Raw genomic sequence first — 69,788 nt, forward strand, 5'->3', positions numbered from 1 at the left:
ATACTCTCTAGTTCCATCCATGTCGTTGCAAATGACAAGCTTTCATTCTTATTTATGGCTGAGTAATATTCCATTGTATGTATACACCACATCTTCTTTATTCATTCATCAGTCCATGGACACTTGGGCTCTTTCCATAATTTGCCTATCGTAGATAATGTTGCTATAAACATCAGGGTTCATGCATCCCTACAAATTAATATTTTTGTATCCTTTGGGTAAATATCCAGTAATGCAATTGTTATACTTAGCCAAAGTGTGATTGTTGATAAAGTATCATTAAAAATGTTTTTCCAGAAGTAAAAAGATCCCTATTTCTAAAGCCAGAAAACCATAATTTAATCAATTCATTAGTTTCTCCAAAATATATTTACTCCTACACAAGTAAAAGTAATATTTATATTTTAAGATGTCTTTAGAAGTTTGATTATTTTATTAAAGGAAAACTAATATTTTAGTACTTCCAGTTTTGACTGCATTAATTTGCAAAATTATATTATCACACTTTCATTTTTCAATTTGGTTTTATATCATTCTAAAAACTGCAAATGACTTAAATTTTTTGAGATTTAATTTTTGGGTCACAAACCCCTTCAAGTCCACTAGTTCTTTATTCTTCACATTTATATAGTCTTAAATTTTGCAGATATTTTTTCACCACAGTGAAAAAAAATTCATTAAAACTGGAGTCTTCCCAAATTCAGATTTCTCCCCCTCCAACAAACAGTAAAAAAAAGAAAAAAAAGTTTAAATTACTACTGAAGCAGAATGAGGATTATCTCACATTTGAAACCAAGCAACCTCATACTTCCCTTTCTTCAGCCTAAATGTCTTATTTACTTCAAAATGATATCAAGTAAATTATTGTGGCATCCTTTTACTAAATATTCATCTTACACACAAGATTAGCATTTTAAACATGTGCAAGTATCAAGAAGCAACACTCTCTTACAAGTTATAACAGTATCAGGTGTATAAGTTATAACAGTATCAGGTATAGCTCAGAGTCCGTCAGAAGGCCACACTAACCATAGCAAAAGCTCACAGACTCACACAGTTGCAGAATTGCTCATTTTACCAGCCTCCTGGAAACTCTCAACATCTTCCAAAGGAAAGACAAAAGTGCTTTTTGAATAATACTACCAGTAAACAGATAAGAGGATGTGTCAAACACATGGAAATAATTCAAATCTAGAAGATGGTTAAATCATTAGTATATCATCTCGGATTAATTTACCTGTGTTAGGAACAATGCTGTTAACTCTGGAAGAGAAATGCTTAGAACATCGTTCTATAAAGTAGCAAAATAAACTCGTTAACAAAATAGTAAATGAACACTTTGAAGCAAATAAGTTATGAGGAAAACTACCTAAAATACTGACGGCAGAGATGAAAGGGGAAAGGCGGAGATTCAGCTACTAGGTGAATTTATTCACAAAGAACTTATCAGAAGTAAAAGTACGTCTGTAGATCTGAATTCCATATTAAATAGTACTAGCAAAAGGTGATGCTGGGGCACCGGAGTGGCTCAGTTGGTTAAGCATCCGACTCTTGATTTCAGCTCAGGTTTTGATCTCAGGGTTGTGAGTTCAAGCCCCACACTGGGCTCCATGCTGGGTGTGAACCTATTTAAAAAAAAAAAAAAAGTGAAGCTAATACAGCCCTAGCTGTTATGGTCCTTTCTGTTTTTAGCTCTATGTGACAGAACAGATCATCACTGTTGAGTACCAAAGTATGTTGTCTATGGAAAGAGTTTTTTCAGATTTGTCAAAAGCTAAAATAAGAATTTAAGGAAATTTTAATGGCCCTCCCTTTGTTAATTACTGAAATACAGTCATTGGCTTATTTTACTTACATCCCAGAGCATCTGATTGAACTTAACCCAAAACGGCAGGGACTGTGTGAAAGAATACATTAACATTTACCAACAAAGTTCATTGATTAAACCTTAGAAAAGTAAAGTTAAACACGGTTCCTCAGTGGTGTTTCATAGTGATATTTCAAGTGATATGAATCCTAGAGAGGAATTTCTAGAAGAACAACAGTTGATGAAAAGCTTTATCATTATTTTAGGAGACTTGATTTGGAAAAAAAGTTTGAATGAAGTAAAGATCCACTTACTTTGTCACACTAAATGCCAACTTTACATTTGTTCGTGAAAGAAATTACTAGATTTAAAGAACGATTGCATCACTCAGTAAATGCAAAGAGATCAGATTATCAAAATGTGGGTGAATGGGGGCTCCTAGGTAGCTCAGTGGGTTAAGTGTCTGCCTTCAGCTCAGGTCGTGACCCCAGGATCCTGGGGTTGAGCCTTAAGGTCAGGCTCCCTGCTCAGCGGGGAGCCTGCTTCTTCCTCTCCCTCTGAGTGCCCCTCCCCCCGCTTGTGCTCTCTCTCTCTCTCTCTCAAATAAATAAATAAAATCTTTAAAGAAAAATGTGGGTGAATGATGAGAAAGAAGTCAATAGGAGCAAAGCAGTAAATACTCTTCTCTCATTTGCTGTCACCTGCTTATGAAGTTGTTCCTGGACAGTAAATGCCAAGAAAATAAAGAGAGCACGTTAAAGGGACTTCACCAGGAAGTATGGGTAGCAATTTCAAGCATAAAATTGCACTAAAAAATAATTATATTCATAAAAGCACACTCAAGTTTCTCATTAAAAAATTTAAAAATATTTTATTTGTAAGTTTTATACAAATTTAGTATTTATTATCTTTCACTTGGTAGTTTTATTATAATTATATAATATAAAGAAAATATGATTTTCACCAAGGCCCACATAAAATGTCCCCCAAATCCCTCAAATATATGCAGCGTGCTGTATCACTATGTTCATTTTCTAGGTGAGACACTGACATGGGGTCGAAAAGCCATATGTATAGCTCAACAGTGTCTAATGTGGAATTATCCAATTTGAAAGAATACATGAATAAATACCTTCGCCCCAAAATGGTGGAAAACTTCAGAAGAACCAGAAAAAAATGTGCTGATTTACATAAAGTCCATCTTTACAAAACTTTTTAAAAATAAAGAGTTCCACCATATTGACAACAAAAAAGTGAAACCGCAAATCTGAAGACATTAAATAAACATAAGTGATCAAAAAAGACAGTTAAACTTCAAGCCGATGCCATCATTGTAATCACATGGTTAATGTGAGTAAATATTAGCTATTAAAAGCCCAATAATTCCTTCATATACTAATCTGAGTTATTTCTTTTTAGTAATGGCTCTATTGAGGAATTGGTCAATTTTTTTCTTCCGTTCTTGAAGTGGTCTTTTCTCGTTATTTTCCCCTAAATCTATCTGGCAAGATGAATCAAAGAGGACATTTTTCCCTCAAAGAAGACATTTTCCCATCATGTTCTCTAAAGATCTACCATATAGGACCCTCTGGAGAAAGAATACAACAGCCAGCACACTCTTCTCACAGGAAAAGCACTAGGGGCTCCTAACCACTACAACAGGAATGATACCAGACCTCAAAAGTAACATTGGAAATGCAAAGATAGGACATCAGAAGTGGGACATCAAGACAGAGTATTATGAGCTATTTCCCTATAATGCCTGATCACATTTACTACCTGGTTATATGTGGGACATCAAGACAGAGTATTATGAGCTATTTCCCTATAATGCCTGATCACATTTACTACCTGGTTATATAGAACTTTCATTTCAGGAAGCACGAATGCAACATATTCACAATAATAACGGTCAGCAGCAAAATATGGGGCATGAGGAAATAAAAAAGAAGAAAGAGCATCTACCATATAGGCTGTGATAATATTCAATTCTCTAAGTAAGTCTAATAAACAATAAGTCTTCAAATATAGTAGGCATACATTAAAACATATTTGAAGCAAAATCTCTCAAGCAACGAGTGTTTAGAACCTCAAAAATTATTAAAATCGTAGTAGTAATAATAATTACTGCTATTGGTATAAGTCGGGAAGTCATAGGCACTGTGTCTCCGGAAGTCTCAAATCCTTAATAAATACCTCGAGTTTGTAGGAAACACAGCCTTGTTGGAATGCCCTTGATATTCAACTAAAAGGTAAAATTAAAACCTCAACTAGATAGCAGCTTCCAAGACATCAAAACCATTCAAGTCCCTTATTGTCTTTGGTTATTTTCTTTAATTCCAACCCTGAAAAAAAAAATGATTTCAGGCCATTAAAATCAGATACATTGTATCTGGACTGAAATTACATTTTACTAAGTATATTAAAAATGCCTAGCATTATGTATGAACTCCGAACTCTTAATGTGATTTGGAATTGTTACACAATTTAAAAAGCTAAACATTTAGGAAAGAATTATTGATACAACATATATTTTACATTCAAAATCATGGGTTATTACAATACAGTTTTCAGCTGTCACTAGAGGATCAAATACAAGAAAAAACATATTGCAACACATTATTTAAATTAGCTTAAAAATATCACAAGGAGTTCAGACATTGCAAAACAAATATTCAGTCCACTGAGTCACGAAGCAGTTATTTTAATATCCAGACTTCAATAAGTAGGTATATACAATATAATACAGATCTGTAATAATGATAAATATATTATGTTAAACAACTTTTTGCTAGTTAACAAAGAATCCCTTTTAGGTTATTTTTGGCATGATGCCGGGGCTCTGTCAAAGAACTGGACGCCCGGCATTGCTAATTTACAAGCTCCCAGCACGTAGCACTCGGACTCTTCAAGTAGAGACACAGCTAAAATGCAGGCTTGTTCATATATTCTTCCATTGTCTGAAAGAGAACAATAAATTAGAACGATTTCCCCTTAAGTCACAACCTTTAGCAGAATGTGAAACGCCACTTTTTTTTTTTTTTTTGCTGTTACTGAACAGAAATTTCCGAAACATACATGAACATAAATCTTGCATTCTGATCAAGAACGGTGGTTCAGGGGCGCCTGGGTGGCAGAGCGGTTGAGCGTCTGCCTTTGGTTCAGGGCGTGATCCCGGCATTCTGGATCAAGCCCCACATCAAGCTCTTCTGCTATTAGCCTGCTTCTTCCTCTCCCACTACCCCTGCTGTGTTCCCTCTCTCGCTGGCTGTCTCTCTGTCGAATAAATAAATAAATAAATAAATAAATAAATAAATAAATAAATAAATAAATCTTAAAGAAAAAAAAAAGAACGGTGGTTCAAAGTTTGAGAAAAAATTGCATATATATCCATATGGCTGGAACTAAATAACTTTCAACAGAGAAAAAGCTGAGCTTGATCATAAAAAGAGTGACGGGTAAGAAAAATACTAAAGCAACAGCTGCCCGTATATCTCTGCTGACTTCAGGTAAACGTGTCTACTGAAATGATCACAAAAACCACTTCCAAGCACATGTATTAGAGAAATCTCAATTGTATTTGTGTAACATATGTATCACTACAGATTCGGTGCAAAACATCTTTTTACACTTACTAGCAAAATAGAAAGGACAAACAGACTATGATTCTTAAGAATCTCTTCCATGTATCTCGAAACGGCTTTCCTCCGAGTATGCAAACTTTCTGCATCTCCATCAGTTAGCAAGTTTGCTAACACGACACAAGACCATAATTTTTTCCAGCACTTTGAATTTTTTTTATTTTAATTTTTTTTTAAAGATTTTATTTATTTATTTGACAGAGAGAGAGAGACAGCCAGCGAGAGAGGGAACACAAGCAGGGGAAGTGGGAGAGGAAGAAGCAGGCTTCCAGCGGAGGAGCCTGATGTGAGGCTGGATCCCAGAACGCCGGGATCACCCCCTGAGCCGAACGCAGACGCTTAATGACTGAGCCACCCAGGCGCCCCTTCCAGCACTTTTTAAAAAATGTTTGGACAGATTCGGAATTATAGGCAGAGTTAAAATATACAGTGATGTTGCAAGCCCTTTACCATGCAAGATAAATGGACTTTCTCTTGCATTCTTTCCTATTGTAAACATATATATTTGTGTAACACCGTGGCTCCTGGGTTGAATCAATAAGGAAGTTCAAGGGAGCAGCCTTGGGTAATGCCCCTGCCTCTTCCGTGTGAGCCACGGTCAGCTCAATCAGCAATGTGCAACCTGTTATTAGGCTTGAACCTCAGGATGCGTGACTCACTTGCACCTGCCAGGGAAGACATTGATCAGCATGGGCCAAACAGAGCAAGGCCATGGCTAAGCACATTGCTCAGAGGGTACGAGAGTGAGAAATCGGGTGTTCTAATTGGTTTTCACCAGCTCTGTTTAGAATTCCAGTGCGCCTCTGTTGAAATACTTGTGCTCAGTCACCCACGCTTTCTTTTAAAGCTCTTACACCTCTTAGATGAGCACTGGCCTAGAGGAGCCCACAACCTAACACCTTTGCCCTGTGTCTTCTCTTACAGATGCTGCTGGTGTCTTTAAAGTTAGCCGGGTATCACATTGGCCTGGGGCCCATGCCTATTTTGTGGCATCTAGAGTTTATACCATTAAAAAAGGAATACAAAGGGGCACCTGGGTGGCTCAGTCAGTTAAGTGTCTGACTCTTATTTTCGGCTCAGGTCATGACCACAGGGTTGTGAGATTGAGTCCTGCACTGGAGCTCCATGCTGGGCATGAAGCCTACTCAAGATTCCCTCTGCTCCTCCCCCAACCCCAGCTTGCACTCTTTCTCTCTCTCTCTCTCTCTCTTAAATAAATAAATAAATAAATAAATAAATAAATAAATAAATAAATAAAATCCAAAGATACAAATACAAAATTGGGCATAAAGTTTATTTAGAATGAGAAAAGAAATAACATAATTTTTTAAAAAGATTTTATTTATTTATTTGACAGAGAGAGAGACAGCCAGCGAGAGAGGGAACACAGCAGGGGGAGTGGGAGAGGAAGAAGCAGGCTCCTACCGGAAGAGCCTGATGTGGGGCTCGATCCCAGAACACTGGGATCACGCCCTGAGCCAAAGGCAGACGCTTAAGGACTGCGCCACCCAGGTGCCCCAGAAATAACATAATTTTTAAAAAGATTTTATTTATTTATTTGAGAGAGAGAGAGAGGGAGTGCAGAGGGAGAGGGAGAAGCAGACTCCCTGCTGAGCAGAGAGCCTGACGTGGGGCTCGATCCCAGGACCCTGAGAACAAGACCTGAGCCAAACAGAGGCAGACGCTTAACTGACTGAGCCACCCGGGTGCCCCCAGATGATAAATTTTTTTTAAAAAAAGATTTTATTCATTTATTTGTCAGAGAAAGAGAGCATGTGCACAAGCAAGGGGAGTGGCGGGCAGAGGGAGAAAGAGGTTCCCCACCGAGCAGGGAGCCCAACGCAGGACTCAACCTGAGCCGAAGGCAGACACTTAACCAACGGAGCCACACAGGCGTCCCTCAGGTGATAAATTTTTAAAAGAGGACAAATATCACAAAATTTAGAACAACGCATATGGTGTTCATTCATTGAGTACCTGACACACTTTATAATATATCCATTGTGTGGCTACAGACGCTTTGCAGTTAGATACCCTACCTTTGCAAATCTGACCATGTAAGCCTGCAACCTTGGAAGGGGCTTGGGCCAGCAAAAGGCTCTGGAATTGTCACTTTACTGGCTTCATGGTTCATTGGCCTCTAGTTACGGGCCCTGCTTCACACCACTGGCAAACTCCGCCTGCTAAAGACTGCACGGACTGCGCTTTCTGAACCACGCTGTTCCCCAGATTACATTACAAGGTTCATATTTTCCTGAGCTTGCCACTTTCAAGGTTGGAACAGACTTTTCAGGCTGACACACCCTAAAGAGCTCTCCCTGGCCCTTCACCAGAGGACCCAAATCTGTCCCTCAGGACCCCTTCTGTTCTCCATCCTGTACCCCCAAGTTTCTTGTGGACTCAGCCCTGTACATGCTACAACTTTTTACGGCACTATGGACTCGCTTAGCTGCCAACATGGGTTGTGCTTTTAAGGGTGACAATGTTGGGGTGCACCTAGACATTTCTCATGCATCCACACATACACAGGGGACGTATCCTACTGCGTGAGCTAATGAGGTACCATTTGGGACCCTCGCTCCTCACTCCGTGGTGAAACCTCTTCCGTCGGTCGCCCCTGCTGGTGATGCCGGGAATTGCAGCCCCCGGAGGTAAGGAGCACCATCTTCCCCTTTCAGCTTCTGTTCCCTTCTTCTCACTCTGCGCCACTGTCCACAGGTTGTCATCCTCAAAATAAGGCATCCCCTAAAGTCACCCCAATCAATGAAATTGTTCTTTTCTTAATCTGTATTACTAACATCAAGCCCCAGTACGCTCAGAATAATCTTTGAGCATTTGGAGATTTAAAACTATGTATCTTCTTACTAAATACGCGAGGACAGCCTTTCTATTCTAAGAAACCTTTCTTAGGTAGGAGTCGGGGAAAGTTCCAGAGGCTACAAGCGCAAGCAATATTGCGAAGGTCTCCCTTAACCTTTAGTAGCTATAAGTGCGTGCTTACGTCCAGAGGACAGGGAAAAAAGAAAGCAGTCATTTTTTTTCTTTATGTAATTATATTCCTTGTGCCCCCTCATTCTAAACATTTCTGATCAGATAGACACGGTCCATTTTTCAACCAGCTCCCCAAACATTCACTGATTCATTGACTTAGCTGAAGTACCCAGAGCCCAAGAGAGCGCTGATAATGCTCTCTCTATTTGGCAGGTGCTGTGATTTCACCAAGAGAGATTTGGAGGGCAGTCATGCTCACTATGGGGACGCAGGGGCTAAATGGAGGGCCTCCCAAGGCCGACTCATCCAGACCTTCCACTCCATCACCAGGGACGTGAACTACCAGTTAGCGTTTACTTGTGAAAGGGCTCTCTCTTGAAATCCGTGCTCCCCAGAGTTCTGTGGAACGCACAACACCACATGCATTGTGAGCTCTTTAAAACTCTATTTCTTACAGAGGAAGAATTCAGAATAACCCACGTGTGTCTTGGCCCCAATTCAAAAAGCTTTAATTACTGTGAGTGCCAAAGACCCTGCTGAAAGTCCCTTTCTCCTGTAAGGCTTAGACTCCACAGTCAGGGCCCGGAGGATAGCATTATAAATAACCCCTGGCATATTTTAAGAAAGGTTGTTCTGTGGAATTTCCAAACCACTGAGTTCTCAAGTACCTTGTAAAATTCCCTTCCTGTGGCATTTGGAAAGAGCCAAGTAAACAGCAGAAAGTTTAAATGCATTTCTGGAGGTGAGAACACCTTTGGAAAGAAATGCACCATCTCCTAAAAGGCACACGTAGACACTTGGGGGTACCGCTCCAACAGAGGTCTTCCTCAGGGTCTGTTCCCCTGAGGACCGGTTCCCCTGGATGGGCAGGAGCAAGTCATCAGTTCAGAGATGTGCCCCAAAAAGTGGCTGTGAACTCATGCCTGATGTTTTATTAATACAATCAGTATCTTCTTTCCCAAATGGCAGGATGAATGGCTTAAATGCCGATTTTTAAGAGAGAGTTTATGATCCTCTGGGAACTCTTGACCTGGTACTATAAAAGAGGCAGGTGGAAAGACCCAAGGATGCTGTGGGAAGAAGTAGCCAGAGGTGGCGGACCTGGGACAGAGCTGGTGGGGTCACCTCATTAGGGAGGCCAAAGGTCAAAGGGGTGATATGCTCTTTCTCGGTGTCCTTGCGGGGAGGGAAGGGGCTGATGCAGGTGAGTCCCCTTACTGGGTACAATGCCAATCTAGACTCTTCTAAAAGACCCGCTGTATTTTATATAAATATCATAGAATCAGGAGTACACGGATGCTTCGGGGCCCATTTATACCTTGGCAAGCAAGCCGCAGTATTCCCAATTTATTTATGCAAATAGGAGCACACATGCAGCCTCGCCGGGAGGTTCGAGAAATTTTAATTAAAATGATAAATGCCATCTTCAATAATAAAGTTCTAATATCCCTGGCAAATGAAATAACGACGTACTCCTATTCTCCTTTCCCAGGGTAGTGCAGATATTTTAATGAAAATCTTTTTATACCTCTTGTAAAATTCTTGAAAAAAAAAACAGCACCAAGCTTTTGATGCTTTTTTTGACAGTGAGGTATCCTCACTAAAAAAACTCAGCCAAACATAAAGAATGAAGATTCTGGAGCCCAACATCCTGTGCCCAGATCTCTATTCCACTTACTGGCTGTGTGACATCAAGCAGGTTGTTTAACCTCTCTGTGTCTCAGTTTACTCAGCTTCAGAATGAAGGCAAAAATGCTACCCATCTCTTAGTGTTATTGTGATAATTAAATGAGTTGATAGAGGTAAGTTGCTTAGAAACGGCACCCAGCACGGAAGAGGCACTCAGTAAATGTCCACCAATATATCACCACCACCATCACCATCATCATCATCTTTCCCTTGGCACCAACACTGGGTACTGACCTCCTGCAACATATCAGAATCTTCGATGGCTTTGACAGCAGATTTTTTGGATGTTTCCTGAATTTCTCCGCCCATTATAAACTCATCAAGGATAAAATACGCCTTTTCGAAATTAAAGATAATATCCAGCTCACAGACCTGGGAGACAAAAAAAAATGTTTTGATAAACTTGCAGGAATATCAGGGCAAACATATGTCAGCGTCTCGAGCTTCCCCGGCAGTTACACCCATGTGGCATCCCAAAGATAAAACCATCAGATGGTATCGAAAGGACTGAGAAACAGAACAAGGGGATCCCAGGCCTCTAGCAAAAGTAAAACCACATTCCATTAAGCAAACCATGTCCCTAAATAATACTCCTTTATGTCACAACAAGAAATTTGAGACTTGGGACAGGAATCAGGCAGCAGGGGCTCCTATTTCCATCTGCACGAATGGAAGCCAAGTCCCCACTGCAAGTCAGGCACGAGGACAGGGCCTCCTTCCTCCTGCTCTCCCATCTGGAAATCTTGGCTCCTAGCTTTAGGACTCTCAGAAGCTCACTCTTCAGAGGCAAATTAGCTCAGCTGTGCTAATTTTTTCTCAAAATTATGTCACAAGCCAGTGGTTCTCAAACTTCAGAGTGTATCCGAATCACCCAGAAGGCTCCTTAAGGGACACACCGCTTGGGCCCCAGCCCTGGAGTTTCCAATTCGGTGGGTCTGGGTAAGGCCTGAGAGTCTGAACTTCTAACAGGGTCCCAGGCGATGCTAACGATGCAGGTCTGGGGACCACACAGGGAGAACCACTGCCATAGACCAAAGCAGAGTCTGATAGATTTTGCTGTGTAGGTGAAGCAAGTAGCAAGAGCACCGCCCCTCATAATCCAAATGGAGCTTGTTGCCAATTCTCCCACTGGACAGCACTCAGGCACTCTCCTGATGTTTTCCTTCTCACTGATTCCTCAACTCCCCAACACTTCCCTTTCCTGTTCCACATGCTCTGGAAGGTTTCCACCTGCAAGTTTTTAACACTTCCCCACCGTTACCTCTCAGCAGCACTGGATACCCTGCAGCAATCTTTTTCCTGAAAATCCTCTTCTTCCTTACTCCTGGACTCTGGCAATGCCATTCAATGCCTGTTCCTGTCTTCCATCTCTGCTGAATCCTTCTCAGACTTGTTGGATGATTTCTCTCCCCACTCCTTGGCATTCGGTTAGGAAGTATATATGGAGTGCTTGGGACCTCAGTCAGCATCACTGTGGCATGTTGCTTCCATGCCAGTGACCCACCTTCTGCTTAAATGCTGGTGTTTTTCATGAAAGCCTCTTCTCTTCGCCCTATGTATGTTCTAGACAATCCCACAGATGCCCTACAGCTGTGTCTGGCAGGCAGATGTCTTAACAAACCTAGACTGTAGCCTTGATCTCCTTCTGGAGTGAGTCCGATATGTTCACCAGCTCTTTAGACAACTCAGACTGGACATTCCTCCGTCCGAGTGAGTCACCAGGTGCCAAACTGAGGTTAAGCGTAGTCTTTTCCCTGTAGATCCTGTTTTGCTTCTTCGTAGCTGCAACCTTTACCTGTGGCTCAATCGAATTCATCCCACGAGTCCATTTCTTTCCCCCTCCCTCTCATCTCCCCTCCCTCCTTCAGTCTCATCCCTCTCAGTCTGGTCACCAATTCTTATTGATTCCATCGTGTAAATAAATCCCAACCCTTCCTGTCTTCTCCCCGTTCACCGCCGCTGCGCAGGCCTGCAGGCTCTCTCATTAAGGCCACCGCAGGGACCTTCCCGGTGCTGTCCGTCCGCACCCGAGGCCAACAACCGCTAACACTCTGCTACTGTGCCGATCTTGTTGCTCTCCTGTGTGAGGTTCAGGATGAAGATTCCACTCCTCCACCTGGCATATAGGACTCCTGACCACCCAGTCTGGGCGGGCTCTCTGCTGCCTGTCTCAGCACTCACCCCACGCTACACTCACACTCCACTAACTCACCGGGTCCTTCTATGCCTTTCCCCTTTGCCCATTCCAGCAATTCCTTGGATGACCCCCAGATGTCCTTTTCCTTATTCTGCTGACAAAATGAAGCTCATTTCTCAAGGCCAAATTCAAAAGTCAGGGGCACAATGATTCCACCAAAGCCTCTTTTCCCCCACTCAGATTTCACACCACTTGCTCTGTGTTCGCTGTCACATCTTGTGGGCACTAGTACACGCTGACTTACCAGTCTCTCCCCCAGCACTGTGAGCTCAGGCACAGACCTTAGCCTATCAGTCATCTTGCTATCCCTGGTATTTAGCACATAACAGGACACATACATGTCTGCAGGATAAATGAGTCGGTCACCGCTTAGGCCTTGTCTCTATGATGCTGGGAATTAATGGCTTCCCAGATCAACCATTCTCTGATGCTACTGAGTGCTATAACTTTACATAGAATGGATGTCAACGTTTTAGCAAACTGTTCCATATATTTAGGATTTAGGTCAATGAACTTGCAGACTCCACAAGGTAAACGGTTAGGTAAATACCGCTATCATAAATGGCCAGCTCAGAAAAACTCATCTAACTCTCTGCAAAGGTCATGGTCTCCTCATTCGTTAGAAAGCAGCACCGAGTGGGTAAATCTACAACAAGCGGGTGTATATATCTACAGCTACCTCCTTCCTCCCTCAACAGCCTGTCCGTCTCTGCCTGTTGTGATGACATGGAAATTCCAAGTAGAAGTTGGAAAGAATGAGATAGATTTCCATGGACAGCTGTGGAAAGAACTCCAAGATACATTTGTAAAGGGGGGAAAAAAAAGAAAAAGTTGCAGAATAATATGCATAATGCGATCCCATTTAAAAATAAAACTATACGTCTAGAAGGACATGTAAAAAATATGCAATTTTAAATAATACGGATAAACAAAAAGAAGGCACAATAGATCAGACATCCATGCTCATTAGAGAAGGTATGAGAAGCAAGCAGTTACCAGAGGTCAGAAGAGGCAGGAAGTCAGGAGTTACAGTAGCAAGAGCTGAGGAACCTCAGGGTTCAAGGCAGGCGTAGACCAGGAATCCGAGAGAGACAGGAGCCTCAGTGGGAGAAACCGCAATCAGAATCCTGCAAGATGAACCTGGCAGATACTAGTGCAAGTTCTCTATTCTCTAGGACTATCTGAAACCTCACTTTCAGAGTGGCAACCTGCAGGGCTGGCCAGCAGCCATGGGGCAATTAATTTACTGCATCTAGTTCAAGGGATGGGAATAAAGTAACATGGCATGCAAAGCCAGATACACACACACACACACACACACACACACACACACACACACAGAGGCAACTTGGATATACAATTATTATCTCTAGAGCATAAGGAAACAGACGCGCAAGTTTTATTGGAATTACAGAGAGTGTTACAAATAAACAACTCTTTCATATACAGCAACTCCAAAATGCTACTTTTATGGTTATTCTTGGAGGGTAACCCCACGGGGCTACTGTATCTGCAAGTAAGAGCAGGAAACATCTCCCAGAGCACCTTAGACCAAATGCAGACCAATTACTCAAAAACTTGTGAGTCCACCTCTAGGGTACTGTCCCAGTCTATCAGGAATATGCCCTTGATGCTCAAATGACCGCATTTCATCTAATTATGCAAAAACAAATGGTTTCCATGTTTATAAACACATGAGCCTGTTAAATTTTTTTCTCATTTCTTGTGTATCTGTATTCTGGAAGAAAGCTTATAAAAGGCAGAAACAGTAATAATTTAATTTTACCCTTGATCTCTTAGCCTATGCTTTACCATAATTTGGCCTGAGGGTCTCCTCTTACAGCACAACACATGAGGCAAAAGATTATTTCTGGCATTTCAATAACTAAATACTTTTGGATAGAGTCTAAGAACCTTCTCTTACTAAATTCTGTTCTAAAGTAAATACAAAAAGTTTAAATTATATGCAGTAAATGTATAAAACCATACACACAATAACTGCAATTTAAGGTACAATGATATAGCAACTGGCAGTTTGTAAAGTATTGTTAATTACACTGTCTCTTCGATCCTCACAACAGTCCCATGAGATCAGCAAAGTAAATATTTCTATTAACCTTTTTGAGTGTTATTTTTCTTATATGAAAATTAGAGATCTATCCTGAACCAAAATCATGGGTGTGGTTAAGTGAGTGAGTGGGCACCAGGACCCAGCAGGACTCAGAGTCCTTCTCCCAGAAAACTCCCTAAATCAAGATCAAATGTCTCTGGGACAGCAACACCCATACCCTCTGAGCACATCCGTAAAAACTCACACTATAGGCTGTAACACTACAGCAGGTGGCTAAATCCTCAGACAGACTTTTATCTACTGGGAGACTCTGGGGCATTTCCTCTTAGCCTCCGTAAATTGGGGTTAATGCTGTTTACTGAAGATAGAAAGATTAACTAGTTAATCCTTGTAAATCTCCCTGGAATTAAAAAAATGCTCAAAAATACATAAATTAGTAGCCAGAGATTTTTATTTATCTGTCATGGGAAGGTAGTATTTTCCAATGTTATAAGAGAAGCTCGCTACAAAGTTTTCTCTTCGATAATATAAGGGCAGAATTCCAGGAAACCTTCAGGATTAACACAAGAGGAAAAGAAAGCCAAAGAGAAATATATTATTCCTGAGATGATGTCAATGAGAATCAGTACCGGTAGGCTTTGCTCATCACAGTTAATTAATAAGAACTGAACACCTACTGGGCAGATAGCCTTGAATTGCTCTTAGCTGCCCTTAGCTTAATAAAAGATTCATTGAATTTTTTAGTGAATTAAATTTTGGTCCATGGCAAAGACAGAGCTTCTAAAGGTACGCCAAAATAGGATGAAAAATTAATGTTAGAGAAATAGGAATTCATTCTGATTCTCCTTATATCTTAACTGGGCTCAGCATTGGTGAAGGTGATTCAGATTCTCTTAAGAAAGCAATGTGTTCTGAAATACTTAAAATTTGGTCAGAAAAGATTGAGATCAAAATTTAACCCCCATTCACATTTTCACAGTCAGGGAAATCTAGGAAAACGCAACAGGTCAAACCAGAGTGCAGAAATTAGGGGCAGAAGGCAGGTCTGGGGAGAGCCTGGGCCTCAGGAAAACACCTCTGTCCTTTCTTTACAAAAGGCCAAGTTTGCAGTGGATTTCAAAATATCAGGCTTCTTTGAATAATAGAAAGCACAAAATTAAATAATCTCACGTTCAAAAACATGCAATTATGCACTTGCAAATCTCTCTTTAAAAAATGAAAATAATCGTGGGGAGCTAAGAGAAAGAGAAAGAAAAATGGTCTGGCTGTCTTACTCTGTATACTGACCAACGACCTCAATCTCTAGAACAACATTTAAGGTCATCTTCTAACATCATTTACGAAGAGAAATGAAGGGGAATAAAAAGAATGAAGGGAGGGAGGGAGAGAAAATTCTTTCAAAAACCTTTCATGTACTCACCCTTGTGAAAATTGTTGCAAGTAATCTGATAAAACCCCCCCATAGAGCAAATGCTACTCATTCCATTGACCAGAGCACAGAAAGTCTTGCAGAAGCAAACTCTCCCAACAACACTTAATACAAATCCTCAGTGAGCCAGGGAACAGGGAAGGGAGCATTATGGAGAGAAAATATATCCCAAATCCAATGATTTATTTCTTATGACTGTGAACTGGATGGCATGTTTCTGGAACACTTGCTAAAATCTGGCCCAGAGTTGCTCACAAGTGCTGAAAAATCAAACACGACTTTTCCCAGGTCATGATCTCCGGAGACTTGCAGTTTGGTGGTCATACAAACCTTGCACAAGTTCAGGATAGTACCAGGCTGTTCCATGTGGTTGGAGCACTGAGCATGTCAGGGATAAAAAGAGAGAACAGCGAGAAGGCTGGAGAAGTGGTCTGGGGATGATGTTTAGAAAGCTTAAATGCCAGGCTAAGAGGTTGGGCTTTTATACATTATAGATGGTGGAAAGTGACTGAGGACGGCTGTCACCCGGATCCACGCATTGTAAGGACGACGGTAACTACCAAGCCAGGAAAGGGAAGCAGAGACGAGCCCAGAGGCACAAAGGGCCAGAGAAGAGGTTTCAAAGAAAAGCAAAACTGCAATCCCAAGTAAACCTGTACTAGTGGGAGTGGAAGGAAAGAGAAGGATTGTAGTCCCACCCGAATAGACAAAGGCAGCCTTTAGCGAAGGGTGGGGGAAGAAGAAAGAACGATGCATTGAAGGATCCTGGGACATAATAAGCTCAATCACAAGACAGAACAGGTTTGCAGAACATATTTTAGTTCTTGACATGTTATGATGGAGACGGCTGGGAGAAGCCCAGAGAAGACCGTCCTCAGCAGAGGGAAAGAGAGGCATCTGGTCATGGATTCCAGGACAGGAAGGCAGCGAGACACACAAGGAGAGTAGAAAGGGCAGGGGAAGGAAGAGAGCTCAGGGCAGAAACCAAGCAGGGGTCTTTAGAAACAGGATGACAATCAGCAGAACTCAGGGTTGTGGCAAAAAAAAGAACGGGGAACAGTGACGAGCAAGGATCGGGTGCTGCAGAGAGGAGAGGCAGGGGAAGACTGAAGAAGCATCACTGGTGTTGGCCATTAGGAAGGGGCCAGTGGTAACTTTATGATATCCCGGGAGCCATAAAGGTGGAGCCCGAGCTGTAAGAGTGAATTCTAAGGATGGGGGCACCTCAGATAGGATATTACTTGGCAGTAAATGCATGGAGGTTAAATAGAAATAGGAAAGGGGAAATAATTGGGGTTTCCTTGTTTATGTGCTTGGCATTTTTTTACATATAAATAATATTAGAGAACACTTGGAGCTTAGTAAAAGAAGCCAGAGAGGGGATTAAAAAGGCAAAATAGAAGAGAAATGACAGGCAATGAAGAATGAGGAAGAAAACATCAAGGAACCCTTCACAATTAAATTCTTGTTCGTTGAATGAGGTCTCTAGGGGGTTTGTGGTCTGAAGACAGAGAGGCACAGCCTGCCTCTTGAAAGCTTTGGATCCTTTGTTTACAAAGAACCATGGGAAGTGGGAGAATGCCTTGTATTTTGATCCTTATGCAAATGCAGTTCGTATTTTAAACTTGAGAGAGAGAAGGCATGTGATAAAGGCAGAACTGACGTAAGAGCTGAAAGAGGGAATAATTCCAAATAGACCAGAACAGCACTTACATTTCCAAAGTATTTGTCCAGCAACTCCACGTAACGATGTACGACCTCTAGTGTCAAGAGCTCATTGTCCTGATTTTCTACTGCACAGCAAAAATATAAACTAGCATACCTTGAAAGGAAAAAAAAAACAAAGAAAGAAAAGTAAAATACGATGATACATCCAATAACCTGAAGTTGGTGTTTTCTGCGGTGAATATGCGAAGTTCCCTCTTCTCCAGAGACTCTCTGGAGACCCAGCCAAGTCCCAGTCCCCACCCAAATCCAAGAAAGCAGTCATCACTCATCACATCCAACAGCTTCCCGATATGTGAAAGAGAATATATAGAAGTAGGGTGGCCGTTGGGTTATTTCTGTCAATCATCTCAGAGATTCTCAACATCATTTTACCCTGAGGAACAATAATCAGGGAGACAGAGTCCTTGGCCCACAGTAATGGGGGTGTCTGCTCATGCCCCTCCCCCGCTTATGAACCATCCTTTCGAAACTTCAAGCCCCCCACCCAGGCTCTCACCTCACATGGTGCTGCACTCCTTCTATACGTGACCCACCCTCAGCCCATCCAGTCCATCCTCCGGTGTCTTTCTTCTGCCTCAAATCCTCTTCCCCACCCCCATCTGTGTGGTTAACGCCGACTTCCCCCTTAGCTCTGAGCTTGGATGTCATTTCCTCCGGGAAATCTCTAGCCTCGTAGACTGGACTGGACGCCCTGCTCTGCACGCCTGTGCCTCCGCCATCAGAGCGGTGAGTGCTCTTCATCGCCCGTTTCATGGGCTCTCTCCGCCCCACGAGGTCACTAGCTTCCCAAAGGCAGGTGCTGAGTCTGCCTTGCTCACCATCACGTACCCAGGCGCTGCAGATATCTGTTGAGAGGACTGCTAAAGCCTATTCTTTATACAGTGGTTTAAATCACAAATGAACTCAAAGTTTTAAAAAGCCAGCAGGCAGAGAGTAGGGACAAGCTTCTTGTTGACAAGAGCTTCCTGGGACTTTGCCTTGCCATCCCTAGGATGCTTATTAAAAGGGGCCTTCACTGACATCTCTCCGGATGTTAGCACTGAAAGCTTTAACCTTGGACCCGGCAGAAACAGCTTTGCCTGGGCACTTCCTGGTAATTTACTCCATTAAATATAGCCTGCCAAGTTGCCTGTTTTTGCCTTTCAGGTTTTATAAACACCCTTTGCAAGAGCCTTCCTAATGTGCATTTTCCTTCTGGGAGTGGCAGGAGGATGGTGAATGCAGGGTCAGGTCAACTAGGTTCTGGTCCTGGATTAGACATCAATTATTTGAGCCTTCATGGGCAAAATTGCTTTACCTCTTAGGGCCTCAGTTTCCTTATCCATAAACTGAGGTTGCTTGCCAGTATGGTCTTGCTATGGCAAGCAGGTGCAATAACAAGAGGATATATAGGTTTTAAAGCCAGAAGAAGGGGCGCCTGGGTGGCTCAGTTGGTTAAGCGTCTGCCTTCAGCTCCGGTCATGATCCCAGGGTCCTGGGATCAAGCCCCAAGTCGGGCTCCCTGCTCCACATGGAGTCTGCTTCTCCCTCTCCCTCTTCCGCTCCCCACTCCCGTTCGCATGCTCTTTCTCAAATAAATAAATAAAATCTTAAAAAAAATATAAAGCCAGAAGGATATGCCTTTGAATCCTGGCTCTCCCAACTGCCATTTAGTTCCTGTAACTGAAGACTAATTACTTGGAAATTCTCTGTGGCTCAGTTTCCTCTGCAAATATGAGTAATAATGGCAACAATAAAAGCTGCCCTTCTCTCTAGCACCTTAACCTGCATTTTTCCCCCATAACATTTATTACTAATGGGTAAGGTTTTGCTTGCCTAACCAATGAGTACACTTGGTAAGAGCACTCTTCTGTCTTGTTTGTTACAGCATCCACGGCCATTAGAAGTGCTGGAAATGTCATAGGTGCCCAGAAGCTATTTCTTGAATGCATTTGTACATTGCCCACATGTAGATTATACCCCTAGAATCCATCCCAGCACATGGAAAGCCTTTCAATAAATGACAGTTCTTTTTTGTTAATCTATTGGTACAAATATTTGGGCTCCAGACTCCAAACATTTCGGTAAGTGATGCAATTAGTGTTGTAATCGAAAATGTTCCGGATTGAACAATCCAAAGCAATAATGAGAAAGACAGTTCTCATAAAGTTACGCACACCTTTTATAAACAAGTTTTAGCTCCTTCCAGTCAACAAAACTGCTTGTCCTCTGACCACGAGAGAGAATAATCTGAACAATTTCCCGGGTGATCTTTTTCCTCTCTTTGTCAGGGAGAGTCGTGTACCATTTCTGCAGCCGTAATTTCCCCTGTCGACTGAAAAGCAATATGAAATGTATCTAGAACAAATAAAGGACAGAGAAAAATAGAACTTGATCAGCTAAATCATTCTACATTGACACTGGAAATTAAATGGCAGGGTTTACAAATGATAATAATTCTGAACAAATGAAAAAATTCTCACCAGCATGAAAACTATCTTATCTGAAAATTACATTTAACCCATCCGAGAACAAAGAAATGTGTGCATCACAAACAGGGCTTATTGATATTAGAGGGAAAGACAAGAGTTTAAATCATTATTCCTTTTTGGAGTCACAAATTTATATAGGCAGAAAAATATAGAGAGGAAGTATGTAACTCTTTTGAGAAAACAGTAAAATCTTCCTTCACAAGGCAGAAATAAAGTGTTAATAAGAGTGGAAGAGTTCACTTTAAAAATTACATCCCAGTTCCATATCAAAACTATGGCAACATAATGATAATAGAGGGGGAAGAAAGGAGAGAAGGGAAGGAAAGGAAGATAAAGCACTAGCAAGGGTGAGAAGGCATGAAAGGGGCTACATTCTCAGTCTTTTTTTAAATAAAAATTGTATATATTGAAGGCATACAACAGAGTGATCTGATATACACATCTATAGTGGAGAGATTACTATAATCAAGCTAATTAACATCTCATCTCCTCACACGGCTACCATTGTGTATGTGTGATGACAGCCCTTGAAATCTACTCCCTTAGTAAATTTCCAGTATTCAATCCACTATTATTAACTATAGTCATCATCACGAACAGCAGAATTCTAGACTTATTCATCTTGTAACTGCAACTTTGAGCTCTTCAACAAATATCTTCCCATTTCCCCCACCTCCCCACTCCTGGTAATCATGGTTCTACTCTACGTGCCTCTATGACTTTTAGCTTTTTAGATTCCACATATAAGTGAGATCATGCAGTATTTGTCTTTCTGTGCCTGGCTTATTTCATCGAGCATGATGTCGTCTAGGTTTATCCATGATATCACCAATGACAGGATTTCTTTCTTTTTTATAACTGAAAGTATTCCATTACACACACACACACACACACACACACACACACAAAACACACATATACACCACGTTTTCTTTATTCATTCATCTATCAATGGACACTTAGGTTAATTCTGTATCTTGGTTATTATGAATAATGCTGCAATGAACTTGCAAGTGCAGACATCTCTTCCAAATTCAGTAGGGGTGAAGTGTGTCATGGAGGGGAGAATGATATATACTAGAAGCCAAGATAATTAAAACTCTAAAAACTTTTTTTTTTAAGATTTTATTTATTTGTTTGAGAAAGAGAGAGAGAGAGCACAAGGGGAGGGGAGAGGAAGAGGGAGAAGCAGACTCCCCACTGAGCAGGGAGCCCCAGGACACAGGACTGGATTCCAGGACTCCAGAATCATGACCTGAGCTGAAGGCAGATGTTTAACCAACTGAGCCACCCAGGCACCCCTTTAAAAACATTTTTAAATAAAATATTCACCTCCTTTTACTGAAGAGGCTCGGCTCTGAATATCAGGGCATAAGTCATAAAAACTCACTAGGTGGTGACATCTGAGGACCAAAAGCAACCAGGCTCTTTCGTCAGAGCTCTTCCTACCTCCAAACTATAGAATTTGAGGTCTTCTTAATAAGGTTATATTCTGTCTTAGAAAGAAAACATCTCTTAGAACAAGGACTTGAGGACCCAGACATCACAAGTGAGGAGAAAGCAAGCGCGAAAGCTCATCCAGCAACTTTAAGAAACATCACCCTCAGTCTGGAATTTTAAATATCTGCTGAGAACACAGCATTTTCTAATATACCCATTTCACTCTCAGCACAGGTATAAATAATTCAGTGAGGGAACACAGTCACTGCTTTCTAAGAATTAAATTGAGAAAGGTATTTCTACTTCCAAGAAGAGATCATCCTGAAAGTGACATGCTAAAAGTTCAAGGTGGAAAAATAAAATAAAATAAAAGTACAAGGTGGAATGGTGATAGAACCATAAAACCTCAGGATCTTGAGAACAAGGCTCAGCTTTAGATCGTCACCAATGGATAAGTCTATTCAGTCCAAGTCTAGCACATGGTCAGACTTTCACTAGAGAAATGAAATCCACCCATTTTCTTAGTGTTCACTTTGCATTTCCTCTCAGAAAATGTTTTTCTTCCCATCTAACCTAAAACTCTTCTGTTATAGTTTAAACCAATTTTCCTTGATTTTATCCACAGAGTATGTTAAAAGACAGGATATCACCACCCCCGGAGTAATAACTCTACACATATTTGAAGACAGCCTTTTAGGCTACCATGAATCGTTTTCCTTCCAAGAGAAATAACCCTGGTTTCATGTTGCCTTCTTATTGGTTCTATTTCCAGGTCTCAAAATCATCCCTGTGATTCCTCCCAGATTTCTCCACAGGCTAAGTGTTACTTTTAATTGAGGGCATTCCGATCAATACCCAAAGTTCCAGTGAGAGGCTGGAACTGGGGTAAGTTTCATCGTAGATTACTTTCTAGTTTTTCTACCTTGCCACATTCTCTCGAGATCAGGCGCCTCCCTTCTTAAATGTGGATCAACAATGTAGGACCATGAACGAAGAGCAACTCTTTACTCTAACAATGAGTTCAAAGAGAAAGGGTGATCGGGAACATGATACACACATCTGTAAAGCCCACATAAAATAGAGAAATATGTTCTAAATTCAAAAGAAGCACCAAACTGATTCACATTTATCCCATAATTGCCTTGCATAAGACAGTGTTGAGAGATTTAGCCCTCTCAAGTTCGCGCCGAGACAGAACATGGCTTGTGTTTGTGGAGTCTGTTGTCTGTCACGCCTTCAGAGTTAACGGTGTGGCTTGAGAGAGCCGGCAGAATGAATTGTAGTGACTCACAAGAGTTCATCACCTCTGGCAATTAATTGTATCCAATTTATCAGTTTAGTCATTCAAGGCATATTTGAATAATGTGTTTCAAGAGGTTAATCAAACACCCTTATTGATTAGCATTAGCTTGAGAGTAGGAGAAAAGCAATTGGAAGGGTTTTTTCAATATTTACAAAGAGCCAACTTACATTCAAGTGATGTCATAAACAAACTTCATCTGACTTCAGAAAATAACACCCAGACCTTCCCCTTCCATAGTACTGCTGAGACAAGAGGAGTAGTGGGGAGGCGGACTGGTAATACCCTTCTGGAAAATGCTAACTCCAGAAATAACCATAAAATCCAAAGAAGTGTGTTGAGCAAGGCTGACTTCTTATTTAGCCCAAATGCTTTGGCTTCAGGTGGACACTTAGCTTCACCAAGATCTCTCAGTCCTATTCCAGAAGCCCTTCCGAGGTCTGGTGCTGTACCAGATGATCCTTTAAACCGAAATAACATCCGGTTAATCCAAGCATTCTTTGTCCTCACAGTGTCCACTAGTATAATCTTTGACCTAATTGAGTATAGCCCAGATTTGTCACTTTCACCCAGAATGCAAACCACTCTGGGCATTTTCATAATTTTATTTCTGAAGCATGTCCAGGGAGGTACCCTTAGGCCTTCGCAGGAAGCACAAAGCAGACCAATGCCAATCTACTTAGCCTGCTGCTTTGAACCAATGTTAGCATTCTCGTTCTCATTAAAGATAAAAGGTGAAAACATCCAGGAGCAGCTTTGGTTCTTAATGTTTGCAAATCTCTCTGCCCCTGAGTCCGGAGTAGTCGACCCACAACTAGCTTCCAAGAAGAGAGGTATCCAGGAATCTTTTTCACCTCACGAACCCCACCTATTCAGGCCTGGCTTGTATTTCAGGATCTGAGCTGCAAATATAAACCCACAGAATATGTTCCTTTCCTCCAATTCCATCCACTTGACAGGCCCTTCCTCTGGCGCCCTGTAACCCATGATACATCACTTAAACAACACTATTGCTAGAGTCCTCACCTCCTTAGCCCGTCTTCCAACTTCAGCAGCCACTCTACAAACTCCCAACCCAGATCCCAACCCAGATCAGCCCAGCCACTCTCATCTCTGATTCTCTACTGACGCATCAGCACCCCTGAGAAAAACCGCAGAGGCCTTCGCAGATTGGTACTGCTCTAGGGGTGTGAGGTCCAGCTCAGTGAAATCTCGAGTGTTACTAGGAAACTCTCCATCTACCTCTTCACGTGAAAGGTTGCTAAGCAACTCCCCCTTCTATTCCCCACAGGGCTTATTGCAAGTCACTGCCAAGCCCTCCTATTCCTAACCTCCATCCTTACTCCCTGACCCTGGGAAGATAAAAGTCAAGAGGATAAAAATCATCACGCAGGATTTCCTTAGCTCCTCCCACACCTGTACACACCCACGTGCACAAACTGTCACCCATCCCCACCCCCACCAACGTACTTTCTCCCTGTGTCAGAGAACACAATATCATCGTCTCTCCTGGCTGTCCACCCTCACTTGTCTTCGGGAATGTAGTTTCAGAATTCTGACACTGGCCCTCCCTTCTGAGACTCCTTACATGTAGATACTGGGTAACTCTAAGTCTCTCCCATGTTTAAAAAACAACAGTCCTCCCTAGAATCCCAACTTTGACTCTGCCATCAGTGTCAAGAGTCCAAAAAGCGCCCATACCTTTTGACCCAATAAGCCTACTGTTTAAATCTGTATTAAGGCTGTGCCTTAAAATGCAGATAAACATTTAGGCGTTAATGCTTACTGTAGTTCTTTATAGTAACAAACAATAAAACTGTAAACTACCTAAATTACCAATAGAGAAATTTTTAAATGCTATTTATTAAATGATTTCAATAAGTGAGAAGGCCTACAGTATAATGTCACATTAAAAAAATATATAAAAAGGTACATGGAGTATTACAGCAACAATTTAAAACTATACCTACATAGACATTATATAAAGGAAAGACATGAAATTGTTCATAGTGTTTATCTTGGAAGAGTGGAATTATAAATGTTATTTTCTTCTTTGTACTCGCCTGGAATTTCCCAAATTCATATGCATGATTTTATAATTAGAAAAAAATGCTAAATGAAAAGAATATTAGCAAGTTCAATAAAAATCAGTCAGCATTCTATCTGAAGGCCAAATACTAAGTAAATGTCAAAGTGCTTTCAACAAATAAAACTATACCTCAAGGAGATTGCCTGCTACTCGCTACTCAAGAGATCCTGCAGACAGACAAAGGCCCCCTTACCCCTCAGGAGCTCATAGCGGGTGTCCTGGCCATGGGACTATGCCTGCATAAGGACAAGGAGGGTAGGGAAAGAATATGCAAAAATGGTCATTGTTGCCCTACTAAGATGGGGGCCCTGGTAGTTATTTTTCTGTAATTTCAAAATAATGCTATTTAATGCTGGCAATGAAGTAAAGACAGGGAGAATGAGCAAAAGTATGAACTAATAGTTTAGGCTTTATTCACATTAACCAGAGCATTGCTTTTATAACAGGCTGACAAACTCAGTGCATCACAATCAGCATATTTTTAATAAAAAAGGACAGAACAGAATATAGCAGAGCTATCATGTATATTAAGGGTGTGTGTTTCAAGAAACTTGTTCCTATAGCACATACTTACCCTGGGCAGTAGCATAAAGTGCATTTCTTGCTATTGGTTGTGGCTACAAGAAGGAGAGGAGGGAGATGAGGATATGGGGAAGAAGTCAAGGACAAAGATACTGAGCCTAGTGAAGAGGTCGTCCACAATGAGGTAAAGAAGCAGAGAAAAAATATGTTTATGCAAAGCTAGTCAGTAGGGAAATGTTAACAGAAAAAAGCAGCTCTTTATCCAGTATTAATACTGAAGTTCTTAGAGAATGCTACTCTTAGAGAAAGACTACTCCCATTAACATAACTGTTTCCCCAGTATGAGAAGCCACCATTTGGAATGATCTCCAGGTGTAGCAAACCATGACATCGTCAACAGGGAGAAAGCCAACTTTTAGGAAGGGCGACATCAGGCCAAATAACTAAGTCTGCTTGAGAAAAATAGAAAGATTTTCTCTTCGGAGTAGGAATGAGCTCACACTTCTTCTTCTCTATGCAGACAAACTAAAGAAGCAAGTGAAATGGAGGAAAATGCCTCCCTCTGTCATGGGTGTGACGATGCCCTTAGAACAAACGGGAAAAATACACTGCTGGATGCAGTAAAGAAAGCAAGGACAAAAGAAACTCCCAAACGCCCTTCTCAATCTGCACGTTTCTCCAGAATCATGTCCAGTTCTATTCTTCGCCTATAACAGGGACTCAATAAATATTGGTGGGACTGTTGAATTTTGAGAAATGGCACCGAGCCCTGTAATAACAGTCGAGCAGAGAATTGGGTTTTCTATAAGGCTTAGAGAACATTATGGTTTTTCTTGAGATGACCTTTTACAAGCCTGGGGTTTTATTGGGCATCCTAAGTTTACAAGTGGAATTACATCTCTCCAGATGCAATAGATGAGTTCAGCACTTGCATCCCAGATCTTCTGGCAGCTCACCCTGACTGGTTTAACAGTCCTCCGGCCCACAAACGGTGAGATGCAGCTACTGTTTTAGAATCAATTATAAAATTATAAAAGTGTTGCACACAACTGGTCTGGGCACTCATTCCTTCAGGGCTACACAGTTTGTACAATCACAGTTTTCCTCCTCCCTCTAAGCCTGCTTTCAAACCTGCAAGACCATCCCTCCACGGCTGCTGCTTCTCCAGCATCTGAGAGGCTTCTGGAAGGTGAAGAGGGGTATCCACTGCTTCTTTACCAGCCCGATGTATTTCCCTGCTTATGGGGCTACAGCCATAGAGAGCTCGCTCTTCCACAAGCCAAGCTATCTTCCCTCTACAAAGGCCATTTGCTTAAGTCTTTAGGGAGATTCTCTATTTATAGATTTTTACCAGCCTGCCCTGAGTGGAAATAAGATTTGCTGGATGATACTTTCACAAAAGTCATTTACATAACTTTTTAGGATGAAGGTTCACGGACAATCTGTCAGTCCTCTAGCTTAGTGACCCTTTGAAACAAACCTGTCACACGCGAGACATTAGAATTATACTTCTTCAAAACTTGTTACACGCCACCCAACCAGAACTGTGTATCTCAACCACTGTTTCAGATTACGTCCAGAGTATGCTATGCCTTCACCATCGGCGAACCCAAATTTGGTTAAGGGAAGGTATCACCAGGCCGGGCCTTGGGGGGCTGCGACATCCCACGCAGAGCCCAGCGCAGAGTAAGCGCTCAATAAATGTCTGCAGTTGCCAATCGGTCACCCGGGAGTCCGCCCACTTACATTGCTGTTCATCTTCCCTGAGCAACACATTCTCTGCTTCCTCCTTTGGAACCTCTGGCACCCCATCTATTTTCCCTCACCGCTTCCCACACTGGGACGGAGAGAGCCTCTGACGGGCATCCCGCAGGGACACGGAGAGGCCTTCTGTTGATTCTTTGGGTAATCATAAACCACCCAGTTCTGGCCGACTTACTTGCTACCTACTCTCCTCGGTTACCGTCCCAACCCTCAGATAATGAGTCTGCCCCAAAGACAAGTCCAAACTTGCCGGTAAGTCATTCAGAGCCCCTTTCTTTCTCTTGACTGCTGACCTGCGGCCTTCTGGTCGTGTATCTATTAATTCTCTCCAAGTGCTCGATCAGGCGTTTACCTCAGGCTTCCCTGTTTTTTCACCAATGTGTGTCTGAGCCTCCAGTTTCCTTTTCCACAACTGAGTAACGGCAGTTCATGCATTAATTCTTAGCGTTTGCCTTCTCTCTCTCCCCACCAGGGTGGCAAGGGTTAGCAGGAACCATGGGGCAGGTGTGGCCCTCAACCAGCCATCGGCTCCCCCCTCCAGGCCCTGTGTCCTCCCCTGTGAAACAGGAGAGCGGGGTCACATACTCAAATACCTTTCACAGGCTGGGCACAGAGTCAGGTAACCTTTCAAATAAAGGTAAAAGTTCAGGGTAATATAATAGGAGGTAAAAGAAACACAGAGAAACGGGAAATCGCAGGTCCTGACTAAAGGGACAGGCACAACTCAGCCACACTAAGGTATTGCCAGGAAAAAAAATATCAGCCAGTATTGCTGGGTCTTCAGATGGTTTTTTTCCAAAAGAAGCCTAAAATCTGGATGATTATGTAAAATATTGGGGTGATTTTAATGTTGGCAATTAATATTAATAATAATACTAACAAAATAGTATTCAAGCTAAGCAAAGCACGCTGTGATGGCTGTGGTCTCGAAGCGCATTTGGGCTGCAGGCCTCACGTGACACTGCTGAGTTAGGGGGACAGCTGAAGCCCCCTATTGTATTAATGTCATTTTGTAGCATTCGGGCACGCAGTGGATTTCCTTTTCTTGTGATTTCTCAGTCTGTCTGTTTGAGGAAGCAGCCCTCTGACCTGAGAACCTTGCTTCCACATCTCAGCCCCATATTACTGTCAAATCCATTGTGAATCAGAATCTCCTATTAACTTAATTCATCAAATTGTATAGGTTTCTTTTCCTCAAGATTTCCAGCTCTGGTTTCTGTTTCTACAATAAAAGAAGATAATATTAAATGGAAAGTAAAATCCACGCCATCTCAGAATCTCACTTTTGGCTCATTGTGTCAGCCTTTTCCTGAATTAAATATACTGAAAAGCAGCTCCATCAGCCAACATCTTTCCATTCTTTTCCTGATCCTTGCACACCATCTGGTGGCAGAACGGTCTGCTTAGGACAAGTGAAATGCCCAGGGAAGAAGGCATAGCGCCAGGCCAACGAGGTGAGGAGGAAAGAGGAAGAGCATCAGAGGGGCAACAAGAGCAAAGGAAGAAAGGAATGAGATCAGAAACAGAAGTTACAGGTAATCCACAAATTAAAGGACTAACTGCTGAGAATTAGCCTGTGACCACCTATGTACAACTTTAAAGCTCCTTCTGTAAACAAAATTTCTTATAAAACCATCTGTATCCATCTACCTATACTGTAGGGCACAGCAGTGTTTACTGGACGGGAGGGAGGGAGGGAGGGAGGGAGGGAGGGAGGGAGGAAGGAAGGAAGGAAGGAAGGGCCTCCGGGCAGCAGCACTAGAGGACAGGACAAGCAGCCTATTGTGGGTTGGAATGCATCACCCCAAAATTCATATGTTGAGGTCCTGCCCCCCAGTAGCTCAGAATGTGACCTTGGTCACTGCAGACGTCATCAGTTAAGATGAGCTCATCCTAGAGTAGGGTGAGCCCCTACTCCAATGGCAGGTACCATTCTCAGAAGGGGAGTTTGGACACAGGCACGCACACAGACAGGATGCTAGGGGAGGATAAAGGCAGAGGTGGGGGTGATGCAGCAGAAGCCAAGGAACACCAAAGACGGCCAGCAAACCCCCAGCAGCTGGAGAAAGGCATGGAACAGAGTCTCTCCGGGTCCCCAGAAGGAACCAGCCCTGCTGAAACCTTGATTTGGGCCTTCTAGCCTCCAGGACTTCGATACATTTCTGTTGGTTAAGCCAAACCATTTGTAGTCCTTTATTACAGCAGTGTGCCCGTGGCTTTGAATTTTGTCTTTTTTTTTTTTTAATCTCAAAAAGCATCGCTGCTGTTTTCTATGCCATTACAATGCACATCATAAAACCAAAGCATCTACATTCCAAAGATAAGGTGGGCAGATGCCATTCGACTCTGCAAATATTTATTCTCCGTCTACCACAGGGAGGTATTTAAAACGAGATAATCCCTCATTCCTGGACTCACAAAATGCTGACATTAGAAAGGACAACAGAGCAGCTTCGGTGCAAACCCTCTCCTCTGAAGAGGAGGAACTGCAGACCCACAGGGCTCATGGCTGGCCCCTCGGCTGCGTCACTAGTAAGCAGCAGAGTTAAAACGAGCTCCCGCCTCCCAGACCAAGGCTCTTCGCACTCGTGCCTTCAACCACTTTTTGTTTTCCAGCAAAGCTAAAATTACGACTCTTCCTCATTTTCTCTGTGTATGCAAATAATTATAACCAAGTGAGTCTTACGCTCACACCAGAGACCTACTAAAAATGGTTGAATGCTTTGCATGTGCTAGTCACCACGCTAAGCACGTTACATGCAACACCGCATTTAGTCCTCAACAAAATGTTATTATTGCCCCATTTCGTTGACAAGGAAACTGGGGCCCCCAAAAAGTGAAGTACTTGCTCCAGGTCAATCAGCTAGAAGACTCCAGAGCTGGGCTGCTCTAGAGCCCACCGGTTAAGTGGTTATGTGGCATCGGCTCCTTTTAGGGAAAACAAGTCCCCTGCATTGGCACCAACTGGGCCGGCTTCACCACTTTTAAAGTCACCATGATTTTGAACCACCCTTTGTAACTAGAAGGCAACATTTTTCCATGACTGCTTGAACCCTGTTTAAAGCAATTTTAAACCACAAAGATGTTATCAATGGTGAACAAATAGGTCTACCAGCAGCCAAGTTTCTTTTTTTTTTTTTTCTTTTTTAAAGATTTTACTTATTTATTTGACAGAGAGAGAGACAGCCAGCTAGAGAGGGAACACAAGCAGGGGGAGCGGGAGAGGAAAAAGCTGGCTCTCAGCGGAGAAGCCAGATGCGGGGCTCGATCCCAGGACTCTGGGACCACGCCCTGAGCCGAAGGCAGACGCTTAACGACTAAGCCACCCAGGCGCCCCAGCAGCCAAGTTTCTTTTGCTTTTTGTAAATCACTGACGCTCAATGAAGACAATCCACCCCAGGTCTCAGATCTCTATCCTCAAATAGATCGTAAGTGAACTTATAGGTCTTCTTCTTTCAGAAAGCTAAAGCTTTATTCAAAGTCAAATGCAGCCAGTTGATTTTTTAATTTATATCTAAGATGAGTCAAGAGGAGCCAAAAGGGCACACAAAAGTTAGGGGCTATTCTGTGTATAATACCCCAATTTCGTGAGGCGGTTTTAGTGGTACTAAATATTACCTCTCAGAATTCCATCTGTAAGTGCTTTTTGCTTCATGTAACAATTAACTGGCTTTATCCTAACAGCATGACACCTAGCATGCGGGTGGAGGTGATGGGTCCGGCCATATTGTGTACTCAAAGAAAAGTGCTCTTGTAAAGTCCCAGGACGGCAGGTCACGTATTGCCACTGGGGTGAAAACTGTATCCCTGAGTTCAGGACACATGTGGGAAAGTTGATGTAACTAAAACAAGAGAGAAAGAGCCAGGATGATGGAAGTATTAGCCTCAGAACACATTTAATAACAAGTTTAATTTTCCCAGCCTTTGCAAGGTAGAACTGACAGCAGAAATGTGGAATGCAAGGCTGTCACAATTCAAATTCAAGCAGAAGGCTGAACTGTGTCTTACCCTATCCTGCATCTCCCCTTCCCAGAGGCTAAACAACAGCCCTTGAAAAACAAAACGAACCCAACAAAAGACCCAAAAACTCTTATGATGAGAGCCAGGTAAAGTCAGACATGCAGCGCCTCCCAATCGATGCCTAGGTTCACACTCCTAAATTTAGGTCCCACCCACGGCTCAGGCATGACAGGACAGCCATCAGGCAGTGGCTGAGCACATGTCCCGAACGCTCTAATTAGTGGCTGTGGATCGGCGCTGCCAACACGGAGGTGTAACCGCTAATTAACGTCACAACGCACGTTCAAGTGAACACGCCCGCTTTGCCAATGCCGTCATTCCCTTTCTCCCAGTTTTCCAGCTCACTGACTCCAAACTACCGGATGACAGAAAAGACCAGGATCTTCTGGGTCACATGGAAGGAGGGGAAGTTTTTAAGTAAGGATATTCATGGTAAAATGTGTTTGTATGTCCATCTCGAATACCAAATCTTAGGAAAAGACTTAATTCTGCAGCTGTGTTGTAGGCCATGGGCATTTTGGTGCTGGTAAGTTGAAAATCACCTTCAGCCAGCACCTGAAATTATACAGCCTTGAAATGTGTACAACTATAAGTCAAGTAAAAAGAGTCCGTGAGAAAATATTCATGGAGAAACCACCCTAGAAAGAACTTGCCTCTGCATAGCCCAGCGAAGAAAAGGCCAGCATTGAACAGAAGCCTTGACAACTTGTCAGTGGGCTTAGGAAGAAAGAAATAATGACTATTGTGACTTTACAGGTTTATGCGCAATTTCCTGAAATACTTGTGGAGATTGTGTTTTCTACCATTAAGTTCACAACAGACAGTGCTACGCTTCTAAAGTCAAGACAAAAGCATTTAGTCTCAAAGTTTATTCTGCCGCATAAGTGATCCATTAGACACTTCAGACGTGTATCCAATACCATTCTAAATTACTTTAGGGTAACGGTGCATGGTCAAGTACATGCTAATACCTTATTGTAGTTCAGAAGTCCATCTTCCTTCTTATACACATCTTAAAAAAGAAATGTAGTTTGGAATACTACTCGGCCATAAAAAAGAATGAAATCTTGCCATTTGCAACGACGTGGATGGAACTAGAGGGTATTATGCTAACTGAAATAAGTCAGTCCGAGAAAGACAAATATCACATGATTTCACTCATATGTAGAATTTAAGAAACAAAACAGATGAACATAGGGGAAAGAAAAAAAAAGAGAGGGAGGCAAACCATAAGAGAGACTCTCCCTTTTTAAAAAAAGATTTTATTTATTTATTTGACAGAGAGAGAAAGAGTGCACGCAAGCAGGGGTAGCAGCAGAGGGAGAGAGAGGAAGAGGCTCTCCGACGAGCAATGAGCCTGGTGCAGTACCCTCAGATCATGACCTGAGCTTAAGGCAGACACTTAGCTGACTGAGCCACCCAGGTGCCCCCATGAGAGAGACTCTTAACTACAGAGAACAGACTGGGGGCTCCTGGAGGGGAGGTAGGTGGAGGAGGGGCTAAATGAGTGATGGGTATTAAGGAGGGCAGTTGTGATGAGCCCTGGGTATTGTATGTAGGTGATGAATCACTAAATTCTACTCCTGAAACTAATAATACACTATATATATATATAGTATATACACTATATATGTATTCTAGTTAGTTAATATATATAGTTAATATAAGAATATAAGTAAAAACTTGAAACAATAAAAAAAATTTTTTAATGTAGTTTAGTTTCTCGTAAGCTGATCCTTAACCTATTTTGCTTTGAAGTTTCAATGAGTTGAGGTCTTCTTTTCCTGTTGCTTTATGCTTTTTACCCAAGCAATACACACAATTTAGTTATAATGGTTTTCAGAACTTTTGCAAACGATGATGATCCTAAGATTAAATCTGATACTTTGTGCCTTCACTAGTCCAAGTGTACCAGAAACCCCCATTTCTAAAGCTGACTGATCAAGTACAGAATCAAATTTGTTATAGGAGAATTGGTGCTGTACTAAGTTAAGGTTAGAGAGAGAGAAACAATGTCAAACTTCTAACTTCTAGAAAAATAAAAATGCAGACAGACTCAATTACAAACACTAGAAAAACGACATAGCTCTCCAGCAGGCATGCTTGCCAAGTTAAAAAGAAACCAGACAGGTTCCGAATGACCACATGCTTTCATTACTAAATGTGCCAAACCCAAATCAGCCCTCCCGGGAATCACTCCGGTAAAGTAAAATGCATGCCTTGTAAAATTCATAGTCACATTTCAGTTTTTGATATAAACAAAGGATTATTTTATATCATTTCATTTATATATTTTTATATCATTTAGCTGATTGTTTTTATATCATATCACTTAGTTGTGCTTTAGATCATTTTTGCCGCCTATCATTTTATATCATTTTTTTCTTTTTTTTTTTTAGAGGGGGAGGGGCAGAGAAAGAGAGAGAACCTCAAGCAGGCTCCACGCCCAGCATGAAGCCCAACACGGGGCTCGATCTCACCACCCTGAGATCATGACCTGAGCCAAAATCAAGAGCCAGATGCTTAACCAACTGAGCCACCCAGGCGCCCCCATCTTATATCATTTTAGATTCTCCCTTTTACTTCTCTTACTTTTGAAAGTTGACTTTATACTTCCAGTATTTAGAATATCTGTATATTCTTTATACACGTGATTGAAATTGTATATGTTCTGTCTCTCAATAATTTCAGATATTGTTCATGTTTATTTTTTACAATATTTGCAGAAAAAAGTCATTGTATAAACAACATCACAAGGTTTGCTCAAGCATCATTTCAGGTGGTTTGTATTTTCCTCTTTACATTTGTTTTTTTCCAAATTTTCTGCAATAATTATGTATTAGTCATTGTTTTAAAAATTTTTAAGCGAAGATTGCTAGGGAACTACACAATACAGTAGCTACCGTAACATAGGAAGGCAAGAACTGGGTTTTCTGGGATGCTGGGAAGCTGGAGGCAGAGCTGTTACTCAGGGGCGCCAGACCAAGGACTCTGCCACATACCCCAACCCCACACCAACACACCCTGCCAGAGAAAATACGGCTTTGCTGTTGTGAGCTTTAGGTCAAGAAATAGCCCAGTATTTGTAGGCATTCCCTTCATCGAAAGTGAAAAAACAGTTAACATAAATTCTTCTCAAAGGGCAAGTAAGAACCAAAACACAGGGAGGTAACATCGCTAGAACTGAGCCTTGAGGATTTGGAGACCGCCATCTTGCTCTGACGGCATCACTGGCAGCTTCAAGCCAACACTGTCCCTGAAGCCCCAGGGAGCCAGGCTGGGAAGTGCTGCCTCTACTCCTCCCTGTGCAACCTCCTCCCTTTGGATACATTTTAAATTCTAGGCCATTGGTGAGAACGTTTTTAAAAGATTTTATTTATTTATTTGACAGAGTCCACAAACAGGGAGAGCAGCAGGCAGAGGGAGAGGGAGGGGGAGAAGCAGGCTCCCTGCCCACCGATGTGGGGCTCAATTCCACGACCCTGAGATCATGACCTGAGACGAAGGCAGACGCTTAACCGACTGAGCCACCCAGGCACCCCTATTACTGGGAATTTAATCTAAGAGTACATGGGGGGGTGGGGGTTGCTTCTCCTTTGGCTATTCCATAGGCCACCAGAAACACAACGGAAGAAAGGCCTCTTTTTCAGCACATTTACATTAGAAAGTTGCATGGTACATAACTTCCACTTTTAAATAGCTCATCCTTTTCTTTAAGGCAGACCTAAAAAGGCCCTTAAATTTTAATACTCTGATGGTAAATCAACTCGGATGCACCAGACTGATATTAGCACTAGAAAAGAATGCAACTAAATTTCCTTAGAACGCTCAACATTTTCCCTTCAACAAATTTTATCAGCCTGGCGAAGTTTTAAGAGACTTAATTAGACAGGTCATAACAATGACTTCATCCATTGCTCCCTTACCATCTGTTCTTAATAAAGCAGCCAGATTGAACAGAGGACAGGTCACTTCCCTGCTCAAAATGCTTTCTCTAAGAAAAAGCCAAGTCCTTACCATGACCTACATGGCCCTACTCAATGTGCCCCTCCCTACCTCTGATGTCACCAAACACTCTTCCCCTTACTCGCCCTCTCCTAGCCATACTAGCATGCCCTACCTCAGGGCCTTTGCACCAGCTGTACCCCCTGCTCAGCACATTCTGCCCCCATATATCTGCATGAGTCACTTCTTCACTTCCATCAAATCTGTTAAAAAATCCGCTTCTCAGTAAGGCCTACCCTGACCACTTACATATGATGTGCTACCATCACTGGCCTGCCCCAACACTCCTAATCCTCCAACCCTACTCCAGTATTTTTCAAAGTATTTGTGACTTAACATTTTATTATATTATTTAATTTTTTAAAATATTTTATTTATTTATTTGATAGAGAATGAGAAAGCACAAGTGTGGTGAGGGGCAGAAGGAGAAGCAGACTCCCCGCTGAGCAGGGAGCCTGACACAGGGCTCGATCTTGGACTCTAGGATCATGACCTAAGCCTAAGGCAGATGCTTAACTGACTGCGCCACCCAGGTGCCCCACTTTATTATTTTATTATCATTTTCCACAGTATACAACATATGCTCCATGAGGTAGTCATGTAGCCTTTTGTGTACTGATGTATCCCAAGCTTCCAAAACAGTGCCTGGCACATAGTAGGCCCTCAATAAATGCTTTTTGAATGAATGAATAAATGAATGAATGAATATGACAGATCTGCTCTTGTAAGAAGACAATGAAGCAGTAATTTACTCAATAGTAGTTCCATAATATGAAAAAGAAAAGCTAATGTGTAAAATGGAATTATTTAGTTAACTCACAATAGAGCTGTGAGAATTTAGAAGATTAATGTTTAGAATAATATTGATAGCTTTTGAATTATGTCTAAATCAACCATTGCTTCACATCTTAATGGCAGAATTTTGCCTGTGGGAGAGAAGATAAATTAATCTCTTCTGGGCAATGTTGATATACTATCAGCATGCAAGTGTATATTCAGTGCCAATCTTTGGTGGATAAATTTAGGACAACAGATGAAAAAGCAACATGAGAACACTATGCATTTTTCTTCCTATAAATTTTATAGTAAAAGAAAAAAAGGAATAATCCATCATCTATAGTCAAAGAAAATCTCCCTTAGCCCATTTACTGGCACGACTAAGAATCATGAAGTCATTGCAATGGGGATGTGACGTTTAGTTAATGAACATTCAACTTTTCAACTCGATACAAGTATCTGTTCTTCCAGCACATTCGATATTACCCCTCCCAGAAAACGAGACAATCAACTATCAGAAAAAAGTTACAGCCAAAGGAAAAATCTTGACAACACTAAAGTAGACCAGGCTTGTTGCCTAGCATGTACCTAGATGACGGTACAGCAAGTAGAAAGCAAGCCTCTAAGGACATGTGAAACATGTAGGTAGGAAATAAAAGAATTTTCTTAAAACCACTCATTAGACATAGCCATTTCACTTTTTTGTTCTCCTGGGAAAACTCTGTTTTAAATTTCCAAGCCAGTATTTTCAGAATGGGGATCCAAGTCTCTGTCAGCATCCATCCCTTTCTGTTCTCGTGTTTTTTCCAGGTACTGTTCACAGGGCAGAGAAGCGGCAGGGCCCACCAGCTGCATGACTCCAGAGTTGATAACACAGTCCATCACGCTAGCGTGTGGGGGCTTAATGTTTCCATAACAACACTGAGAATGACGTTAACAGAACACCATCTAACATCAAGATGATTTGACATCTTTGACCATGGCTCTTCCCAAGTCTAGGCTATTTACTGAGTCTACTGGGTTTTCTGTATTTTCTTCAAAAGCAATCTTCAAGGACTTTTTCGCCTGAGAAATGAAAAAAGAGCTATATGGATCATGAGACAAGAGCAAGCTGTTTTAAATCTGTATATGCACTAAAAATCTCAAGGTACGACCAGAAAGTTCGCAAAATGCTAAAGCTGAATAGTCTACTGGATATGATCTAATAGAAACTCAGTTCTAGAGGAGAGGTGCTGCCCAAAGTTCTATCAGTAGTAACAGTTGAGTCAGGATGATTGCCTGGGGATACTGACGTCAAATACTGTTGTTGGTGTGTGTGTGTGTGTGTGTGTGCACGTGCACACACGCATGTGTGTTTATTTTAAATTCCAGGTTACAGCTGTCTTTTGACCAAAGTAAAATGCAGCTGGGCCAGTGAAAATTTAGACTAAGTGGCTTAATACATGACAGAGGGAAAATAAATGATACCTGACCCCCTTCTTTCTTTTGCAGTTTTTGAAATACACGACTCTTAAGTTTGCAGCTGGCCCAAAGAAGCATTGTTATTTCCTTTCTTGAAATAACACATGAAGTAATGTCTACTTACCAAAATGCAAAGATCTACTGTTCCACCAAGAAATGCTATGCAGAAAAGGCTCAACACATACCGTGTGATGGATAGAAAACTCCCAATAAATTAGACAGCCACTATTTTTAATAAACCATTAAGGTCCCTCTCTTACTGATCCATTCACTACAATATTCTTTTAAGAAGTGCCTTATCCTTTTATTATGGTTTAAATTTTGGCTCCATTTTTAAGGATTTAAGTTTTTATTGTAGTAAAATATATCTAACATAAAATCTGCCGTTTGAACCATTTTTAAATGTATAGTGCGGTGACATTTAATACATTCCTAATGTTATACAATCATTACCACCATCTGTCTCTAGAACTTAGTCATTTCCCCAAACTGAAACTCCGTACCCCATTGAACTGAACAACAGCTTCCCACTCCTCCCTCCCCCCAGCCCCTGGCAACTACCATTCTACTTTCTTTTTTTTTTTATGATTTTTTATTATATTATGTTAGTCACCATACAGTACATCCCCGGTTTCCGATGTAAAGTTCGATGATTCATTAGTTGCGTATGACACCCAGTGCACCATGCAATACGTGCCCTCCTCAATACCCATCACTGGTCTATCCCATTCCCCCACCCCCGCCCCTCTGAGGCCCTCAGTTTGTTTCTCATCGTCCATAGTCTCTCATGTTTCATTCCCCCTTCTGATTACCCCCCTTCTTTATCACTACCATTCTACTTTCTGTCTCTATGAATTTGACTACTCTAGATATGTCACAGAAGTGAAATTACACAGTATTTGTCCTTTTGTGACTGGCTTATTTCACTTAGCATAATGTCTTCAAGGCTCACCCACAGTGTAGCCTGTGTCAGAATTTCCTTCCTTTGTAAGTCTCAATAGTATTCCATTGCATATATATATTGCACATTGTATCCATTCATCCATCAATGGACATTTGGGTTGCTTCTACTTTTTGATGAATCATGCTGTTTAAAACATGGATGCACAAATCTTCTCTTTAAAAAAAAAAAGATTTATTTATTTGAGAGAGAGACAGAGAGAGCACAAGCCGGGGTGGGTAGAGGGGGAGGGGCAGAGGGAGAAGGAGAAGCAGACTCCCTGCTCAGCAGGGAACCCAATGCAGGACTCGATCTCAGGACCCTGAGATCATAACCTGAGCCGAAGGCAGACACTTAGCCGACTGAGCTACCCAGGAGCTCCCACAATCTTTCCAAGTCCCTGTTTTCAATTCTTTTGAGTACGTACCCAGAAATGAAATTGCTAGATCATATGGTAATTCTCTAATTTTTTGAGGAAACACCATACCATTTTCCATAGCAGCTGCACCATGTTCTACTCCCCCCCAGCAGTGCCTAAGAATTCCAATTTCTCCCCATCTTCACCAACACTTGTTATATTCCGGGTTTTTTAAATAGCAGCCATTCTAATGGGTGTGAAGTGTTATCTCATTATCATCCTGATTTGCATTTCCCTAATGAATCCTGACGCTGAGCATTTTTTTCATGTGCCTGTTGGTCATTTTGATATCTTCTTTGGAGAAATGTCTCTTCAAGACCTTTGTCCATTTTTTTTCATTGAGCTGTTTTGGCTCCATTTTTAACAATTCCATCTATATACAACTGTAGATGCTGGGGGCATTCTGGTTTGAAGCCTATTTGGAATTTGGGAGTTGTGTTTATGTCTTGGGGCCTCCTGGACATCAGCTATAGAAATTAGAATATGTGATTTGGTAGTTTCTAGGTGCTCTGTGAGTAGTTTAAAGCTTGCTTATTCTCTACCTATTTACTACTGAGTCAATGAAATAATTGCCCTAGGAAAACAACACGGCCTAGTGGTATCAACTGTGGTTACAATCCCGGATTTTACCAAGAATCAGTTCCATGTGATTAGGCAACTTGACCAGCATCTCTGGGGTGCTGGACCTGAAATCATTTCCATGGTTCCTTTCAACCCCAACTGTCTGACTCTAGATACCTATCACACGAGGCAACAATAACCATAGACTCTTTCAAATAATGGGATGCAGAGAGCGCTTCTCAGATGGGCAGTCATAAAGCACTTTTTCATACTTCTCAGAAACCAAATATTCTAAAAAAACACAAGGATCACGTTGACTGAGCAAAGTCTTCCCCCCAGATCTGTGAGCCATTGCTTACCTGACGTAAGACAAGGGCAATAAAACTTGGTTCTCTTCTACCTTTTGCCCTTAGAGAAGTGGTTTTCAAGTTTGAGGGTTGTTTTTTTTTAAACACAGAATGTCTAGATCTAAATAAAAGTCAATGACAAAGAGTAGAAAGTGAAATCTGAGCAGCTCTGGTTAGAGATGTTGGGGGGCTTTGGGGATCTCCACGGAGTTTTGCTAGAAGACCGCCGTCCTACTGTTCAAATAATGGAGGGAGAGGGAGGGGTAAAACCAGGAATGTGCCATAAAGTCACAAAAACAAGTAAACTGGAATCAAACCCAGTAATGAAGCCAATGACAAAATGGACTTTTCTTCCACGATTGCCTCATGTATGCCATTCTGACCTCCCGTAAAGCCAGACAAGTCATCCTCAGAAGCCGCGGTACCCCTCTGAGTGCAAGGGGTGGGAAGGAAGGGGCCACCCTCACATCCACAAAGGATCTCAAACTTAAGATTGTGTATTATCCAGGAGGTCACAGGGAAGCCCCAGTGAGGCCAAAAGACAGAGATGTTCTTCATACGGGACATAAGCTTGTGCCCATTTCCAGTCCAAGCTCCGGGCCTACACAGTGAATCGATATGTGTTTTATAAATCCCTAAAACATTCTGCAAAAGGGAAAAAGAAAGTGCACGGTATTTTATGTATGCTACACACATTCACCGGTTAAGCACAAGGCTTGAAAAAGTGCCGCAGTATTTATAGCCTGGCTTAGTCACTTCGTTTTTTTCACATGCCAGTGACTTCAGAATATGGAAGTGGCCTGCGTTTTGTACCCCAGACCCCTGACCCCTGTGACTGTCACTGGAAGGAAGAACGTGCCGAGTAAGTGTGAGCAAAATCATAGAGAAGACGCTGCCGTGGGCATAACTCGCATCATTGGGTATCTCACACTCTGCTCTGATAACAATGGGAAATGGCTGCTCTGTCTCGTTCAGAGCCTACAGCCTAGGAACAGAGACCACACCCATCAGAATGGAGTTTAATAAAGAGGCAAAGACGACAAAGGGTTGACCTTTCTGTTTCTCAGACATAACCACATTCTGAAACCAAATATACTTGAAAAGTAACATTTAAACCATCTCTGGTCACCACTCCAGGCCGAAATAATCAGGGGCATGTACCTAGGACTACTTTTCCAAAGACCCTAACAAACGGCACGAACAAAATTCTCACCGATCATGGGACTATCCGCCATTTACAAAACAGCCTCATACTTCAAATATAGAAACTCTTATTTTACTTCAAACTAGGTTTGCACATTAAACTAAAAAATACAGCAAGAATTCTGAGACTGTGCAAGAGATTTCAGGCTGACTGTAATAACAAAGACCCAACTTTATTTTAAATGAACATGATTTAATTTTTGACTTGGGCTTTTAATTCATTTTACCAAGAGGATTAATAGAGTTAATAAAACAATACCATTGATTTGGTAAATGTTCTATAAACCACCCTGGAGAACGTTTGAGAATCTTCTGGTATAAAACTGGACAGACTTTGATTCTCCTTGCGTGGTTAATTTGAGTCGTGGGCTCCAGTGTAGGACACATATTCTTTGCGAGGAAGAGTCTGGAGGAGGTAAGTCTGGGAGAAACTGTATACAGTTGATTTTGGATTCAATCCAGGGAAAGCAGAGAGACTGGGTTAATTAATTTCAGAAAGACCCAAGTAACAATTCTTTTAGGTTCTGATTTAACCTTCAGATAACAATCATTTTCCTTAAAGGTTTATGAACCAACTTCAGACCTTGGTACTAACTAACCTAAAATGAATGACGCACAGATTTGTAAAACCAACCTGACATGTGAACCTTGTCAGAAAAACTAAAGCAATGGGTCCTAGTTTCCTAAGAAATCTAAAAAGGCTTTAATTCCACAGCAAAGAATTCAAGCACATAAACCCTTCTTATGTGTACATTACTCTGCAGTCCAAAGAACACGATACTACCAGAGGAACTTTATCATCCGGGTTAACTGGCTAAATTAGGAATGTAATGTAACATAGGCGATGACAAACCTCTGTGACAGAGAGTGGATGATTATTCCTTTCATCTCCATACACTTGAAAAAAACTACTTCAGTTGGTCACTTGTCAAAAACAAATCAAGAGATCATAGGGCCCCTTTCTGAGCAAAGTCAGGACTCCAGGCCATGAACATGTTGCGATGCTAAGAGAAGCAGGAAGTGTGAGTAACCACAAGCCATCACAATCTCGATAACCACCAGCAAGGAACAGATAGTGAACACTGATACGAGACCCCAGACAGATGTCCTAGAATACCCAAGTCAGTGACTAAATTCAAAGTCTGGCCAATGGCAGGGAGGGATTCCAAAACAGATACGTCTGGCTTTAAAGCCTGACCTCTACCCACCATCCACACATCAATCCTTCCTACCGATCAAAGGCAGTCTTCAAATGCGCACTGCATACATGAGACTGCTAATTACAGCTTTTGAGCCTTCTGAGTTTGTGCTCACTAGATGCATAACGCTACCGTCCACAGCACTGTAGGCTGTTCACAGAAGACTACAGGTAATCCTCATAACCTGGCAATTAAAATAGCCCACAGTGGCAAGATTAGCTCTCTATAGAAGACACAGTCCAGTCAACCATGGTGTGGTCATTCCACGGCTGGAACGACAACCAGAAAGAGGCTTCACGATCTACTCAACAGTAGCTGTCTGAAGATAGCCGTGTTAGCCGCAGTGTTCTGCTCAGAGTCCTTGAAAAACAAGGACAATTTGGAAAAATTTGTGAACACAGCTCCAGGGGAAGAAGTGCCCTGTCTGGGCTCTATAACTTCTCAGGGACCTGTCCTCCAGGAAGACTCCAGTCTATTGACCAATATGAACAAAGTATTCCACGTGACAATGATATTTATCAACAAGAACGACCCATTCCATGGCGGGCACGGTTTGGGGTGCATTTACACATATTATATGTTGAGTCCACATACTTAGGTGATGTATCATATTGAAGATAAAAGAAATTAAGTTGTTGACACTTAAAAGACTTTTCTGGAATCATCAAGATATAGGTGGCAGGGCTAGGTAGTGCTTTCAGATTAGGATTCTATACCTTTACAATAAATGCCCAAGGTTTAAGATAATTTAAAAGGGAGAGGGGTGTTGGTAGACTTCTTAAAATTCTATGCAAAATTTTAGATTTATGAGCACTTGCTCTAGGGAATAGGTTCAGAAATTTTCACAGATTTTCAAAAGGGTTCTTACCGCAGAAAACTTGAAGAACCGCCAGCATGGTACTTTATACATGCTACATTCATTAACGTGACTTTATTTCATTGTCACAGATTTAAGCTTCAGCCATAGGTCCACAGTTTAACGCTATTGTAATTGCCATTAAAGTAACTTCAAGGCTTATTACTTGATCGTGAACCTGACCTCCGCTCAAATCTCATTATACGATTCCTTGCCGGGCCCCTTCTACTCTCAGTGTGAGTGATGAAGGGTGGATGATGAAATAAACATGCATTGGCCAAAGGGCTTCTACTCTCTACCTGGTGATTCCAACTCCCAAGCAAAAGCAGCACAAGGAGCACCAGACCACACCCTGCACTGGCCTGGCCCACTGGGGGGCCATCACAGTCCGCCATGCATCGACAGGGCTGAAGATGGACTTAACATCTTCAATCTTGAACACCTGTTTCTCTTTGATTAGACCTTCCAAACAGCATGAACTGTTTTTTTGTTTGTTTGTTTGTTTGTTTGTTTGTTTGTTTGTTTTTAAGGGAGAATACAACAAATGTTTTGGGATCACTTTCGCTGGAAATAACCATTCTTCACATCACCCAATAGAGAAACTGGCAATGTTAGAAAAATACACTCTATTTTCTCACTTCTTTTCCTTGCACAACATTTTAAAATTCAGAAATCAAATCTAATTTTGGCAATGTGTAGCTACAGAAAAAAACAAAGTCATTGGCACCCATAAATGTGTGACTTGGCAGTAAAACTGATATTTAATTATAAATCTTTCAATGATGTTATTAAAAAAATACCACCCCAAGATGCATTGGTCAATTCTATCTCAATAAAACTGGGGAGAAAAAAGATGCTTTGTAAAGAAAAGGAAGTCTTAGTCTGTTTATGAATGTCTTATTTCGCAGTTAATAAAAAAGAACTTTACACCTTTTTGGGTCACTTTGGCTCAAGGTCTAAAATTTTTAGCTTCCACAGTCAAGACTCTAGTACAGAATATAATTCTAAATTGGAAGTGTATTATGTTGTAGATATTTGCTAAAAATATAAGGATTATTGCAAAGCTATTCTGTTCTTTGAACACTTACTGATAAAATACATTTACATTAACTAGCTATACGAAGGAGCTCAGGAAAATCGGATTTAAAGGCTGGTTTTATTAAAAATTCTTAATGTCTCTGTGTTAGCAAGATTTAGTGTGGTCTTTAAAATATCAGCATTTTGACCCTGAAATTGATTTACATGGGGCAGAGATGGCGCCAATGCAAATTTTATTGGGATAATGTTTGCTAAGCTCGTTCCTCCAAAAATTACTTTCTACCATGATTTAAAAGACACTTTTGATATTGATTTTACTCATAAATATGGATAAACATCACTTAATCAGACAAGCCCATTATTTCAAAGAAGGGCACTTTGAAAAACTTTTTTTTTCTCAGAACAAAAGTTATTTATTTTGCAACTGACAAAAGGAGAAGTCTTTTCCAAAGCTCTACAAAAGGCACCAAAGCTGAAGTTTTCACATCCAGTCTCGTATGTTTCAAAATGTTTTATTTTTAAGTAAGTGTAATGCTTGAATTTTAATAAGTATTGACATATAGTTGCTCAATAAATATTTACTGCCTGAAATTTGTTTTAAAATGATCATAGGTGGGATGTCTGGGTGACTCAATCGTTAAGCCTCTGCCTTCAGCTGAGGTCATGATCCCAGAGTCCTGGGATCGAGTCCCGTGTCTGGCTCCCTGCTCAGCGGGGGAGACTGCTTCTCCCTCTGCTTGCTGCTTCCCCTGCTTGCGCGCGCTCTCATTTTCTCTCTCTCTCTCTCTGACAAATAAATAAATAAAATCTTTAAAAAAATAAAATAAAATGATCATAGGCAAAGATAGGTTCAAGTTCTTCTGAGAAATGGGTGTTGTTGTTCAACTTACCTAATACAAAGAAGATGAACATAAAACTACATTTTTAACACCTCAAATCAGTAACATTCGTATGGGTACATACTACCCTCCACCATCCAAAAATACGCAGAGGAACAGGGATTTAGTTTAGGTGTTTGTCCCAAGCAGGGCCTGTCACACCACTCATAGTCCACATCTATGAAATGACAGTGCTGGACAGAAGACAAAAAAGCCAGACCTTCCTGGACCGTCCTCCAGATGAATGACACGGAGAAAATCTCCTGTCTTTCAACATCCTCCACCAAAGTACTCCACTTCTTCTTGCACACTAGATATCTGGGTATTTTGGGTGTGTGTATGCATGTATGTTTTCCAAACTCGTTCCCCCACGCACCCATGCCAATGGGCTTGTGGGCCCTGAGGCACCTCCTGCTGGGACCCACCTTACCACCTGTCTCCTCCTCTCTGCCCATGTCTGAAATATGCTCCTCGTGGAAGCAGGTCCGTAACATCCTTTCAGGACCCCTCTCAAAATCTCCACTTCCCTATGAACCCCAGCCCCTGCTGGCCACATCTTCATTTTCAACCGTCTTCGAAGAAACCCACAGTTCAGGGTAGCATACAAGCTGCTCTATTTATATGCCCCCCCCAAATGGGATCAGAAGCATTATCAATTCTGTTTCCTTTATAGCTCTTCATAAGCTCCTATTCCGAGTTTAGACCACAGTAGGTATGCAGTAAATGTGTACCTAAAGCAAAACGATAATGCTATGCTTTCTTTACACTTGACCTGACCGAGGCCAAAACTGCACTCACGACCATGCCTAGACTCTGTAAACAAACAGACGTGTGAGCAGCGCAATGACTCACTATCTACTTACGCGTACTCTGTGTTGGTGTGGCCATCATTCCTTCAGGCCAGCTGTGGACGTGAAAATTCCACCTGCGGGCTGCAGTGAGGACAAGCCCAACTCTCACCAACAGCAACACAAGGACACACAGCTCAACAACTGAGCATCAGGCCAGCCCTGCCACTGATTCTGAGACATTCAGAAAATAGTGTATTTTGGGCTTGGAGAGGCAGAGGATTTTCTTGTGGCTCATAACAGACTGGGAGAGCCAGAAAGGATTTTTAAGAGTATGCCTCAGGTCCCTGCTTGCTGCTTGCTTCATGGGACAGCAAAAACAGGCCTGGGGAGGTAGGGGAGTGGTGAACGTCACGGCTATTGGCTTAGCCGGGTGACGACCCTGAGTCCCCTTATTTCCAGGGCAGCCATCCTTCCAAGTGTTATCCTCTTCTGTCTTTCTAGTGATGTCTGTCTTACGCCGCCATTAAAATGACCTTTTCTTCTTGAAACATACATGAAAGTGGTAGAAGAATGTTTGGGGACAGACATGCAGGATAGTGAGGGAAAGAACAGCCAATGGTATTTTAGAGGTACACAAGGGAACTAACGCTCGGGACAAAACACACACACCCCCTCTCTTAAATCCACCTGCAATTTCAGTAACACTGTACCTTGGCCGCTACGAAGGCAACTCATCTCCAAAACCAAGCAGTGGAGTGAAGGTGTGAAGTGAGGCTGCTCCTGACTTTGGACAAGCCTCAAGCTACTTTTGACCCATTTGCCCAAGTGCTTGAGAAAGGTATTAACATCTTTTCACCTCTAAAATTAAAAGCAAAAACAAAAAAGTTTCTCCCTCTGAACTTTCTGGAAAATCCACTTGTGAGAAGTCTCATTCCCAGATGATACCAGATGAATCCTGTCCTAGTGGGGTTGATGGGAGAGCAAAGTTAGACAAGGGGGCCTCAACGAGAAACCAGGCTCTCCTCCAGCATTTGCATTTCCTTATAACTGCCTGTCGTTACGGTCTGCTTATCAACCCCGTCCACTCACACGCACACCCAGCGCACGCACGGTTTGCTCTCTTCTGAAAAGCTGAAGGCAGGATAGCCCTGCCCTTCTGGACTCAGTCCCGTGCCTCTCTCTCCCTCCCATGAGCCCCTCCCAAGTCCTGCTCTGCGGAATTCCTGCAGCAATGACATAATCTGAACAACAAACATTGGTGCTTAATGATCCACTCCCACACTCATCCAGATTTACGGTGCATGTGAGAAATTTCTTCCCGACAATACAAGTTTCTTATAATCAAGAAACAGATCTTCCACTTGTGGGTTTTTCTTTTCTAATAACCTCCCCAGTTAAGAGCTCAAAGAGGAAAACAAGTGAGGGAAAAAAAAAAAAAAAAAAAAAACCTGAGAAGTGATTCACATATTATTTCTTCATTTATCACTTCGTCTGGACAGAGTAATCAATTTGGAATATACCAACAACACTGGTTAATCATTGAATTTTTGTCTCATAGTAAATACTCCTCTAATTAGGTTTTTCTCCTGGAGTCTTCTGAGAGGCAGACTGGACTTTGGTTCTGTTTCAAATCATTTGAGGAGCAAGGAAATACTGGAAATAGTAGACATTCCAGGCAACTTTCATTATGACTTTGAAGTCGAACGAAACATTAATAACTTGGGACCCTATTCATGTTTCATAGTGATGCTTATTTAATCTTTCTTAATGTGAATTTTTTTTGTGATTGAGAACAACTTAGTTTGAGAGGCTATGCTTACTAGGCTAACCTCAGTACCCTGCCTGGTAATGATCACTTAAATGTTAAGAACTTTCATTTTCTTCCTACCGCAGCCTACCCAGCACTCATTAAAAATCTGTCCCCGGGGCCTTTATACCTGGACAACGATGTCTACAGCCTGAACAAAACTTGTCAGGAGGCGGGAGATGGCACATCCATCACCCTCCTTCAAAGTTCAGGTTCAATCTGAAAGATGGATCTGCCTGGTTATACAGTCAACTCCCCCCTTCCCCCTTACTATTTTACCAAGACTGTTGGTGTAGATTATCTGAATCCTTAAAGTATGGAAGTCATGAGGCCAAATACACTTTGAAAGGTAGGATTCATATGCCACGTACCAGAATGGAGGACTTGGCTTCTTAGTAAAGAAACTGAAAGTACTTGTCTAAGAAATAAAAGAAAAATGTCCTAGACATACGCTGGGTTTTGAACCACACTGGAAAAACACTGTGATCTTACGATAACCCTTACCTTCTCCCACCTCCCCAGTGTTTACAGTCTAGGATACTTTGTTTCTTTAGTTCATTGGTTCAAATAAGTTCCCTAGGGGGAGAAAAAAAAAAACAACTTATGAACCATTTTTAAACATTTTGCGAGTTTTTTTCCAGTTTCTCTTAAAAATAACCTAGCTAACGTTGATGGAATGCGTTCTAGGTGCCAGGCCTCGCGCAAAGGGCTTGAGCGGGATTATCTTGTTTGATCTTCAGGTAAATTGAGGAAGTAGGCCCAGTGTGAGAGGGATAAGCGAAGTGCTCAAGATCACAGAGCTTACATGCAGGGCCTGGGCTGTCTGCCTCATCTTATTCTCTTACTGGACACACTGCCCTGACATCTGACACCGCCCTCCGCCAGCGGCTCCAGGGGGGGAAAGCTGGGCAAAACGCCCTGTGTGTCACTTCCACAGGGAACCAGTCACTAAATATTTACACAACAAAGATGTGTCTTCCAACAGCATGTCCTGTCCCCCGATGAAATTCTGACACTTCTCTTAAAAGCAACATTTTTCCCAAGTCTTTTCTAGCTTCACCTGCATAATGAAAAGTTGATTTTTTTTTTCTTTTTTCTTTTCTTTAAGGACAGCAAGGGGAGCTGGGGGTGTGAAGCAGACACTGAAATTGGGGGCAGAACAGTTCAGTGATAATCAGAATCTGATGCCACATTTGATAGGGCCTTCTGGACTTTTTCAGGGACATGACTTCTTAATCTCGCTGGAATGTTTGGCTCTGTATTGAATGCAGAGAGGCCAACCCCAGGTGATCTGACAGCCATCTCTGTATTTTAATCGTTGAGTCCTAGGAAGTGAGTAGAAAACATTCTACATTGTTACCAAAGGTTTTCGGAGTCTCTGAAATGAGAAAGATGAATCACATTTTCCCCCTCGGTTATTCTCAAGTCTCATATGAAAGCAAGGTACAAACAGGAATCTCAGAAGTCTGGCCAAGAGTCCAAGTTAGAGAAAGCCTCTGTGTGTGTGTGTGTGTGTGTGTGTGTGTGTGTGTGTGTGTGTGTGTGTATTTTCAGGGAATTTCTGCTTCCATCCCAATTCCAGACACATCTAACCTTAAGAAGTTACAAAAATAGGGGAAAACAAAACAGAGTTTTGCTGGAGAAGTAATATAAATGACACAATTTTTAAAAAGTCATTTTTTATGTAATTTAGAAGATATGACATTCAAATGGAGGAAACTGAATGGTCTAATAGAACATACAATAAAAAGTGAAACTTCATCACAGCAGATGCTTAGAGCCCTTCCCAGAAAGAATCACTGTTTCTTGCATATCCTCCTAGAAGTTCCCAGTTTCTATATGGGTGTATCTGCCTTATTTTACACAAATGGGGAGCTATGTACAGGATTTACATTGACAAAGGATACCACACCCAGATTTTTAGGGCAAACCTGGGAGGGGCTGGGGAAGCCGTTACGTATGCGGACATGGACAAAGGCAATGCCTGGGAGAAGGATATGGATCCTGAATTCTTTGTCCAGCCAGAACTGGTTCAGGAAGTGACCAAGGGCCAGCTGAGTCGCTGGATGAAGGGACCCTCCTCCTCTGGCCACAAAGGGCTGAAATGGCAGGGCCTGACATAGCCACCAAGCCCAGGACTGCTCCCAATTCCACATGCCCCGACAGGTCCCCACATCACCCGCCTCAGAAATGTCTGCAAATTCCACGAAGTAAAAATGAGATGATGATTTACCAATGCTTTGCAATATCTTCTTCTGTGTAATTGATACAAAATATTTAGAAAGTTTAGAGAACTTCCCACCAAGAACATGGGCTCCCGAACAGCATGAGCAACCTCTGGGTTGTTTCCATGAACTAACCTCACGGCTAGTTTCCATGAACCCAGAGTCTTTACCTGGGTCCCTGAGTTTGGAAGGATCCTAGACTTGGTTTAATGCTCTGCAGTCATCTAGAAATTCTCAATAATTTTCAAACAAGGGATCCTACATTTTCATTTTCTATTGGGTGCCACAAATTATACAGCCAGTCCTACCTGAAGCACTGTCTGGCATAGGGCAGGTGTCCAATTCATTTGTCGAATATAGTGAATTAATGGAAGTTACCTTAGAACACAGGTCAACAAACCATAGCCAACAGCTCAATTCTGGCCCTCCACCTGCTTTTATAAATAAAGCTTTATTAAAACATATCCACACCCATTAGCATCTTGTCCATGACTTCTTTCACTCTATAACAGAAGAGTTAAGTGACAATGATAGAGACTATAGGACCAATAAAGCCTAAAATACTTCCAACCCAGCACTTTACAGAAAAAATTTTCTGATCCCTGCTTTAGAGCACCAGCTCAACTTTTTCTACCCAAATAACTGAAACAGCAGAAAAGGCAGGAAGCTTTGTGAGATGAAGCATGCTAATCTTTTTTTTTTTTTTAAAGATTTTATTTATTTGACAGAGAGAGAGACAGCCAGAAAGAGAGGGAACACAAGCAGGGGAGTGGGAGAGGAAGAAGCAGGCTCCCAGTGGAGCAGGGAGCCCGATGTGGGGCTCGATCCCAGGACTCTGGGATCACGCCCTGAGCCAAAGGCAGACGTGAAGCATGCTAAACTTAAGCACCTAGCCATAAACAAGCTATTTCCTAGGTTTTTATCTTGAAAGTCTGTATGAATTTTGTATCTTGGACCCAAATGCATTCGCGTTTTTGTGTAGAGAAGTTCTTTAATCTGAAATGATCTGTAGAAGTCACGTTCATTCCTTACTGTCCCTCTACAAGAATGAGTAGAAGCATGGCAGCTTGCAAGCCATGGCCTTAGTTTCCCCCTCTTTAATGGCCCAGTGTGGAAAGAAGGTTACTGTAGCATTTACGTATCCACTGAACCCCACCACACACCGGTCATTTCTTCCCAGCCCTGAAGTCTTGCTAGAAAAGATCCAACAAGGACATTAAAATATGGAATCCTGAGTGCCCTTCTTGACCGAACATACGTAGGTCTATGCCCCATCACACGGAGAGACTAGCGAACGCTTGTATTCTTTTCCCCCAGGCACTTTCCAGAAACTCGTTAGAGAGAGTCATTTCAGATCTGAGGTCTCAGACTTGGGACTCTGTCAGAGATTTTTCAAAGGCCAGCTTCCTCATGATAGTCAATGGCATTTCATTTCTAACATAAATCATTTGCAGCACTCCTTTATCATAGTTAAAATTCACAATTTATCCTGCCATCAGGAGCCACATAATAAGCACATTTTCTCCAGCTGGTCAGGATGCTGGTGAGACAGGTCAGGGCAGCCCTGAGAGGATTCAACAGGCTTTGCCTCTGGTTCCTGTGTGCATTCTCTCTCATATCACAGAATCTGGGGGATCCGGGTGGTCAAAAGGAAGTTTGTCCTGGGTAAATGGCTAGGATACTCTAGGGAAAACAAAGAATTCCATCAGAGAAGAACAAGATAGACCAGAAAGGAGACTTTCTGAGAGGCAAGTAAGGGTCCCAGGAAAGAAGTTATCCCAGTGAAATCTCGGACCACTGGGAGAACCTCTGGCCATTGTAACTACAAAATAATATCGAAGGAATGAGTCATGGAGATAACCAAAACTGCTTATCTCTGGGGACTCTTCAAGGAGTTTTCTGTTGTTTGTGTTGGGGGGTGGAGTGGGGAGGAGGGGTAGCTTTATCTATTCTGTCTTAGTCGATAATGAAATCATTCAAGGGACGCGAAAGGACACACACTGCAAATGCCCTGTGGCAACTACAAATCAGCTGACCATTTCCTTCCAGCTGCTGTTCGTAAAATGCCAGGTAAGGCCTGTAACCTGTTGATGGTATTTGCCGCAGAAGCCGGTAATGGGAACTCAGAAGTAACAATCCCGGCGAGGGGTAAATACAAGTCTCACTGGTGTTGTTGGGAAACCTTGGGGAAGGGCTGTCGTGGTTTACCCTCTGGGGACAACTGAACACCACAGAGGGACATTTCCCTCCCGTATTCCCAACCCCCTCTACTCTACACTCACCCCCGGCCAGCAGCCCAAACCGGGCCTCAGAGCAGGCAGGCGCTCATTGCTCTAACAGACTACTTCACCCTCAAACTGGGCCTTAAACTGCCAGAGTAACTACACACTTATTACAATTCACTTAAGCCTGGGACAATTACACTGATCTACTGGGTGAGGAGGAGGGGATCATAGCAGGATCTATAGGTTCCGGGTCAGACTTCTCCCCCCTCACCCTCCGCAACTCCTCTTCACCCTTCCTGTTTGCACGTAACACAATGAGATGAGGATGAACATGGGCAACTTTGAATGACCTGATTTAGGAGAAGAAGCATTCATGCTGTTTCAAGCTAACATCAATGCTCATAAAGAAACGGCTTCACAGTTCAGCTTGGGAAGGTCTCTCTCTCTCTCTCTCTCTCAAGGAAGATTTAAAATCATACCAAAGAAATCTGTGATTTTTTCTTTTTTTTAGTGGAAGTCTCTCTCACTTTAGATAAACAGCATACACGATGAGAATTGGTTCTGCAGCACAAGAAGATGATGGTTCCTATTTCAAAAAACCAGTCACCGTTTGAGTTTCTTTCAGTGAGTGATTCCTCTGTTTTGTTGACTATGTGGTTTTGAAAGTCACTTCAACTTTCCAAAAGCATGAAGACTACATAAAGCAAAGTCGACTTGCATTTTTACTAAAGGTGTCCCCAAAGCTTTTCAAATGTCACCAAGTCCCCACTGCCAACTTCTTACAAGAAAACAGAATAAAGAAACAAAAAGAAAGAAAGAAAGAAAGAAAATCCTCCTCCTTCCATCAACACTGTCAACCATTCAGTACTAAACTCTTCCCACTAAGATGTTTAAATACACTGGGCTCAGAAACCGCGGGAATCCCTGAAACACAGTAACCCTACATTGTTTTCCATGGCAGAGGTTTCAAAAACAAAGACAGGGTGCAGAAGTACAAAACTGATTCAAATAAGATAATCCAGATACAAACACAGTCCTGAGATTCAGGACGTATGAAGTCTTAGTGCTAGACATGCGGACCACCCGCACAAGGGAATGAAGAACCATTTCTGGTGGAGAGGCAGCAGGTGGGACGTTGTAAGCATCTTCCAGGTTCCTAGAGTAAGAGCTGGCAAGAGTCAGGAACGGAGCAGGAGAAAGACAGGGAGTCACCAAGTGGCCCTCGCCAAAAAGCCAAAGCTGCTGGGCAACGGGGCGGGGTGGTGTCACCTCGTGGCAGGAAGAACAGAGGAGATGCCCCAGTCCCTGAGCTCTTACAGAGGGCAAAGCTGCTCTAAATGCATTCGCTTGCATTAACTCACAGAGCCTGTCTCTGACCCCCTTACACTCTTAAAAATAGGTAGCCCCCAAGACCTTTTATGTATGTAGGTTGTCTCCATTGGTAGGTACTGTAATATACATTTAATGGGAAAAAATTTTTAGATATTTACTAATTCATTTTAAGTAGTATTACACATTAAGAGAAATATCTTTTTCACGAAGTCACAATATTTTCCAAAGTAAAAAAAGAAAAAAAAAATTGTGAGAAGAGTGGCGCAGGTTTACAATTCTTCAAATCTCTTTGACGACCGACTCAATAGGAGGTGGCTGGACTCTCCGAGGGGCTTCTGCATTCAAACTGTCACGCTATCTCAGCGCATGTCAGTTTCAAGCAAACTCCACAGACAGTCACGTAGGAATGAGTGTGAAAAAGGCAGATAATATCATAGTGCTATTATGAACTATTATGAAAATACTTGGGTCTTGTGGACCTCTGAAAAGTTTTAGGGACTCCTTAAGTTCCTCAGACTGCACTTGGAGAACCCCTTCTTATTATCCCCATTTCACAAACGAGCAAACCGGCACAAAGCGGTCAAGGGGGCTGTCCAAGGCCACACTGCTGAACAGATCAGAGCAGGTAAAACGCAAAGAGCATAACACCTTCATCTGGTTGCTACAAGGATTGCCTGAGACGGTGAATGGAAAGGGCTGAGCATCCCGTGTGGCCCAGCAGAAGTGCTCAGTAATAACATGAACACTTCTGTTAGGCAAGGCCTGGTGGAAAAGCTAGGGAAACTTCACACATTTCTGATTACCTGTTTATATGACATCACAAGGAAAAAGAAAACTCCACAGCGAGCGCTGTCTAGAGCAAGGATCCTGCCCCAGCTCTCGGGATGGAAGTAGCATTTTGCTACTCAGAATTTCCAGGGCCTTATTCCATCCTCCATTAGGTAAATGATAATGGCGAGCTAGGCACACTGTCACCATGTTCCTTGGGAAACCTGAGCAAGCCAACAGAACTGCTCCATTATTTACAGCCTCCTTTTTGCATGGTGCTGTACTTACAAGGAAGGAACCCTCAACAAACTACCAGGGCACCTCAAGTCTGTGCAACCAAACCTCCTCTGGGAACCCGCATCTGTGGCCTTTCCGTCCAGGGGCTCAGCACCCCGCTGCTGTCCTTGTCCACCAACGTTCTGAACCCACAGGCCCTCCTGCTCCTGCCTGAGGAGGGCCCTCCAGCCCTCACAGTGCAGGTCACTTCTGTTCCTGCTTACATTTGGGAGGTGAGCTCACCTGGGGAAGTGGGGCCCTCACACTCTCAGAACAGTAGCCCTGGACTGAAGGCACTGGAAGGGGTGCCTGCGACAGTCTTTACCCCAGTGCATGCTAGGATCTCTCAGCTGGGGCACTGAAACTGGTCTCCTTGTGTCTGCGTTGACACCCCTCCTCACACACACCCCAGTCCACTCTCTGCCAACAGCCAGAGGCATTTTTTTCAGTGTAGAAGGGATGAGGTCTGTTATCTTGCTAAAAGGCTCCCAAGGCTCAATTCTGTTGGAATGAAACCCGAACTCCTTAACTTGGCTTCTAGGACCTGCTTCAAGGGCTCTGGCCTCTGTCCGTCTTTCTGCTACAAGCAAGGGTTTCTTCTCTGGGCCTTTGCTCCGTCCGCGCCCACTAGGGCAGCGCCCCTTCAGGACCTCCAAAAGCTCAGATGTCACCTCCCCCAAGAGGCCTTTCCCGCAGTCCTCCCTAGAGGTGCCCCCCCCCCCCCATCCGGTGGTAGCGGGGACTTCGGAGCACACACTCGCGGAGGTAACCTTTACTTTCCCGGTAGACGACTCGTCTCCCCGCGTCCGCAGCCTCCCCGGAGAGTGTAAGCCCCCCGCCAGCACAGGTCCGCCTGGTCCCCCGCGACACCCGGAGCCTGGCCTCGTGCCCGGCACAGACGACGCGCACAGCGAACGAGCGAATGAATGAAGGAGCCGCGCCGGTGGCCGAGGGAGTCCCGGACGGCTTCCGGCGGCGGGACCGCAGACGCGCGCGGACCGGACCCGGCGGCGGCTCCCCCTACCCCACCCCCGGCCGCCGCAGATGCCTCCCGCGGCGCGCGCTCCCGGGTCACTCACCATGGTGGCCGGGCGTCCGCCGCCCCCGCCCGCCGAGGAGCGAGCGGCGAGTGGCGAGCGCGGTGGTCACGAGGGCGCGAGGCGAGCGCAGGAGCCGGCGCGGCTGACAGGTGAGGTGCCCGCCTCAGACCATGGCTGCTTCCCACAATGCCCTCGAACTGAAAGTTTGCAGACTCCTCCCCGCGCTCCTCCCCTCTCCCTCCTACCCCTCTGCCTCCGGCTCCTCGCCCTCCTCCCCCGCTTTCTCCCTCCCCTCCCTCCTCCACTTCCCCCTCTCCCTCCTCCATCTTCTCCTCTGCCTCCTCCACCTCCGCCTCTCCGCCACTCTCCCCGCCCCGCGCCGCTGCTCTCCCAGCCCAGCGCCCCGCAGGCGGCAGCAGGTGCACAGGCACCTGCGTGCGCCTCCGCACCCCGGGCGCTGGGAAGCGCTAAGGAGGGAGCCCCGAGGGGACTGCTTTCCTGATTCTGCCCTGGGAACGTGTCACTCATTTATTTGAGAAACGTGTATCTGCCCTGGCACTTGCGAATACACTTAGGGAAAGTGGCAAGAGGCGGGCTCGACCTAAACCGCGAAGGGAAGGAGTGGTTGGCAGATCCGGAACTAGAAGAGGTTACTTGCCCCGATTTCTTTCTTTCTTTATCTCTTTTAACCCTGCAATCCGAGGACATAGATCGTTTTCTACAGGTCTGGTTTTAAGATGTCTTTCCTAAGACTTTGTGCCGTCAAGTCTCCAGTCTCTCTCCTTCTCCACCTGATTTTTCTTAAGTCTAGAGTTTTTACCTGGGACGGTAGAAGTCTCCAGACCCCCAGGTTGTAAGCAGAGTTTTGAGTGTATACATAATGTTCTTTTGGGAGAGTCCGTTGGTGTCATCAAATACCCAAAGAGATCCGTCCCTGGAAGCCAAAATTGGTGGAAGTCCTTCCCAGGATTTACTGTGTAATTTCCGAGGGGTGTGGGCCAGCTGAGGTGATGGGAAACAAGGGATTTTGCGTCCATCCATGCATCCCTGCCACATTTATCAGTGCTTACTCTGTGCCAAGTGCTGCAAAAGGAGATCGGGGTCCAGCTGGGAACAAACAAGCTGCCTTTCTTCTGAAGCTTACAGGCTCTTGTGGGACAACAAATAATAAATAGGTAAATAAATAATAATAATTTGAAATAATTATGAAGTAAGATGAGTGTTAAGTAGGTAAAAAGATTATAAGGAGGGTAAGAACAGGTGGCTGGGATGGGCTCAGGGAAAGCCACATTCATTGAGCTGGGAGATGGGGGCAGGGAAGGCTGCCCTTGAGGCAGTGACCAAAGCCTGGAGGTGAGAAGCCAGTGCTCAGAAGGAAAAGAGGAGAGTTGTCATTTTCAAAAGACCCTAAAGTAGGCGTCTGTGTCTGGACGTAAGTGATAGGAGGTCAGAGTGGTGGCTGGAGCCGGAAGCCGGTGGGTCTTCCCTACTTTGTGGCATCATGAGCACGGACAGCCCCCAAGACAGCCTCGAAGCTCTCTAAGAGCTCACCTCCATGTTGCTACGCACCTCCTGTTGGCCTCCTCCCCAGTGTTGGGGCATCTTCCAGAGGGCTCTGGAAGAGGATACTTAACAATTGTACCCCAGTCAATGGGGTGAGTTTGACTCTTGACAGATGACCCAAAATTTACTATGAAGTTAGGAGAGCTGCTTTCTAAACTTCTAACTGTCACCCCAGGGTACGTTTTCTCCCTCTCTCTGGCCTTTTGACTTTACCCAGTTCAACTCTTACCTTTGTGTGTCTTTTTCATTCTAACTTCAGGGCAGGGCCCAGCCCTGCCCCACCTTGCCTTGCCCGGCCTATGAAAAGCACCCAGAACCCTCTGCTTTAAGGGTTTTATTGCTAGTGCAAAGAGCTGGGGGACTAAAGTTGTGCTCGAAAACTAAAGAAATCTCAGCGCTGTTGCCATGACAGTTCTGTAAAAGATTAAAGCAGGAGAAAGTTCCCTTATAGTGTGGCCCATGGTAGGGAACGTTTGATTCGAAAATGAGGGGAGTTTAACTTAAAAATTATTAGTATCCTTTGCCTTCCCTCACAGCCTTGCTGAGAGGGGCAGTGGAAGCTCTCCTGGCCTTGTGTCCCTAATGCTCTTCCCTCCAGATTCTCCCATTGCACCCAGATCTCTCCCCCACCCACCCACCAGGGCTGGATACTTCACAGAGGTTATCTTATCTGGCTGTAGAGACAGCCTGTAGAGACGGGGGTGCTGTGCCGGTCATCCAGACGAGAGCCTGAGACCAGAGGAAGTGAGGCCAAAGCAGGCACAGAGAGTGAATAGACAGAGCTCGCCTGGTATCAGGGCACCAAGGCTCAAGCTGATTCCCCCTGAGGCCTCACACGGGACAGACCCACTCAGTTCACGTCAATGGGCGGTGAGCCCTGTTTATTCAGAACACCCACGTGTCTCAGAGGAATAACTTGCATTTTTGAGTCTGCATTCCCCTCTCCCATCTTCACTCCCTTTCGAACCCTGCAGCAGGTCTACCAACAATGAGGCTGACCCCAGGGGGCACCCAGAGGCCCTCTAAAAAGGGGCTCCCTGGTCCAATCCTGACGGGGTCTTTGGAGTCAGAATCTGCTGTCCTAGGCAGAGACCAGGGTGCTCCGTGTGCTCCGTGTTTCGGATGCGGTCGTGAGCTGGCGGACGCGATTCTGTGTGTGTACATTTACTCACCACACGCCGGTAATAGAGCCGCTCAAGTTATGAGTTTCACTTCTCACATCACTCCAGAAGGACACAGTAACAGAAGATAGAGAGTATGCGGTGAAAGCCACCACCAACCAGGGAGGGGGAGAAATTAGGGTCCTGATAATAAAGTAACACTGTGATAGTCCATCAACCAAAATACCACCTTTCTAGAAATTGGAAGAGGTCAAGCTACACGTTTTAAAAATAATAGAAGCAAAAAGAGAGGCCCACTTCGAAGGCGTTTTACGTAATGCCACCACGGCAGCACACATCCGTGACCGAACCCGGCCCTCCGCTTCCCCAGTGCCCTCCTCTTCGCGTCCTAACTAATCAGCATCTCCGGTAATCCCTTCTGCAGTGCACAGGAATTCATCTTGTCACGAGGCAACTTTTGGTTTAAGGCCATACACTCTTTAGAAAATCCCTTTTCTTGTCAAAACAGGGCATTTTAATCCCAAGCGGAAAAACCTTATCCACTCTACTTCTAAAGAATATTTCCAGAAAAATTTTCGGTTAGAAATAATAGAGGTTCATTGTAGTTTAGGAAAACCAAGGAAAGTGTTGTAAAATCCCATTCTTCATTCTGCCATCAAGAAATAACCACTGTTATATTTGGTGTAGTTCCTTTCAGATTTGTAATCTATAGAGAGAGAGGAGGGAGAGAGGTCGTTTTTAAAGCAAAAGTTGGAATCCTCTCATATGTACTGTTTTATAGTCTGCTATGGTTTTTTGTTTGTTTGTTCTTGGTTTTTAGTAACGTAGTTATTGAACAAATGTTAATTGAGCATTTGCTGTGTGCCAAGAACCATGCTGGCTACCGGGCATAGAACAGTGAAAAAAGGAGAAACGGTCTCTCTCAAAGTAAGTGCAGAGCGTCATGGGAAAGACAAATACTAAATAAATAATAGCATGCATAAACATACAGTCGATCACAAATGCTGTCAAAGGGGAGGATAAGGTGCTATGCAAACATGGAGTAGAAACTCCCTGTGGGACATGTATTGTTTACCTCTTAAGGATCCATTCCCCCTGCTTCCTGTACTCCCAGGTTAGCTTTGGGACCAAACCCACAGGTGAACTCTTAGTCTAAGGGGTGGCACCTGACCTGCTCCTAGCCAATCAGAGCATTGCATTGTCACAGTGACAATGACTGGTTTAAAATAGGCAATTGCCTGGCGTCAAGTAACCAAGCCCATAGGACTGAATTTCTGGGACATTGTTTGGAATCCACTTGGAGAAGTCTATCCCCTCTTCCTACTGGGTTTGAAGGTGAATGAGGTAGCTGGAGCAGCTGCAGCCATCTGAACACCATGAAGGTTGAGCATCTCCGTGGAGCCAAGGCCAAGGAAATGGGGCCTAAAAGTAGAGAGATAATCAGGTCCAGTGACTTTTTCTGTCCGGAATTGAGCCTGAAACTAACCTTGGGTTTTGCAGCTATCTGAACTAAGTTTGGGTTGTCACAGTTTGGGGTAATTAAGGTGGTTGGGGATGGAAAGGTTTTCCTGAGGACAGGAGGTGTAAGGTGAGATTTGAGGACTGAATCGGGAGTGAAGCTGGCTTGGACCAGGAGGGAGGTGAGGAGCATAATCGAAGCAGAGGGAATAGCATGCACCTGGCCAAGGGGCCTGGAGCAGGAGAAGCTGAAGAATATTAGAAGAAGAAAGCTTGAACGTGGGGAGGAGCAGATCACAGAGAGCCTTGGAGGTCACTTTAGGGGTTTATAATATGAGACCAAGAGATGAGAGACCATTGAAGGCTTACATGCAGAGAATTGTCCAGATTATGTTTTAGAGATGTTTATGAATAATCCCATTTGCTGCAGTGTGGAGAACAGCTCTGGAAGCAGACAAGAGAGGACATAGGGAGACTTTTTTGAGAGCCTTGCAATATTTGAAGTGAGAGATGATATTGTGACTTGGACCAGGATGGTTATAATGGATTTTTAAGAAGATTTTATTTACTTATTTGACAGAGAGAGAGAGTGAGAGAGCACAAGCAGGGGGAGCGGCAGGCAGAGGGAGAGAGAGAAGCAGGCTCTCCGCTGAGCAAGGAGCCCAAGGACCCTGGGATCCCAGGACCCTAGGATCATGACCTGAGATGCTTAACCAACTGAGCCACCCAGGCACCCCTATAATGGATTTTTCACTTCATATTATTTTGTGAGAATTTCTCAACATCAATTTCTAATTTAAAAAAAAAAAGTGATACTCAGAGAACATAGAAATAGCCCATTCTTGCACTATCTGTATTCTATTTCCTTATAACTGATACATAACGGAATTCTTGGAATCTAAGTCCTTACAACTAAATACTGAGATTGCTTCTGGTTTTTATTTGATAAATATCACAATGGAAATCTAGTACACAGAGTTTTGGTCCAAGCTTCTGATTACATCAGGATCAATCCACAACATTCAAATGACTGGTTAAAAGAGTAAACGGTTTTCAGGCCTCTCTCTATGTATACACAGCCATCTAGGAAGATTGTGCCAACACGCTGATACGCATTCACAGCAGTGATAAACGACCGAGGTTAACTCTTGAATTATGAACACATTTCAATATTAACAGAGTTCCAGCTGAGAAAACGCACAACTTGTCTCTCCGGTCTCACTTTACATTCGTGCCCACAGATGTACATAGGCCTTTGGGCCCACGGGCAGGCTCACCAGTCCCCTGGCTGCTCTCTCCTGGAGGAAATATTTTCCACCTTCCCTTCTTGCCTGTCCTTCAGCGACTCCTCCCCTTGCCTCCCTCTCAGCTTCTATTGTGCTGAGAAAGTGGAAGCAATCAGAACAGAACTTCCTCATCCTTAAAACACCAAATGGCTTCGGGCGTTCCCCCACCTCTGTCACTCGCTCACCCTCCTGTGACCACCCTGACAGCCAGCCCAGCTGGTCCCCTCGGGCACAAGGTCTCCTGCCCCAGGGAGCCAACACCTTCTTCTGCAAAGGCCAGCCTCTTCTGCGTCCCAGCTCCTCCCCTTCCACGGGAGGGCTGCCAAGACACGTGTACACGTGCAGTAATTCCCTCCATCCTTGAAAAACCACCCCAAACTTCCTTGGGCCTCACATTCCCTTCTAGCCGCCCTCTGTGTCTCGGCTCCCCTGCTAGTCATGCCTTCAACAGTTCGCTGTTACTCGTCTTCATATCCATGTGTCCCACATTCTTTCGAAGCTACTCTGCGAGGTTTTCGGTCCTGCCAAGCCACGTGGATCCAGATCACCCATGAGCGCCTCGTGCCCAGCCCAGCAGGGGAGCTCTGATCTGCCTCCAGCTCCCTCCATTAGCATCGTTGGCTCAAACTGCTCATGACCTCCTCCCGGAAACTGTGCCCTGGGCCTCCAGGACATCACTTTCTCAGCTCTCCTACCTCATTGGCCGTGTCCTTTTTTGTCTTCGCGAAATTCCCCCCACCTTCCAGTCCTCTAAGCGTTGGCCTACCCCTCTTCAGTGTTTGGATCGCTCTTGTCTTCACACTCACTCCCTGGTTTCGCTGAGATGCGGCATGAGTTCGGACAGTGTGTGTTTTAAAGCTGCTAAGGGACCAAGTTTTGAAGGGCACTAGTGCCAGGCAGCTCCTTTATGCCTTACTGTTAGACAATGAGGAGCTATTGGTCTTTTTCAGGCAGGGTGAGAATGTTGGGGTCCGGGAAGCGCAGTGGGAGGGGTTAGTATGTGGCTGGAACACAGCTGTGCTTGAAAGAGATTAACTTGAGAAAGCGTTTGGCTGCAGGGCTTAGGGGCAGGCTGTCTGAAGAACTGTTCCAACAGCTACGGGCTTCATCAGGTGGGACCTTAGATGTGCTTTCGGAGACTTGAGAAGAAACAAGTAATCCTGGCCAAGAAATTCAGAGTGTATGTGTAACTTAATTCACAGGCATGCACGTGTGCACACATGCACACCCATGTACAGAGACACGCCCACACACTCCTGCACAGCACTCAGCTCCTTCAGGTTATGAGTTTTCTCATTTCTTAAAATCAGTCACCAGGGAAGGCAGTCCACAACTATCAAATTGTTTCCCTTCCTACGTGAACATGTTTCCAGCATGGTTTTCATGCAGTGGGGATTTATGGAAAGAGGGGTGTGAACCCCAGAGCCAGAGCTGTGGTGGGATGGGGACAGATCCTTGAGAAGGGGGGAATCAGAGGCTGCAGGTTCACATCACCCCTGCTTGTTCTTCTGGGCGGATACCTGGAGTAGGTCCCTGCCTCTTCAGGTACGTTCTGGAATGCCAAGCCCATTTGGTCCACCCTTAAGCTGATTATGTTCATGACCTCTAGAGACCACACGCTGGCTTTAAAAGCATCACCGGGTGGGTGGGTTATACGCAACTAATGAATCATCGAACTTTACATCAAAAACCAGGGATGTACTGTATGGTGACTAACATAATATAATAAAAAAATATTTTAAAAAAATAAAATAAAATAAAAACATCACCGGGGCGCCTGGGTGGCTCAGTCCTTAAGCATCTGCCTTCGGCTCAGGTCATGATCCCCGGACCCTGGGATCCAGCCCCGCATCGGGCTCCTTGCTCAGTGGGAAGCCTGCTTCTCCCTCTCCCACTCCCCCTGCTTGTGGTCCCTCTCTCGCTGTGTCTCTCTGTCAAATAAATAAAATCTTAAAAAAAAAAAAAAAAAAAAAGCATCACCACATGCATAGTACCAAGACAGGTCTCTTCTGTCCTCTCTTCGGGACATATTAAAGGATTCATGCACGCATGTCAAAACCTCAGGAATGTGAAATGACTCCAGAGTGAGACAGATACCCCTGCAGTGACCTGCATCTCTGCCTTAGAGCTTCAGTCATTTCCCCAGATGACGCATGACCAGTGAGCACGATTCAAACTTTATTTTATCACACAGCAGATGCCAGATTTTCTTTAGAAAAGGCAAAGGTGCAGAGTATGCCGTTTTCTGTGTGATTGTGCAAAATGCTTCCTGATGGCTATTGAATTCTGAACCATAAATCTCTGTGAATAAATAAGACTTACTGATAGCCAACAACATGTGTCAGGAAATGAACAAGGTCTTTTTTTCCAACCATAATGGCAGTCTGGTTAAAGGCTAACTAAACTAAAGATAAACAGGACGGGGAAGAGCAGCTCCTGGTTTCTCGTTTGATTTGTCTTGTCAAATACGAGATACTTCAGCAAAGCAGGCTGATGCACCAAAAAGAGAGTGGAAAGCAGAGGCAGCCTGACGTTGGCTGGCAGTTACGATCACCATTAAAAACGTAGAGTGGGGGCACTTGGGTGGATCAGTGGTTAAGTGTCTGACTGAACCTCAGCTCAGGTCGAGATCTCAGGGTCATGAGTTCAAGCCCCGTGTTGGAATCCGCACTGGTTAGTTAATTAATTAATTAACATAAAACAAATTAAAAATAAAAACGCAGAATACGTCGGTGTCATGGGTAAAACCAAGTACCTCTGAAGCAACCAGAACATTTCCTGTGTGAGGACTGGGCTTTGATTTGACCAGTCTGTATTCTTAGGCTCGCCTTCCCCACTCTGGGTCCTGGTTTAAAGGGGTTGGCATCATTCCTGAGGGCTGCATTCCACTTCTGTCTGATTTTTGCTACCATTTCCTCACTACTCATATCCACCCACCTTTGGAATTCTGCAGACTCAAACAATAGCCACACCCCAGGCTCCTCGGCATATCCAGGGGTGATACCGATAAATTCCCCAAGACACAGAGGTGACGTTGAGGGGCCTGATTTATAGCGGGGTAGGAGACACTTTCCTATTTGAGAGGCCTTCCGTTTGGTCTGAAACTTGATGCCATACTGGTATCATACATTGCCAGCCTCTTACAGAATATGCTGAAATCCCTGGCTGATATTAGAATTTCATCATCAACCAGAGAACTATTGGCCCTGGTTCCTGATGAACAGCCGTCCCTGGTTCTGTAGCTTTTAGTTGTGAACTCCCCTTGCAATCCTGTGGCCGTGCGTGGGCTAAGCATAATAAGTACAGGGCCCCTGGATAAGTGCAGATGTTGGGCAAGGAACTGAACCTCTAGGCCAGTGATTCAAAATCTGGGACAGGGAGCAGGGAGGGTGATGGAGAACAGAATCCCCTAGCCCTCAAGTGAGTTGGGACGGGGAAAGGTGGAGAATTCACCCCTGCGCAAGGACATGTGGCCACAGACCTGGCTGAGTGCTGGGATTGCCTCCTAAGAGGAGCGGATTCTGCAATCAGAAGTTCTGAGTGCCGATTGGGTCTCTCCTCCTATCAGCCATGTGACTTCGGGCAAGATGCTTAACCTCATTGTGCCTCTGTGTCCTCATCTGTAAAGTGAAGATGATAATTCTTACGCCTCCTGAAGACGCTGCCAGGATTTAAAAGTCAGTACTCAATAATTCGAGCTGGTCTTACGACTAGTAGTACGTTTTCACTTGTGTTAACTTTATTGAAAAGCGGCCTCGCGTACTCATGGACCAAAATACTTTTTTCCAAAGTGTATTAAAATGGGCCTCTTGAGCATGTTTCAAAGCAATGGAGGGAGCCGAGCGGGACGGCAAGGTAGCTCCATGGCCCCAGCAAGCCTGCTCCCCGCAGTGCAAGCCACATGCCAGGCGACGGGCACGAGACTCAAGAAATAAGCAGAACAGTGATCTGCACGCACAACCAGGGCGTGGGTGACCGCACAGTCTTGACGTTCTTCACGGTGAGTAACGTGAATGCACATGGGTGTTGGCTGGATCTGCAAAGGCAGAGACTGTCACCTGAGAAAACATCAGCAAGCCATCTCCTACATCCAGAAATTTGTACGAGAGAGTACTTCCTCTTCTTCTGTTGAGAGATCAAGAACGTCGACCTCCTATTTCTGTCCTTACAATATTGCACCATCATAAATATCCACTTACATATTGGCTTTTCTCTAGTATGGGTCAGTATTCTAAAAACGATGTTCATTGGTAATCGATTCTAGCCATTAATCTTATCTCTAAGACAAGCATTCTGCCCTTTGGATCTAGTGTTCTAAGAGTTGGGTGAAGCAAACCACCGCTAGGAGTCCATTCCACAGTGGGGGTTTTCTGAGCGGTTCATCCCCCTCTTTATTTTAAACCACATTCTTTTCCTCTCTTTTCTCTTGTTTCCTCTCTGGTCACACATTTTGGAAAGAGATGCTCCAGGTGCGTCGTGTAAGTCATTATCCCTCTTGTATCGATACGGAAACCGAGGCTCACAGTGTTTAAGCTTGCGAAGGTCACCTCACCTGTAAGGTGTGGAGCTGGGATTCAGATGGGCGACCTTGACTCCAGAGTCCGCTGTCTTTCCACTATGGTTATAGATCAGCCCCCAGCATGTTTTAGTTAGACTTTGACCTTTCCTTTATCTCGCCCTCTTCTTTCCCAACTCTCTTGGCTGCATTTATTCAAGCCAACTCTCTCAGCGTTTGTAAGATTCTAAAGAGGGTTCTCTCTCCTGCACACAGCTGTGTTTATACTTCTCAACACGAGGTAGGGTCCCCTGATTAGAAGGGCAAACTCATGCACCTACGAGAAAAGTCCTGCTGAGACCATGGACACCCTCAGAGCGCTAGAGTCCTCTCACTAGAGCCAATGGACCTCAAACTTTGGTGTGCATAGAATCACCCAGAACATGCTAACGATATGCACACCCAGCCCTACCCAGAGAAATGCTGATTCAGAAGATCTCTTCAAGGGCTTCTCATGAGGTAGTTGCAAGCTCAGATCCCCTACAAGGCTTTGGTTTAATAAGTGACCTCACCACTTCTTAACTCTGCAACCTCGGACTGGTTGTGCCTCAGTTTCCTCAACTGTAAATGGAGATGATATCCGCGTGCTACGCATAGTGTTGTTGTGAGAATTAACCACAATGATAATCCCTAAAGAGTATTTACTATACGGCACCTGTTCGTAGTAAGTGCTTGATAAAGGTTAACTGTTATTGTTGATACCGAAGTTCGTGAATCTCCACCATCGGCAAACACAAAGATCTCACTCAGACTATATCTCCTCCAAGACCAGAAGAAGAGTAGTAAATGCAGGTAATATTAGTACACGACTCAGAGTTTTGTGGTGAGAATTAACCAGCAGTAAACCAGTACACCAACAAAAGCAGTAATAAAGCATCACTGGAAACTGGGATGAGTTCCATGGTGGATAGAACCAGGGACCAGGGATGGAGAATAGTGGGGAATCTACTTAGAGGGGGAATAAAGGAAGGGACATTTAATCTGAAGGCTGAAGCGGATCGGGAGAGCTGGACTGGATTCAGCCAGATGAAGAGGACGGGAGAGGACAGGTGAGGGTCTGGCAGAGTGCAATGAAGGCAGGTGAGGCAGGAGCAGAGCGGGGAGCAGAGCACTCAAGAAGTACTTGGTTCTAGATGGGGCGGGCCTTGTCAGCTCTGGTGAGGACTTAGAATTTTATTAGCAAAAGAACCTTCTTCTTTTAGCTTTCTGAGCAAAATGGCACTCATTAGTTCCCATGATTAAAGAATTCGTGAACAGAACACTTGTTCCACGCCCCCCTTCCCCTCTCTGAATCCTATGTTCTACAGTGTCCTTCTCAGGTCATGACAGCATGGAATCCACTTCCCCAAGCCCCCCGCGCCACATAAGAAATCATTTGCCTTGGAATGTGGTGATGGAGAGCGTGCCGCGTTTTTCATTTCTTCCACCGAGTCACCCTCAACATTTGTCTAGACAGTCCTCTTGCATCAAACCTACACTTCCAGGTAAAAGGAAAGTCTGAGTATGAGCTCAGAGCAGGATTTCTGATAAAATGAAGCTCCCAGAGCAGTAAGTAACCCTTTCTGTCCCTGCCAGGCTAGATTCTAACCGTTTTCTGGGCGGTGTAGTAAGGCTTTCAAGGAGACTAGGAAACTGAGCTAATTGAAGGCCAAGACGTGGCAGTGGAGACCCCCTGTGTTCATTCTGAGTAATAGCTGCCAGTGTGAACCTTTCTTCTCCGAGCCAAAGAAAATCACAGGTGTTCAGGGGGGAAATGTCCTTTATGCACCAGGGCCATTCTAAGGAACCTGTTTATTCTATGATCAGTTGCCACCTTTCCAAATACAACTTAATCAACAAGAGGTCAGCTTAAATTCAGTAGACTCAGCAAGCAGTGTCTTTTAACATCACTGAGCCTTAGTGCTATCATCTGTAAAAATAGAAAATTTGGACCATACACGGTCCAGGGGCCTTTTCAGTTCTAAAGTCCCAGGAGCCTGTGATGAGAACTGGGGACCTGGGTTCTAGCCTTGTCTTCGCCTTGCCTTTGGCTTGGGTGGTCGAGTTCCAAGGTCACGAAAGTGGTGCGGGATAGGATTCAGTGCTCTCTACTCTTTTCGGCTGCTTTAAACTTGTAACTTTCAAAACTTCCACCCAACTTCACAGGCTTGAAGGGTCACCATTGCAACTTGTCCAAGCCTGTGGCCTCCCCCAAGCTTGGCTCTCAGACTGCCACAGCTCCCCTTACACTGCGGTCTCTGCCCCCAGAAGAAAGGACATGAGTAAGAAAGACCAGTCAGGAACCAGAGAAGAAAGATTCTGATCTGAAACCATGGCATGTAGGCTTTTTCAAAAGCACTTCATCAAGCAGGGCTGGGAACTGAGTCTGGAAACTGCCCAACACCATCTTTGCCTTGACAAGGATACCCAGACTCCACCTGCTGGGATGACGGGCCTCTAGGTGCCTTGCAGCCCTCTGAGACCTAATTAGTCATTGAAATTCTGCTCTTCTGGCCCAGCTTGACATATGAAAACAGCTAAACCTTACTATGCATTGAGTACGTGGCAGGTTCAAAATGCTTTGTATGGGGGCAACTGGGGGTGGGGAGCTCAGTCAGTTAAGCGTCTGACTCTTGGTTTCTGCTCAGGTCATGATCTCAGGGTCCTGAGATCGAGCCCCCACACTGGGGTCCCCGCTCAGCAAGGAGTCTGCGTCCCCTCTCTCTCCTTCTGCCCCTCCCCTGCTCATGCACTCTCTCTAAAATAAATAGATATATCTTTTTTAAAAAACACTTTGTATGTATCAACTCATTTAATATTCACTACAACACTGTCTAGAGGTAATTACTCTCCCCACCTTACAGGTAAAGAAATCTGAATCCAGGGGCGCCTGGGTAGCGCAGTCGTTAAAGCGTCTGCCTTCGGCTCAGGGCGTGATCCTGGCGTACCGGGATCGAGTCCCACATCAGGCTCCTCCGCTAGGAGCCTGCTTCTTCCTCTCCCACTCCCCCTGCTGTGTTCCCTCTCTCACTGGCTGTCTCTCTGTCACATAAATAAATAAAATCTTTAAAAAAAAAAAAAAAAAAGAAATCTGAATCCAGAGGTTAAATAACTGGTCTGGGACCACACAGCTCCTAGGGGGGATTCCAGTCCAGGTGGTCATTACCACAGCCCGGGCTCTTGGTCCTCCCCAACCCCCCCCCATAGCTGCTGCTGCACGGTGGGTGCTCAATGAATACATGCCAAGTGAACCAATGTCCAACGAAGGTTTGAATGCATCACAATGGAACTCACTTCAAGATCCCAGTGAGAAATGTTCTAGGCACCAGATTCTCCTAGCACCTTCCTTTCCTTTCTAGACCTTTGGGGATTCTCCACCAGCAGGTCTATCCCTGGCCCTTGGAGGGATTTTCCCCTCCATGACTACAGAGCACTCTTGGCCACCTTTGGAGAGCGGGCCTTACCCACACCCCCAGTCCTGCTCATTCAAGCCTTATAAATTCCTTTTTTAACTGGTAACAAGCACCCAAGGAGCTGGGCCAGAGAACATTTGCATGGCACTGCCCAGGATCAGCCTTTCTTAAAAGCTGTGAACCAGGAACCCCAAGTAAGATCAGGCCACACATTCCAGTTGCACCCCAAACTGAGCTTTGCCTCAAGGGGCACATCCCACACAACACTCTCTTCTCCATCAACTTCCCCAAAGCAGGTTTAATCCCTGCTTCATCTCCATTACTTCCAATTGACGGGAGAGAGAAGAAACGTATTAATATTTATTAGCTACTGTGGATACTAGGCTACTGACTTTAAATGCCTTAATCTTTTTTTTTTTTTTTTTTTTTTAAAGAGAGTGTGAGCATGGTGGGGAGGGGCAGAGGGAGAGGGAGAGAAAGAATCTTAAGCAAGTTCTATGCCCAGCCCGGAGCCTAAAGCAGGGGTCCATTTCATGACCCCGAGGTCATGAGCTGAGCTGAAGTCAAGAGTACCGACTGAGCCACCCAGGCGCCCATAAATGTTTATACATATGATATAATTGTACTCATCTGACAGGTAATGAAAGCAATGAGTGCCCGGAATGTTTGCATAACTTGCAAGTGTTAACTTGGCCAGTGAGTAGCAACCCTGGAATTCAAACCCAGATAAGTCTGGAGCCAAAGTCCGTGCTCTTTCTACCCGACGCTGTCCTGAAGGTGTTCATTAGCACTTCCTGTTGGCATCTTCCCGGGTTCTATAATCACTGTCTGGGGAGGGAGCGAGAGGGTGTGTTTTAGAAGCAGAAAATCTGGAATTTGAGGACCATTTCTACAGAGCATTCATAAAAAGATTACATCAAATAACCCAGGGGAAGAATTTAGCACCGCGGTTAGAAAAGCAGAAGCACTCAGTGCGTGTAAGCAATCCTCGTTAACCAAGGCCAGCACCGAGAAATGTTCTAGAAGATATTCAAATGAATACAAAAATGAATGAATGAATATTTATCCTCTTTGAAACGGTTCTTCAATGCTCTATCTTTTAATTTG

At 43.7% G+C, this 69,788-nt stretch overlaps 1 protein-coding gene across 1 annotated transcript; it reads right to left on the bottom strand.

Moving 5' to 3' along the window:
* Positions 1–2,658: 2,658 nt before the first annotated feature.
* AP1S3 (adaptor related protein complex 1 subunit sigma 3) lies at positions 2,659–56,347 on the bottom strand. Its single transcript, XM_045775296.2, is given in 7 exon segments — positions 2,659–4,767; positions 10,363–10,500; positions 17,539–17,647; positions 19,712–19,890; positions 55,346–55,375; positions 55,378–55,555; positions 56,127–56,347. Coding segments are annotated over 7 exon segments (891 nt in total). The 3' UTR covers positions 2,659–4,731.
* Between the last annotated feature and the right edge of the window lie 13,441 nt (positions 56,348–69,788).

Source organism: Ursus americanus, chromosome 1 (assembly GCF_024610735.1).
Source record: "Ursus americanus isolate L20-20 chromosome 1, mUrsAme1.1.p, whole genome shotgun sequence".
Lineage (NCBI taxonomy): Eukaryota > Metazoa > Chordata > Mammalia > Carnivora > Ursidae > Ursus > Ursus americanus.